General features: G+C 33.6%; 2 protein-coding genes and 1 long non-coding RNA gene across 6 annotated transcripts; 2 read left to right on the top strand and 1 right to left on the bottom strand.

Annotated features, from left to right (window-relative positions):
• The first annotated feature begins 21,730 nt into the window (after nucleotides 1–21,730).
• On the top strand, nucleotides 21,731–26,307 carry LOC126722899 (uncharacterized). The gene is made up of 4 exons (XR_007654064.1): nucleotides 21,731–22,148; nucleotides 23,156–23,222; nucleotides 25,494–25,554; nucleotides 26,234–26,307. It is a non-coding gene; the product is annotated as an uncharacterized LOC126722899 (long non-coding RNA).
• Nucleotides 26,308–41,689: 15,382 nt separating this feature from the next.
• Nucleotides 41,690–42,669, bottom strand: LOC126722897 (uncharacterized). The gene has a single exon (XM_050426049.1). It carries the CDS (start codon nucleotides 42,477–42,479, stop codon nucleotides 41,868–41,870), a length of 612 nt encoding a protein of 203 aa, XP_050282006.1. The 5' UTR covers nucleotides 42,480–42,669; the 3' UTR covers nucleotides 41,690–41,867.
• A 22,784-nt stretch (nucleotides 42,670–65,453) lies between these two features.
• LOC126722896 (probable E3 ubiquitin-protein ligase BAH1-like 1) lies at nucleotides 65,454–69,257 on the top strand. Of its 4 annotated transcripts, XM_050426047.1 has the most exons (7): nucleotides 65,465–65,765; nucleotides 67,110–67,354; nucleotides 67,575–67,829; nucleotides 68,102–68,239; nucleotides 68,530–68,588; nucleotides 68,857–68,997; nucleotides 69,072–69,257. In XM_050426047.1, the coding sequence occupies exons 1-6, from the start codon at nucleotides 65,594–65,596 to the stop codon at nucleotides 68,981–68,983; spliced, it is 996 nt and encodes a 331-aa protein (XP_050282004.1). In that variant the 5' UTR covers nucleotides 65,465–65,593; the 3' UTR covers nucleotides 68,984–68,997; nucleotides 69,072–69,257. The 4 variants fall into 4 exon arrangements, 3 of the variants coding, with proteins under 3 accessions (XP_050282005.1, XP_050282004.1, XP_050282003.1); XR_007654063.1 differs by lacking the exon at nucleotides 69,072–69,257 and having other exon boundaries at nucleotides 65,454–65,765; nucleotides 68,169–68,239; nucleotides 68,857–68,963; XM_050426048.1 differs by having other exon boundaries at nucleotides 65,457–65,765; nucleotides 68,105–68,239; nucleotides 68,857–69,257.
• The last annotated feature ends 1,981 nt before the right edge of the window (nucleotides 69,258–71,238 follow it).

Raw genomic sequence — 71,238 nt, 5'->3', positions numbered from 1 at the left:
ATTTTTATTTTTTTTTCTGCCAGCAACCTATGGAGGTGGTGGAGGAGAAAGAGAGAGAGAAACGGAGAGAGAGAGTCAGAAGTCAAACTTTTTTTTTTGATTTAGAAATAGGTTTAGAAGGTAATAAATGAGGGTAATTAATTAGATTCTAATCAAAATAATTTTAATAATTATAATCTTTTTTAACCGTTGGATCTACATAAATATAATAGTTTAAAAAATGTATAACTCTTTAGAATTATACCTTGGTTTAAAAAATGTATAATTGTTTAGAGTTACACTAGGTGTAACTTGAACCCATCTCATATATATATATATATATACACACACACCATGCCATGGTGAGATATTATTAATTCTTTTTTTTTTTTTTTTTTTTTTGGTGGTGGGATTGAAATATTCCCTAATAATCAATCTTCTACTCCAATGCCAAGAGACTTGTAACTCATTCGGTTGGTACCTCTTGCCCTCTCAATCTCTTGACATTCACTGTTCAGAACCACCCCTCCCCAATTATTGAATTATTAAAAAAATACTTCTACCCTAAATTAAATAGATGACACATGTCTTTTTTTCCCCCCCTTAAACTATCAAGAAAATCTAACATTAATGCCTCACACGCCCACATTAATAACTCACTCACTAACTCACAAACACCACCTCCCACATATTTTTTTCTACTAATTTCCTCTCTCTTTCTCAACTGGTTTTCCACCACCAAAGGATCACTTTCTAGTTTAGTAAGCCTTCACACTCCATTAATGGTTGAAGATGCGAATAAAGATAATTTCTTTTCTTTTAGAGATTTTAGAGTGTGTTGTGGATAAATCTCTCAATTTCTTATCTTATGAGGATTTAGGGTTCCTTCTCAAATTTTGTTCTATGTTCAACACTCAACTTCCTACAACTATTTAGGGTTGTCTAAACTCCTCCTTTCAAGGGAAAAACCATGTGAGAATGACCACACATTACGATGTGATCACTCTCACACCAATACTTTAGGATGATTTTTTTTTTTTTTTTTAAGTTTACAGATTTATAGAAATATGTTATTGGTGAAAATATATCCCAATAAAAAAGGATGTGAAAAGAATGAAGATTTTAAATCTAGAGTACAAGCCTGAGAGAAGAATAATAGTAAAATCGTCACTTGGATGGCTAGGCCCGTTGGTTGGAGATTTCTAGTATTATTGTTTAAAATAATATGAAAACTGTGGTTTAAAAAGTGTTATAAAAACACAAGATTATAGTATTCATAAAGCAAAAAATGTGTTTGATACCATGTTTCAAATAATATGTTTCAATGTGTGAAAAAACATAATTGTGTGTTTGATATGTGTGTGTGTGTGTGTTTATTATTATAAAAAAGCTAACAAATGGGCCCCATTGTGAGAATTGAAGAAGGAAGCTTTATATGTTGTCTAATCAAGTGGGTCCCATATTTTTCAAAATATTTACAAATGTGTTATTGAGTAACGTTGTTTGAAATTTGAAAACTAATCAAAGAAGTTTTTCAAATTAAGTATTTAAACACCCTAAAATGAGCAATGTAAATCAAACACTCCTAAAAAAACACTCTTACCAAACTCGTTGGTTTTTTTTAGAACCATAGTTTTCAATATTTAAACACTGATAACTGTTGTTTGGAATCACATACCAAACATACAACTTGAAAGTGTGAAATTGCAGAAGTCTGAGATTTTCCTGAGGACTATATATATAGAGTCTTTATGTTTGATAGGTTTGAATTTAAGCGTCAGGGCTCAGGAGTGACGGGTGGTGATATATATATATATATATATATATATGTATGTATATTATAAACATTGTCTTTCGCCATTTGAAACAATTAGAGGGTGTTTGGTTTATGGTTTTTCAACACCCAATTTCCAATTTTCATCACTTATTTTCCAAATTTTGTGGGCCCCACACCAACTTTGTTTGTTTAGATCAATTTCTTAACTCAATTTCCATAACTCAATACTCAAAAAAATGAGTATGAGTTATGGAAATTAAAAACAAATTTTGAAGTTTTCAGTTTTTTAGAATTGAGTTTCAGTGGCATTTTTGTAAAATTAAGCAAATAATGGGACGCACCCGTATGACTTGTCCCATCACATAAGGTCTCTCTCCAAAAATCAGTTTGGCATTCTCACTCCAACCCGTTCTGCTCTCTGTCTCTTCTCCTTCTTCATTTTTTTTTCTTTTACCAAAAGTTCTCCCTTCTCACTAAACCTTCATTACTCCTCCACAAGCCGCCACCACCACCACACCAGTCGTCACCATCATGAGCCACCACCACAAGCCATCGTGAGATCAATTCAAGCTCAGCCCAAATCGGACCTTCATGCTCTCTCTCTCTCTCTCTCTCTCTCTCTCTCTCTCTCTCTCTCTCTCTCTCTCTCTCTCTCTCTCTCTCTCTCTCTCTCTCTCTGTGCCCAATCAATTTCTATCTTAATCTTTTTTTCTCTCTCTCATTCCTTTTGCCAGATTGGCTCATCCCTCTGTCCAATTTCGTGATTTGAATATCCGATCTAAAGATTCTGAGTTTAGGTTTGATACATTTGTGGTTTGGGTTTCCTGTGCATTTGTGCGTTGGTGGGTTTGGATTTTCGGTTGTGGTTGTTGAGGCTTGGGCTATGGTAGAGGTTGCCTGTGCATTCGTTTGGATTTTTTTTGGGAGGTTGTGGTTTTGGATGAGGGCTGTTGGTGGGTTTGGATTTTTGGTTGTGGTTGTGGGTTTCCTGTGCATTATTCTTTTGGATTTTTTGTGTGGCTATTGGTGGTGTTGATGGTAGTGGAATCTAGGTTTGCCGTTGGTGGTGATGATAAAACTGGGTTTGGGTATGGGTTTCATGTTCTTTGTGTAGAGTTATGTAGGTAAGGGAAGAAGACAGTTGAAAAAGATTGATTGGTGGGCTCCATTATTTTGGCAAAAAGTGGACTTAAAAGCAGAGAAATGTGACTGGGTTTTGTTACCAAACAAAATTTTTGGAGTTTTTGAGTGATAGTAAGGTTTGAGTTATGAGTTATGGCTTTTGAATTTGAGTTATGAGTTACAATTACTGAATTATGAAAATTGAGTCATGTCTAAACCAAATGGGCCCTTAGTGCTTGATGTGAGATTCAAGTTTGGCTATAGCTCAAGTGCTCAACTAATATTTTTTTAAAAATATTTTAAAAGGAGTGGCTTTAAGTTACAGTGCTCAACTAAAACTTTTGCCCTGCCCTTCCTTAAACTCTACCTCTCTATTTCGCCCCGCGCAAGTTTTTCCTGCCCCACATAGGTGGTAGGGCAGGGATGAGGCAAAATTTTAGTCCCTATTAATTCAGCCCCGCCCCGCCCTGCTCATTGTTGATAAGGGCTATAATTGTAAATTTTTTATACCCTAAATCCTTACTATTTAAACAAATAAATCAATACTAGTTTATTTAAATGCATGGATGTTAAGATTTCAATTTTTGTTATGATATTGTCTTGTGAAACAGTTGGATATTATTATTCAGTTCTTGCTAAATATTATTTTGATTTGATATGATAAATTTAGTTGTAATTTCAAGTATATTTATATTAAAGAAACATATTTTATTTTTTCAAAATATTGTAATATTTGTGGAGCAAATTAACATGAAGTAGAATTTTAAAAGACGGGGATGAGATAAGGAAGTTTTCCCCACCATACAAGGCAAGGCAAGGATAAAGCAAGTCAAAACCATGCAAGGTAGGGGCCGGTGAAGATCTCATCCTTTAGCCCCGCCCCTCCCCTTTGCTATCCCTAAGTGTAACTCTAAGTTATATTACACTACTAAATTTTTTTTTTTTATTGGATGTGAATTTTAACAAAAACATTGTTGGATTAAAATTACTTCTTATACTCCACATGCTTACAGAAAGATCTGAGTTCAATTACTATGTCATGGATCACATGTTTAAAAAAATTATGCATAAAATATGGGTTCCTAAATGGAATAGGAAATGGAATCCAATTGACACTAAACTTGGCATGCATGTTAAGAACATAGAAAACATGTAATCTAATGGTGAACATTTTGAAATATTAATCCAATAAAAAGTTATTAAGTAGTGTAACATTGTTTAGAGTTATACAAGATATAACTTGAACCCAACTAATTTCAAAAAACTATTATTAATGGGCTATATGTTTCCTTGCATTTAAAGGAAGGTTCTTAGTTATGACAGATAAAAAACGCTAGGGTAAATCATTATTAATCATACCATATATAGAGTCGTGATTCAAATCCAATGGTTAAAGTCTTTATATGGTGTTATGTTTTAAATATTTAGTCTTAAATGTTTAGGTTCTAATTTTATTGTATGTTGGCAAACCGAGAACAAAAACATGTCTAGTATAAGATCTTAGAGTCTTAGAAGTGTTTTAGACATTACTAAAGTTGATACAAGTCAAGATTTAAGAACATACAAGTTACAGAAAGAAGAATTGAGAATTTGTCAAACTCGGCCGATTAAGACACGAAGTTGCAAAATTTTAAATAGGGCCCAACAGCCTGTGAAATGTTTAAGGTTTGAGTCCAACACTGCTAGGTACAAAAGCAAAACCCTAATACACGTTTTCAAGTCTTGAGAGTCACTCCTGTGAGATTTGTGAGGTTTTGTAACCTTCTAACTCTACAAGCACCTACCGGAGATCAAATCCATATTGTTAGTACCGGTGGGGTAAAGTTGCTACCAAGCCTTTAGCTATCAAGTATACTGAGGATCAAAGCATGAACATGTGGTTCATGTGAGAACAAGATCCAAATCAAGGAAGTCAATGGAGTTCAGAGCTCAATTTGACAATTGTGTTAGATTTATTACAAATTGGTATTCTTGATTGTAAATCTTAACTTGATATAGTGGATTTTTCTATTGGGATAGTTCCCCCTAGGTTTTTACCTTGAAACGAGTTGTTTCATTGGTTTTGTTAGATCATCACATCTTGCATTATTTACTTTTCCGCTGTATTTTATTTCATGTGATAAATGTTTAACCTAAATCTGAATAACTAACCTAAGTAACAACTTGACTAACACATTAGGTTAACCAACCTGTGTTTTCCAGAGGTCTAAATTCTAACATGTGAGATAGGTTTTAATTCAGAGTTTCAAGTGTGACAAAGTGATAAACTTGTGATTAACTGATAATGCTAGTTTGACATAAGGACTATTGCCTTTCACTGCTTGAAACAATTAGTGCTTAACGTTACCTAAGGACTATATTGGGTCGTGGACTCCAATGGTTAGGGTCTTTTTGTGATATAGGTTTTGAATTCGAGCTTTAGGCACGACGGAATGATAATGCTAGTTTGACTTGAGAACTATTGCCTTTCATTGCTCGAAAAAATTTTTGTGCTTGATGTCAGGTTGAGCTCAGGCTAAAGCACCCCATCCCAGCTCAGTCCCCTTATACATTATTATTATTTTTATTATTATTATTATTATTATTATTATTATTAGTTTCTTGATGATAGAAAAGTTATTAGTTTCATTCATTAACTTTCTTTTTTGTTTTCATTCTTTTTTTTTTTTTTTTGGGTGAAACACCCTTATTTTTGTTAATTTACTTTATTAATCAGTGCAAGTGAATTAATTAACTCGTTAGTTTTTTCAAAATATTACTTAATTAGATAATTAGAAACACCAAGCCTGACCTACTAGTTTTAACATCTTGGATAACACGTCTGTTGATCTAGTCATAAATTACACGTACTCTTACAGCCTTAATTCATATGAGAGGAAGCTGTATGCATGTAGCTTAGTGATCCATTGATCATATGGATAGGTCATAGGTCATTGACAAGTTGCTTAATTCCAAAGACCAAGTCATAGCTTGAAAAAACTCGTTTTTTTTATTTTTTATTTTTTTAACATGAACCTCTTCCCTCTAAAGAGTAAGAGTATAAGCTCCATGGCTAATCCGCATGAGGTGATGCCTCCTGAAGGTATCTCTGATCAGATGATAGAATGATGGTCTTAAGTCTTAACAAACACTCCGGCACCAAGCACCGGGAATTCAACCTTATTCAGCAATAACCAAAAAATGATATGTCACTATTCGGAAAAAGGAGTTCCTCGAAGAAAGATGGCTAACAAACCCGTACCCCAGCTGAACCAGGGGTGGCTCTACATTGAAGCCACGGTAGTCACAGATCACCTGAACTGGAAAAAAATAATTATTATTATGTATAAATTTTAAAAATTATATGATTTTTTTACTGTTAAAATAAATTCTTGACCATCCAAATTAAATTTTTTAAGGTCCAACATAATTAAACTTTGGACAAAGTTTCACAATAAACTTGAATGTAAATTGCCAAAGGCCTTGTAACTGAATTGGCACCTCCCCATATACAAAATGCTTGCAGATCTAGGGGGGAAAGGGTTTGAGCTGCAAGGTTAGCAGTATGTTGTAATTATTTCTCAAAAAAAAAAAAAAAAAAAAAAAAAAAAAAAAAAAAAACTTGAATGTAAATTAAGACTACAACTCCACTTAATATTTTTTTTAATGGATGTGAATTTTGACAAATCTACAATTGAATTATAATTCTTCTTATATTCTCCATACATGCAAAATTTCAATAAGATCAAAAATCAACATCTATACCAGCAATGAAATGTTTGAATTTAGATTTTGCAGTCTAAAATTATATATATATATATATATATAATAAGTTTATGGATTGAATAGTAAATAGCATCCGATTGGTATAAAATTTGACATGTATTTTAAAAATATAAAGAACATGCAATTAAATTTTAGATTTTCAAAATTATAGTTATATTAATTTGTTTAGTGAGAGTTGTAGCCTAAAACTACAACTAAAATTGTAGCCAAATTTTGTCTTTAAACTTTAATCTCCTTAACAATATATTAGACCCTTACAAACAAAAATAAAAACTCCAAGAAAAATTTATTGAACTAAAATTTTAAAAGAGATGTAATTTGTAGTATTGATAATGAGATTATCATACAATGATTTCAAAATAAGAAAACTCATAAAAGGGAATTGTAAGATTCTATGTATTTGCATTTTTTTTTTTGGGGTCAATATATAAAGTTTTTTTTATTATTAAATTTTGTATAATTTAAGTTTTATAATAACCACCAAAAAAAAAACTCTGGTGCTGCCACTGAGGTGAACTCGCACGGGTACCGAATAAATGGAAGTTCGAAGCCTCCAAAGGAATTTGAGCATTGAGAAAGTTCTAAGCCTCCAAAGGAGTTTTAGCATTGGATCGCCACGAACACCTCCATATAAAAAGGAACAAAAACTTGAATTTTTCAAGAGACGCGTGAACTGTAATTTTAGATGGAAGTGTTGAACAAAGTGACAAAGGCAACCCAAGGTAGAGAGGAACTATGAAATGAGCTTTCCAAGATAAAGTCTATAATTATAAATGGAAGTGATGAACAACGTTACCAAGGCACCCAAGGCGGTCAAGGTGCTAAAACTAATACTAGCTCCACATAAAGCATTGGGTTAACAGAGAGATCATGAAAATAACTACTGCATTTCATGGAAATTAATAGAACAAAATACTTGATTCAATGTATTTGATAGATTTTTGTTTTTCTTGTTAAAGAGAAGTATCTGTTTGCAAGTTGCACTTGTGTCACACTTGATTCAATGTTTTTTTATTGTTTGATCTTTAATTTCAATGTACTTTGTATTATTGTGGGTATTGGATATGAGTAAAGTCCTACATTGAATAATAATAATGAGAAGAGTGGATGATATATATATATATATATATATATAAAAAGAATAATACTAAAGATATAAACCATTTTACAAAAAATTTAACAAACTGCTAATGTGATGAGTGATTATTAGTAAATGAAAAAGTGATATTAATGGTGGACCTAGATAAAAACTAATAAAAGGTTGGCCACATCAACATTTTGTACAAATATTGTAAAATAGTTTATGACTGTAGCATTACTTATATATTAATAGGTAAAACTGAGAGAAAATCCAATTGGAATTCAAATTGGAATTTAATTAGAGTCTAATTTTATGCCATGCGTCCCATCTAATCTAAGTTTTAAATTTTTGTGTCAAGTGAGTTAATTCAATGTAAAAATTGGATTTCAACCAAAAAAATATATATAGTTTAACCTTGCCCCATGTGTCCCATATAGTCTAAGTTTTTTATTTTTATTTTTATGCCAAATGAGTTAATTTAGTGTAGAAAATGAGGAGTCCAATATAAATAAACTACAAAAATGCTTAATCATATAACTAAAAACAATTCAAATTTGTAAATCATTTGTGTAATATACCATAACAATATACAGTCCATTTTGTAAATCATTTGTGTAATATACCATAACAATATACAGTCAATTACTAACTTGGTGTGTGTGTGTGTGTGTGTGTCAAAGTTTGGAGAAAATTCAATTAGAATCAAAATTGAATTTTGCTTTTGTTAGCTTTCCTTACAAATTAAATTGTTTAGGTTAAATTTGGTAACAATTTTTGTTTTCTATTTTCAAAAACTTGTTTTTGGGAATATAAAGGAAAAAACAATTTTCTTGTATTTTTAAAATCAAAAACATGTTTGGTTAGTTGAAATTAAAAAAATAGTTTTTTTGAAGAAAAAAATAGAAAATACTAAAATATGTTGTTACTAAGATTTGAACTCTAATGCTAACTCATTAAATGAGACAGATTCATTAAATTAAATGCGTGTTTCCATTAACTTTTGAAAATTAAAAACTAAAAACAGTCTTTTGCATATTTTCAGTTTCCTTCACAAATTGAGTTTTGAGAACAATTTTTGTTTCATGTCCATTTTGGGTTGCTAAATAAGTTTTTTAGTCTCAAAAATAGAAAATTATTTTTGAAAAAAGAAAGTAAGAGGAAAAAACAGTTACCAAACATACCCTTAAATTTTTGCATTTATTTTTTCTATGAAGTAACGAGCATATTTTTTGTACAGTTTCTGTTCAAATATTTTGTATGCAAAGATATTGAACGTAACAAATTATAATTGAACTGAACAATCTCATACACCTATCCACATTCAATTCAAGAGATACTATTTGACCAATTTATTATTTTATTTGTGTTTTATTTAGTAGAATTTCACAGACAATAATTATGAATTGATATTGTATATGTAGTATCCGATAGTGATTTTTAAAATTATATACGTAATAGTAATGTAATGAGAAACTTGGGGCAACTAATATTATGAAAATTGCAAGAAAAAACTATTTTAGTAATTTCAAATATCCTGGTCAAACTATATGTGATGTCCCAATTTGATTAATTGTGTGATGAGTCCCACATCAGGTATTTACTGGGTTGAACTGAGTTTTATTAACAACTGCAAGAAGTTTCAATTGTATCTAGTCCTTTTGAAGTATAGTGCAGATGTGGCTAGCGCTTTTCCTTGGGTCGTTACATATGGTATTAGAACCGGCCCGGTAACCTCGTGTGGGCTCGGAGACACTACTCTACAAAGTGACCCTAACGTGGACGTTAGGGATTTAAGTACAGGAGATTGCGATGCCCTAATTTGATTAATTGTGTGATGTGTGTGGGTTGGTGATTAGTCCCACATAGGGTATTTACTAGATTGAACTAGGTTTTATTAACAACTACAAGGAGCTTCAATTATAACTAGTTCTTTTGAGGAATAGCGCAAATATGGCTAACGTTTTTCTTTGGGTCATTACATATGGTATCAGAGTCAGCCCGACAATCCCATGTGGGCTAGGAGACACTACCCCACAAAATGGGCCCTAACGAGGACGTTAGAGATTTAAGTGGGGGAGATTGTGATGCCCCAATTTGATTGATTGTGTGATGTGTGTGAATATGTGATGAGTCCCACATCGAGTATTTACTATGTAGATATGGGCTTTATTAACAATTGCAAGGAGTTTCAATTGTGACTAGTCCTTTTGAGGTATAGCACAGATATGGCTAGCGCTTTTTCTTAGGTCATTAGATTATGTCCTATATGTTTAATAACGCAAACTAACATCAATAGTACTACCACAATTCAGCATTCCCATGCGTAAGCAGGGATTACATACTAATATATATTAATAGCCAAAACTTAAAGAAAATCCAATTAGATTTTAATTTGATTCTCAATTTTACACTACATCTTTCATTTAATTTGTAATTTTGTACCAAGTGAATTATTGAATATAAAAATCAAAGAGCCCAAATCCAATTAGATTTTAAATTACATTTCAATTAGAGACTAAGTTTTCGCCACGTGTCCATTTATTTTTTAAATTTTTGTGGCAAGTGAATTATTGGGTAAAAAAAATAGAAGAGTATAAATCCAATTAAATTCTAAATCATATATATATATATATATATGTATGTATATAATGAGAAAAAATAACATATTTTAGAAATGTATGGTTTTGAAAAAGTGTAAGCTAATACTATGTATAATTTAAATATCTTCTCAAAATAATGTATAATAGTGATTTTTTTAATTATATTCATACATATACACAGGGCTATATACTGATATAACATAATTGAGCCTAAACTTATAAGCTTTAACATTTTTGGGTTAAATTGTTTCACTATATGTTATATTAACTATTCAATTGGAGTTTTCTCAAAGAGTTCTCTCCCCAATAGTGAGTTAAATTGTAATGGGTTGAAAGAGATCAAAAGTTGTAGTTAGAGCTGCATGCAAAGGAATTTTTCACAAGTACAATTTAGATTGCCGGGCAATTTGCCAAGTGAGTTCACCTTTTGAAATTTAATTAAGACAACAATTTCACCTTTGTCTCATCTCTCATTGGCTTAAGCACAAATATGATTGAACTTGAGAGAATTCAGTTATGAACTTCTTTACAATATAAGCCTTTAGCCTCTCTCTATATAAGCCTCATTTCCCATGAAATTTGCAACCCCGATTCTCATGTTGAAGAGTTAGAGAGAATCCCAAAACCCTAGAGCTAAACCATGTTTCTTCTCTCTACATTCTCCCTCTCTAATTGCCAAATTATATGAGACATAGTTGTCAAAACACTAATTGTACTGTGAATCATTTTTTCTTTTTTATGTATTATGTTGTACCGTGTATCGTAAAATAAACAATATGTAAAATTTACGGAATATATATATATATATATATATTGTATATAGGGATGGCAACGGGTCGGGTTCGGGCCGGGTTTTTTGAAACCCGAACCCGACCCGCGGGTCTACTCCTGTTACCCGGACCCGACCCGTTTAATAAACGGGTCTTTTTTTTAGCCCCATACCCGGCCTGTCGGGTCTCCGTGGGCCCCGCGGGTCCCGTCCAGCCAGCCACTTCTGGGCCTAATCCGTGGCCCAATCTTATATATATATAAAATAAATAAATAAATAAAAACCCAAACACAAACAGCAAAACAAATCAATCAACATTGTTGAAATGAGATTCTTAGACAGAAAATAAATAATAAATAAACACAAAAAATAGAAGAAATAAAACACCATTTATCACATCAAAAAAAAAAAAAAAAACTCTATTTATGGACCGATTTTTACATTAACACAAACATCAACTCCGATTCACATTTAAACCAACTCAAAATATACACATGCATTACATTCTATACAAATCAAATCCTCAAACAAATACCCAAAAACTACTGAGTGAGGAAATGAACCCAAAACAAAAATGAACCAAAAAAAAAAAATGAAGAACTCAGACCACTAAACTGACTAAAGCTCCATCGGCGGTGCTCCGATCTAACAACACGACCTCATCTCTCTCTGATCTAACAATCCCAAGCTCCGATCTATTGATTTCGTGCTCCTCCGTGACAAACGGCAACCACCACGAGATCTTTGCTCCTCCACGAGGGTGAGGGTGGGTCGGTGAATGAATGAGAGTGACGGTGAGGATTAGATGTGAGTGTGAGTGAGAGTCAGTGAGGGGAGGATGAGATGTGAGTGAGCATGAGAGGTAGAGTCTGAGTCAGTGAGAGTGAGGCGGCTGAGTTGAGAGAGAAATGAGGGAAATGAGTTTTAGGGTTAGAGTTGATGTATATATATAGGTAGGTTTTTTTGTAATTTTAAATATATCTAACCGGGTCGGGTACGGGTTCGGGCCGGGTTTTTACCAAAACCCGGACCCGACCCGGACCCGCTTCGGGTTTTTTTTTTAAAACCCAAACCCGACCCTATTCTTTATCGGGCCGGGTAAAATCCGACCCATTAGGGTCGGGCCGGACCGGATACCCGCGGGTCGGGTAGAAATTGCCATCCCTAATTGTATACTAATTATAAAATTAGAACACATGCAACTATTGACTATTTTAATATTTGACAAAATAAACCAAATAAATCGAATAAAAATATATTTATAACATTGATATCCAAATTTATCAAATGTAAAAGTATCAATACATAATATATAAGTCAAAATAAATTTTTTTCACACACCTACCCAATTGCAACCAAAAAACCCAACGCAAGCCCAGCCTAGACCTGCTTATCATATTCATCCTTTCCTAATGGAATTCATGTTCATAGTCCAGAAAGAATATATAGAGTTGGAGTGTCAAGGAAAAGAAAATATGAAAAGTGGGGCCAATGTGTGGTCTAAATTTTTAGGGAAATTAAAGGAAAGTGAAAAAAAAACTAATGCTAGGTTTTTGTATTGGGCTAAAGTAGTAGTAACCCAATAATTTTATTTTTTTATAAAAATTAAAAAAAATTAAAGTAGAGAAGAGCTCAAGTCTGAGTGCAAAATTTTAGTAAAAAACTTATTAGATCATTCATCTCCAATAAATTAACTTAATTTAATTTCACGCCTACCCAGTCGCAACTGCAAAACTCAGCGCAAGTCCTGCCTAGACTTGCTTCTCATATTCATCTTTTCCTAATGAAATTCATGTTCATAGTCCAACAAGAATTTATAAAGTTGGAGTGTCAAGAAAAAGAATATCTGAAAAGTGGGGCCAATGTGTGGTCTAAATTTTTAGGAAAAAAGAGAGGAAAAAAAAAAAAAAAAAAAAAAAAAAAAAAAACTCATACTAGCTAGGTTTTTGCATTGAACTAAAGTAGTAGTGACCCAATAATTTTATCTTTTTATTAAAAAAAATTAGAAAAAGGCTCAAGTCAAAGTCCAAAATTTTAGAAAAAAACTTATTGGATCCTTCTAAAATCTCCAATAAGTTAACTTAATTGAAGTCCACACCTACCCAATATAAACGCAAAACCCAGCCCAAGATCAACTTATCATATTCGTCAAAAAAACTTATCATATTCATCTTTTCCTGGTGAAATTCAAAAGAGAAGAAATTGAGAGATTTGCCCTCAACAAACGCCAAAGTCACCAAAAGAGAAGAAATTACCTTTACCTGCAACTTCAACCATTGGAATGGCTTTCACTTGTTGAAACAATTAGTGCTCAATGTGAGGTTGAGCCGTTGATGTCAGGCTATAGCTCAAGTGCTCAACAAACATGAGTATACATTAATACATATCTTGATGAATAGAAAAGTTACGGTTGGTAAAGATAATATATTATTAATTTTCTTTTTTTGTTTCCATTCGTTTTGTTAATTTACTTATTAATCAATACAATAAGTGAATTAACTCATTAATATTTTCACTTAACTAGACAATTAGAAACTTCAAGCCTGACCTAGTTTTAGAGTCTGTTTAAATACCACTTATTGCTGAAAACTGAAAACACTGTAGCAAAATAATTTTTAAATGTGTGAATAGTACCGTAAGACTCAGTTTTAAAGTTGTTTTTGCTGAAAAAAAAGTATTTGTAAGTCTCATAAACAGTGCATGGGACCCACATAAGACGCGCATTTGCTTTCCTTTTCAGTGCAATCCAAACGTGCAGTTAACATTATGGATAACACGTCTGTTGATCTAGTCATAAATTAAATTACAGCTATACGTACGCTTACAGCTTCAAATGAGAGGAAGCTTCATGCATGTAGCTTAGCAATCCATTGATATGGATAGGTCATTAACAAGTTGCTTAATTCCAAAAGACCAAGTCATATAGTTTAAGAAAAACTCGTTTTTTGAGTTTTTAGTTTTCAACATTAAATAAAACAAACAAGAAAAACCCAGCTTTTGGATCCTCTATATATATTGCTAAGGCCAAACATCCAAGTCATAACATCATTAGTCCACCAACTACTACAACATTATTTCTTTCCGTTCTGATATCCTTTTCCACAAAGCGCTTACTCATATATCATAGTACATATTCTATATATCATCAAATGAAAGTTCAAAGCATTCAAAGGAGTTTAAGCATTGGATCGCCACGAACACCTCCAATTAAAAAGGGAGATGAACTGAAATTGAAGCTTGAGCGTTTCAAGATGCGGACTCTAAACATAAATGGAAGTGTTGAACAACACGACCAAGCAGGCAACCATGGCAGTCAAGGTTCTAATACTAAGTAGCATTGGATAAACAGCAAGATTAAGGAGATGACTATTGCCTTTCATTTAAATAGATAATAAAGGGTCCTGTTAATATGGTGTCCATAGGGTATTTGTTAATGGACCAATTTATGAATGTTTTTATATCGCTTTAATGAAAAATATAAAAAACTGTCAAAAAAATTATATACTTTAATTTTCTTTCCCATAAAAAAGTTTTTATAAATATTTGCTATTTTAATATCCTGAGCGCATTCATTAAATTTTCCCACAGATAAATTACTTGTTCTATAGGGATTTTTCTTTTGACAATTTGATAGATTTTTTCTTTCCTTTATTAAAGAGAAGTAGCTGTATTGCAAGTTGCACTTATTTAGCCCTTGATTTTTCAGAGAGATATACACCAATCAACAGTACACGTACATGCATGCTGTTGAAGATCCATTAGGGTTGTTTTGTTTTCTGGGTTAATTTCTTTTAAGATTGCAGCTTTACAGAAATTTTTTTTGTGGATTTGATTTATATGACCCTCATAAATACTTGCCTTATTCAGGCGGGCCTAGAAATCTGTTTGAACAAAAACCAATATTTTGGCCCAACAAAATCATTTAGTTCTTTTTTTTTTTTTTTTAATTTTTTAAGATAAAATTTGAATCTAAATCCATCATTCAGCCATAAGAAATTTTCCAATTGAAATATATATATATAAAGAAAAATGCTACATCGACAATATTTTCACAACATTATATATATATATATATATATAATATGCTTGATAGTTGAGAGTTGAGCTACCTTATTATATAGATACCATGCCAAGGTGAGATATTTTTAATTCTTTTTTTTGGTGTTGGGATTGAAATATTCCCTAATAATCAATCTTCTACTCCAATGCCAAGAGACTTATAGCTCATTTGGTTCGTACCTCTTGGCGTTTCAACCCTGACATTCATGGTTCAGAACCACCCCTCCTCCAATTATTGAATTATTAAAAAAATACTTCTACCCCAAATATTATTTTCCGCTCTATGCTCTACAAATTAAAAAGGCAAGATGTATCTTCTTTTTTTCTTTTTCTTTTTTTCTTTTTTTCTCAAACTATCAAGAAAACCTAACATTAATGCCTCACATGCCCACATTAATGACTCACTTACAACCAACGTATTTTTGTCTACTAATTTCCTCTCTCTTTTTCTCAACTGGTTTTCCACCGCCAAAGAATCACTTTCTGGTTTAATCAGTCTTCACACTCCATATTAATGGTTGAAGATGAGCATAAAGATAATTTCTTTTCTTTTAGAGATTTTGGAGTGTGTTGTGGATAAATCTCTCGCTTTCTTATCTTTTGAGGATTTAGGGTTGTCTAAAACTCTATGTGCAACACTTTTAAAGTAAACAGATTTATAGAAATATGTTATTGGTGAAAAAATATCCAAAAAAAAAAAAAGAATGCAAAAAGAATGAAGATTTTAAATTGTGAATCCTTCAATAGGCATGCAACTTGGAAAGCATGAAATTGCAAAAGTCTGAGATTTTCTTGCAAAATGCTATGTCAAGACTTATTTTGAATGAAAATACAAACTTGAATTTAGATCTTATTGGTTTAAAACAAGAAAAAGGACAATTTGTCTCTAATTTTCATTTTGAAATGTCGGTTCTATTGGAAAAAATTCTATATAAATTAAAATAAATTTCAACAAGCACAGCAGAAACGACATACATAGGAACACCAAATATTATGTGAAAAAACTCTTTCTCCTTGAAGAGAAAAACTATGGGACAAACTTAAATAATTTCACCATATAAAATAGAGACTACAATACTCAAGTTTATGCCAAACTTGAGTTAACAATAAATTAGAAATACAACTTGAGTAAAGAAAAAAACTATCATTTTCTTTTTCACTCATTGATCTCTCTCTCATTGTATATCTCTCACAGTTTCCGCTTGCTCTTTGTGTTTATCTTTTCTACTTGCTCTCTCTCATGCAATTCTTCAAAAATTGCACTCCCCTCACTCTCTTTCTTTGGAGGTGGTATTACATATCAACTTTCACACTTGGGTGAACCACACAGTTATGGGATCCACCCCATGTGAAAGGGTGTATACATGATAGATTTTTTAACTCTCTGGGACTTCTTTCCAAATGGCGGAATGACTTCTCTTCTAGGCTTTGTTTGGTTAGGGAAATGAAAAAGTGGGAAATTGTAAGGGGATGAAAATGTGTGAGGATAGAAAAAATTTTAGTTTCCTTCATTTATGTTTAGTTGGGGGTGGAAAAGTAGAGGAATGAAAAACTTTTTTGTTTGGTTGAGAAGAAATATAAAATAATAGAAAATGTTATTTGTATGAGTTTACTATTATGTCCCTCTATATATTGAATAAAAATAATTTTTTTAACTAATAAATTCGTTTAATTGACAAATTATAATATTGTAATAAAATATAATAATAAATAAAAAGAGAAAGCCTAAGTGGCGTCCACCAGCTGAATAGGTACAGGTGACATTAAGAGAGAGAGAAATTAAGTGTAAAATACTTAAAATATTTGTGGCAAGTGATTAAGGACCTATTTGGTCTTTTTTTTTTTTTTTTTTTTTCATCACTGATCAATTTTCACTCAATTTTCGTTACTCATCACTCAACACTCATCACTTAAAATACCCCAATTTCCTATACCCCACCTGTTTGGCACGTGTTTTCAGCTTCTCATCACTAAATTTTTTCTACTTTTTGTGAAACCCATACCTGAGCACCATGTCAGGCATTCTTGTTAGCCTACTCGCCTCACACCGTTTCATCATTTCATATCACTTACTTTTCATTTCCTTTTCCCTTTAGCCCTATTACTCTCCCAAAACTAGAGACTTCAAAACCCCATTCATGGACTCTCCAAGCCTCGCCACCACTACCACCAAGGGAAGACGCTGCACACCACCACCACCAGAACACCATCACTGCTGCACTACACATACTTGACACCACCACCACCACCACTAGCAACCCACAAAAATCCACAATCCACCATTAATGCCAATATATATATATATATATATATATATGAAGTGGATAGACTAACACGAATCCAAATGCAAGAACCCACAGTCCCCACCACTGTGAGCAAAACCCAAACTCACGGCAAGCAAAACCCAAACTCACGGCGAGCAAACCCACAGCCACAATCAACAAACACCCCCAACCACAAACCCATCCACCATCCACCACTCACCTCAAACCCATCGGAACAAATCAAAACAACCACATCACCACACCCAAATCCGAATAACCACATACCCATACCCAAATTGGAAAAATCAAAACAATCACATACCATACCCAAATCAGAACAACTACACATACCACCAAACCAACCAACCAACCACCACCACTGAAAATCTAAAGAACACCACCCTCAGACCTCAAACTCCGATCATCGTTGCTGTAGGAACACCACCCTCAAAACTCAAACTCCAACCATCAACACCATAAAATAAAAACAACAACCCATAGTCCCCACCACTATGAGCAAAGATTGTGAGAAGATCGTGAAAAAACAAAAAAAAAAAAACAAAACAAAACTAGAAACCCAATGAAAAGGAATGGAAAAAAAAAAATGTAACGAAACCCAAAAACCCAATGTGAAAAAAAAAAAAAAAAAAAAATTGAAGAAGACCAGACCAGACCCAGCATGAAAGGGAAAAGAAAAAAAAGAAGAAGAAGACAACCAGTGCGAAAGGAAAAAGGAAAAAAAAAAAGTTTCGGCTATTGCTCTGACAGTGGGTCTCTCAGTGTGTGTTTAATTACAAAAATGTCATTGAAAACTGAGTTTTGGAAACTGAAAACACCTAAAATGTGTTTTCAGTTTCCAAAACTCATCACTCAAAAATCAGAAAATTGAGTGATGGAAACAAAAACCAAACAGATTTCTTAGTTGTGAGACCCACATATTTTGAGTTATGGAAACAACAAATCCAAATAGCCCCTAATTCGCTTGATTTAAACTTCCATTCTCCTTCCCATTTTCTCCTCAGTGTGAAAAAACTACATTTTGGTGAGCCCAGGCAAAAAAATCGAACCCACAATTTTCTCTCAACCTTGTGAACCAAACAATAGAAAATGGTATCTTTTTCCCCTAATTTCTTCAGCTTTTTCTTTCTTCTCCAACAGTTAGGACACAAACAAGAGAACACACATCTTCACTCATGTGGCTTGACTTTTGTATATAATAATGGCCAAAATGGGCATTTACCCCTTTCGTCCCAAACAAATAGCAAAATGCCATTGTTCTGAAACTATTTAACCATATGCCCTTGTTTTAAACTCGATTTTCATTAAATCGAGTTTTTCATTGAAACTCTATTTTTTTTAAAATCGAGTTTCAGAACATAGGCATTTTGCTAGATAATTTCAAAACATGAGTATTTTGCTACTTGCTTTGGGTGAAAGGGGCAAATGCCCATTTTGGCTATATAATAATAATGAAAAAGTTGACTTCATTTTACTCTTTGGCAAGCTTCTTGTATAACCTCATTTATCTCATGCACCCGGCACATATGGAAGTCTTTCCATTTAAGGAGCTTTGACAAAGAGTGTGTGCTAGACCTACATCTACATATCTATATGGGTGTTGGCACCAAACAGCAACAGGTTCTTTGGGATCAATTAGCACATGGAACCAAAATAGAAGTTTGATGCCAACTTATATTCTTAGTATAGGAAGGAAACACATCTTGTTCAATTCTTAATGAAAATGTTGGAAGATTTTGAGTCAATTTGAGAATCTATTTTTCCTTGTACTACTCGTGCCTTTGTTGATGTTGTTTTATTTGAGTGAGTTGTTGGCAAAAGAAACACGAAAATTCATTATTATCCATTGACAAGGAATTTTTGTCTACATGATCCCACTCTTATTATAATTGACAAATTTTTATTATCTTCTTCTGTAAAATGTTAAGATCACAACTTCTACAACAACTTTTTTCATAACTTGCTCACGTTGTGGTAAGAGTTGTGTGTAAACACAAATTTTTCTCAATTGTAGAAAATCAAACAATTGAAAAGAAATAGGTTTGCAAATATAAATTTGTATTGATGTATAATGAGTACAATCTCTATTTCAATTCTCTTACAAAAGAATACCCTCTGATTCTATCTTCATTGAATTTGACTCAAACAAGAATCTTCTTGACTTTAATTGGAAGATGGATTGATCGGTCTTCACAATAAATCTCTAGCTTCGAGCTTATTAGAGATTTTTTGTTCTTCAATTCTTCGAAGGTGAAGGCTCTAGGATTGAAGTTCTTCAGGGCTTTAGAGGCTTGATCCGTTGAGCTTCAAAGATTTGGGTTTGTTAAGGTTTATGGAGGCTTTTTTAGCTTAATTCCAATAGAACTTCAAAGAACTTGAACAATAGATCTTCTTGAATTTGGTTGGAAGATGGATTGAAATGTTTTCTCAACGAATCTCTAGCCTTGAGCTTGATAGAGATTTGTTGTTCTTCAAGTTCTTCAAAGTTTCTTGAGACGGAATTTCTCCAGAACTTAGGCCTCTTGAAAACTTGGTGTCAAAATGAGAAGGGATGTCCTCTATTTATAGTGATTTTAGAGGATAAGCTCCACTTCGAATTGATATACTTGGAAGTATGTAGTAGACTTTTGATTGGCCCAAATTCTTCTTAGAGAAAATTATCTTTATTTATCTATTTTGATAAATATCATATTTTGATAAAGATAATAATCAACAAAGATAAATAATTATCTCTATTTAATTTATTTAATAAAGATAATTATCTACCAATTTTGAATAGAAAATTTATCTTTATTTTATTTATTATTTATTTTAATAAAGATAATTGCCCATAAAATTTGAATAGGAAGTTTATCTTTATCTTTTGGGTCAAATGACATATGGCAAATTTTGGTATGCCAATGTGATGCCAATTTGGATGACGCATGTCGTCATTTGATTTAATTAATTTAATGACATATTATTTTAAAATTTGTCACTAAATTTTGATGTGGCATTTTATAATTGGCTTAAAATTTTGCCTCCTACAAATGCCCCCTCGAGACTTGACCATGTCCACAATTTTGAGTGTGGAAAATGGGCGAAGTCTCGACTTGCATGGTATTAAATTTTGTATACACCATTCTCTTAGTTTCAGGATCCAAACTTTTCCACTGTGAATCCAGACCATTAGATTTTTTTTTTTAATGTCCAGCTCGTAGTTTTGGCTCTTCTTGAAGTACCCCCAGACATGTTATACAAAGCATAGGAAACTTGCTATGATGTATACAATGCTTTGACTTATGTATATCCAAATCTTCACGTGATATACATAGGAACTTCTAGTCACCCAAATCTTCTTCCCAATAGTTCCACATGCACATAAATTCCCAATAGCTCTACGTGAGCATGGATATTGGACCATATTCTACCCGAGGTGGACTTCGTTTCCTAGTCTAACTATGACTAGATGACTTCTAGATGGAGTTACACAAAGCTTAATACCAATCAGCCAACGTCCTAGCCATATAAGGACTAAAACGCTATCCTTTGGAGAAGTCCCCACTCGCAATGATGATTATTTTAAACTTCTTATCTTCGTATCTTTTTATGACAAGTAGGAGTTAGTGTCTGTTGCAACTAAAACCTATTTGAGAGTTTAATTCCAAGTAGGAGTGGAATTCTCAATGCCTTATCCCTTCAATCAGATACAAGAATTCTCCTTCATTCTCCTTCATTCTGAGTATGTTCATGCTCAAACTATATACCTTTTTATCTTGTTTAAGTCTAAGCTTTTGTAAAATTTATAGCCGTATTACACCTCCAACTAACCAGAATGTGTATGTTGTATTTTTATTTTTTATTTTTCTTTCACTATCTTGTAATGGATGGTGAAGGAAAGCGTGCTTTAGTTGCTTGATGAAAAAAGGAAAAAAAAAAAAAAAATTGTCCCTTAATCGTTCTCTCATGGTCCTGTTATTACTATGCCACTCCTGGATGGTTTACGAAACCGGAGAAGTTTCTGAAACAGCATGACATTAGTGAATGTCTGGTTATGTAAAAGAGTCATATTTATTCATAAATTAAAAACTCAAGAGAGAGTATGTGTGTTGTATATCATTTATCTAATATGCAATAATAAGTCTGCTTTTGTTCATATATAAACTATTCCATCTGCTCCCTCACAACTTATAATTGATGTTTTCGTTTTCCCCATGGCATGGTTTGCAATAGGAAATTATTTTCCAGATATTCTCTTATTCATGAAAAGTTTTTTATGTAAGAGATAGATAGATAAATAGATAGATACATGAATAAACAAAAAGATATATACAATATTTGAAGAGGCATTTCCAAAGCTTTCCTGTAAAATATCTTCCCATGTAGTAACTCCCTAAACATTATATTTCATGTGCTGACTGTTTTTCTAGTGAGCCACATTAAATATGTACTTGTAATGGAGCACTATATGTGAACATTAGTAACCTTAAAGTCAGATATGATTACATTTTTTTTCTCCTCCTCTTGAAAGGTGCATTGAAGTCAGCTTTACTATGAGTAAGCATTTGTGTAAATCATTTTATCTTAATGGCGGGATATTTTTGGGAAGCTTTGCATTTGGAAGTTAATTGCATCAGTTTTTGCCTTTTCATCTACACCAGAATTGTTGTTTGGACTCTACCTGCTATGCTATTTCAGGGTCTTTGAGAGGCAGATAGGTTCCAATAAGTACTCAGTGAGTAAACATCTAGCTTAAATTACTTATGAGCTCAAATTTAATACTTATGTATTATTATTATATATGTCTTTTGCAGAAATTATATCACACATACTGAATTTCCACTATGATGCAAATTTCTAAGCATGTATGCATGGGAAATTTTTTTTTCAAAGCATCTTTACGAAGCTCACCATTTTTATCTGATTATTTTTCCTTGTACCTGCTCAATCTGGTTAGGCCTTAGCAAATTATAATTATTCACATTTTGTTGGGCAGTATAACTGCATTATGTGGCTCAATACAATCATGCCTAAATGTAAAAAATATTGGCGAAAGACTTCATTGTTGTTATAAGGGGTTTGGTTATAATTATAAAAAAAGGGTTTGGTCTTTTTATAATACAAGATTAAGATACCGCAACACAACTATTCTTTATTGTAAATAAAATTGCTTTGTTCTTGTTAGTTCCTTCTAGAACTCTAGGCTTTGGCTACTTAAACAACCTACCTTCTCAGAATGCTAGTGTTTTCAGCATCCTAAAGAAGTTTTTAGTTTGTTTTCCTTCAAAAAGCTTGGGTTTGAATTCAACAAAAATCCTTGCTTTATAATGCTCCCATTTACAACAACATGGGTTTGGAACATGCAACAGATAATCATGAGCTTAACATCGCAGGGGTAACATTTATTGGATCCTCTGTGCTTCTCCTTTTTAGTTTTACAGGTCTGTGTTTTTATAATCTAAGAAACTTAACTCTGGTAAATGATAACAAATTTAAATGGAAGTTTCTTTAATTCGATTAACTGTGTTTATATATTCTTTTATGTCTGGCATTTCTTAGTAAAGTTATATTCATTCATGTATACTTATTATGTGTTAATCCCTCCATTATTCAATTGTCAAACAGTGGAAACAGAGAAGGAAAAAGAAGATAAATAAATAACAAAGATTAATCTTCTTCACTTTGGTATGCTAATAACTTTTAGCCTTTTTGTTTCTAAAATTTGTCTGCCCCATTATACAGGTCTTTATCTTGTTCTCTGTAATAGCTTCATTACTCTTTGAGGTCCTTGCTCTAGCAATTCTTAAAGGTACTCGTTGTTCTATACTTCTAGATTATGTTTTTTTTTTTTTTTTCCTTTAAATTTCTTCTTTTCATTAATCTCTTTGTGTTTTTTTATATCTTCAAGTCATCTTTTTTATAATCATCTTGCCTTTTGGTTCTTAGTTACCTTTGTTTTCCTGCTTACTCTACTACATTTACCATGTGGCTTGGATTTATTTTATTTTCAAAAGAGACTGGCTTTTTTATCAAATAATTAGTACATAATCTCATAGAAAATATATTTACTTGATTGGTAAGCTTACAACAAATCTAGTGCATTTTGAATATACAACATTTCCCTCCATATTAACTTATGGGAGGAGGTGTCATTTGAGCTAGAGCTCATTGTCATCTCATAGAAAATATATAACAACTGCAAAGCATAAATAACGCTTCACCTAATGGCAAAGCAAGATAAATCATTCAAAGCAAGGTACTTGGCATTATTGAAGAGAAGTACAGTAGTGGAATTTGAAAGGCAATTCATCCATGTCTTATGTGGTGTGTGTGGAGAGAGTGAAATACCTAGACTTGTGAGGGTTTGTTAAAAAATAATTTTTGGAGTTAAAAGCTCCTATTTCTTCAATCTTAATGTTTGGATGGATGGCACTAGTAAGTTTATTTTTTAATTACTAGAGTTTGTGGAGTTCTTGGATTTCAGTAAGTAGTTATTGCATTTTTTTGTGACATAGATGGATGCCATTCAACAGTAAAGATTTAAATTTCAAAAATCTATAGTTAGTACATGATGTTGTGTCATTTAACATCACTTACCATAAATTATCGTCCCTCATTTTGTAGAATGAGTTTTTTATGATAGGCACTTTAAATACATTTAGATTTTTCAAATTATATCTTAAACATGAAATGTTTCCTGTTTATTTTAAAGCAAAATGGAGAGGATCCTAGTCCCGCACATGCTACAGTTGTGCCTCTTGTTGGGACTTTTTAATCAAAGTTTATTTAATTACAGGGACAAAAAGTGGAGAAAATTATGTTGTACCATGGTAATAAAGGCGTTTTCACTAAATGAGTTTGAATAAATAAGTAAAAGGTGGAGAAACACTTTCTTGAAGGAAGAGAGTCAAAAAATCTGTTTTGTTTTTGTTTTTTTTAGGTAATAACGACATTTATTAAGAAGAAACAAATGTACAAGAGGAATCTAAGAAGTATTCAGGCTGTATACCTGAAGACTCCTATTACAATTACTTGAAAAGAGAATCTATAAAATCAAGTTTCCCTTAGTACGTGTCCTGTGTGCTTTATAAATTTTCTTTCAATGAAGTTTTTTACTTATTAAAAAAAAAAAAAAAAAAAAAAAAAAAAAAAAAAGAATCTATAAAATCAAGTAGCTTAGGTGGTCTATTCAGATCCAGTGAGAACCAATATAATAATGATCCTAGGAAGTTAGATTTAATCCCCTGTAGAGATGCTCCTTAATCTTCAAATATCTGCCTATACCTCTCCCTCCAAATATGCCACTTTAAGCAAACAGGAACTACATTCCATACTTCATTTCAGAAAGTTATGGACAATGTCACCAACCTTGAAGCAGATTTTTCACTGTCTTAGGCATTATCCAATTCACTCCAAATACTAGAAAAACAAAGTTTCATAATTCTGTGCCACTGGACAATGAAGTAGCAAGAGATTCACGGTTTCCTTGCTGTTCTTGCATGTAACACACTAATTTGCTAGCATCATACCCCTCTTCTCTAAGTTGTCATTGGTGAGAACTTTCACCAAGTCGTAGACAGAAGGATTTGTTTGTTCTCTGAATATAGCTGTTGAATCTCTAGTCTAGAAACCATGAGAAGGCCATTCCTTTTAAGTATTTCTCTCTTCACACTCCCCCCATCTATTTGTTTTGACCATATGTTTTTAATGCCTTTTTCAAAGCTGCTTGCTCAATTTATTTTTCATTTTTAGAAGTTTATAATATTGGCAAACAATAACAGTTAATGATTCTTGTTGAGGTCAGCGGTGACTTCAAATATGTACTTGCAGATTTTTGGTTCCTATAGACCATTTTTCATCATATAAGCTCTGATCTTGATCTTTGATGTTTAGTTGCTCATATGTGCTTGTCCATTACAAACTAAAATAAAAATACTTATATTTGGTGTGTAATATAATATTTAGCTTTCTTCTACATCTTACATGTGTACATGATTGGACCACATTGTGTACATGTGGTCCAAATTTCTACATCTTACTGTAATTCTTGTTTATTTTTGCTTTTTAATGGGGGTTTCAGGTAGGAAGACACTGAGCCACTTGCGATTCTTCTTCATCTTCCACTGCTTGCTGAAGATAAGGTAGCTTTATTTTCATTACTCTCTTTGTGTGGAAATGCACCTGTGTCTAATATATGATTATAAGAAAGAAAAAGATTATTCCCTAAGCTAGCTATAGCTGTGCTTCTTTTAGCCGCGTTTACAAATACGGCTAAAACGATATACCTATAGCCGCGTTTTATAAATCGCGGCTATCAGGCAGCTCTAATTGTAATAAGTGAATGCATTAGTTAAGGATTTTTATTTATATTTATTTTCCATTTTAAATTTACTTTAAAGAAGTGGTAAATGATCATTGAGATTATGTTTGGATGACCTTATTTTGACTGTCTTATTTGTTTTAAAATATAACTATAGTTTTTTTAAAAAAAGTGAGGCTTTAAAAAACTTTACATCAGTTGTTGGAGAAATTCAATTTACATTTTAATCTAAAACAAACAGAACCTTAGCATATAAAGTTCATGGTTGGGCATCTACTATTTTCTAGTTCCTATCTCTATGGTATTTAAAGATACAAGTGAGTGTAGTATTATAATAATTAAAAAATTTAGGTTGAATCACCACTATTGAATCCAAAGTGGTTATTCAGCACATATTGATGAACATACAAATAGCATCATTGCACTACATTTATAGTTATGCAAGTATTGTATGATTTTGAGATATATTATCTTTTTTTTTCTTTTTTTTTTTTTGGTAGAAATACGATGCATTACAACAAGAAAACTAACCAGAACCAGCTATAACAGGGCATACCCTATTAACATACAAGCCATTCTTATCAAAAAACAGAGACTCCAAAATGTCCACAGGCGGACCATGGAAGTGAACAAAATCTAACTCTTGCTCCACGCCCATTTTTGCCAGTAAGTTGGCGCACCGATTAACTTGACGATAGCAGTGATTGATCTGCACCTGATGGAGACAGGCTACAAGCTGCCTACAGTCATCCAGCAAAGGGGAAACAACATTATTTACGTAGCTTGAGTTTTTTAGGACATCCACCACCACCTTAGCATCTACCTCAACAATGACACAAGGAATATTAAGGTCACATCAAAGCATGAGACCATCTTTTTATATTATCACATGTAGGAGACAACTTCTTTTTTGGAAGTACTTATCTTGGTATTACGAAGGTTATAATTATTACTTAGCTATTAATATGTGATTTGTTAATATCTTATTCCAACAATTATGCTTAAATTTTTCTAGAACATATCACACTAAGTTATGCTTGATTTAGTGTTATGATTTAGAAAATTTAAAGCATAGGTTACTCTTGAATTAGTGTTATATGTTCTAAGAAAATCTAAGCATACTTGGGTCTATCTGTTCTTAACAAATCACCTATGAATCTAATTTTAAGGTTTATTGGCTCCGCAATAACAAATGTTGTTATAGGTTAGATTCTGTAAATCTTGTATGGCAATGGATAAAAGTTGGATGGAGAAGAAGAGGGGTGACATGGAATATGTTCAAGGTGTAGTTAGATTTGTGGAATTTGCATCTTTACATGCGCACGATGGGAAGATCTTCTATCCTTGTACCAAATGTGTGAATCTGAACTTAGTACCACCACTTCTGGCACGTGATCATATGTGGAGTAAGGGGATTCTTCGAAGTTACAAACATTGGAAATTTCATGGAGAATCGGCGGCTGCGCCGACGGCTCTTGAATGTGAGAGTACTCATGTGCAAGACTTCCTAAATCAATACGATGATTTCCATGGGATGTTGCACGATTTGTGCCCCACGCATGAAATGGCACCCAAACCAATGGAAGAAGGTCAAAGTGTGCAACAACTGGCTGAAAGTTCGATTGATGATGCACAAAATATATAAAACTCTAGCTAACGTTAATTAATATTCAAACTTATTTAGCTTAGACGGTTTCTCAAAGATAATAGTGTTAGTGTTTCTAATCCTACTCCAGTTATAGTGATAGCAAGAGCACAATCCAATTAGTACATAATGTTGGAATATTTTTATATAAAATACAATATATTAAATATTTATTAATATCTTATATAAGTAATTTAATGTTTATTCATTTTTAATTAATTGGTTTTAACCTTTGCCTTAATTGGCTTGTAAATGTCAAACGTTTTTTTTTTAGTTGTACAGCTATTTAGTTACCCGCATACACTGAGAACCAATTGGTATCTTAGTTTGATGATCAAAAACATCATCAGGAATGGACGCCATAGATTGAAATTCTTTAAAAAAATAAAGAACTTATCTTTTCTATATATACAGTTCTATATGTCCGGCTATGTTGAGAAATATAGAAAAACAACTTTTTAACTTAATATATTTTCATACAATAGAAAATTATTATATATTTTATTTGTCAATTTTCTTCACTTGAGAAAGTATATATCCATGGGTTTTAGTTAGCTCAATTAGTAAAGTCTCTGATGGTTGAATAAGAGATTTAAGATTCAATCCCAACTTACACCAAAAACCAATTGGTGTCTTAATCCGATAATAAAGAACTTATCTTTTCTATATATACAGTTCTATATGTCCGACTATGTTGAGAAATATAGAAAAACAACTTTTTAACTTAATATATTTTCATACAATAGAAAATTATTATATATTTTATTTGTCAATTTTCTTCACTTGAGAAAGTATATATCCATGGGTTTTAGTTAGCTCAATTAGTAAAGTCTCTGATGGTTGAATAAGAGATTTAAGATTCAATCACAATTTACACCAAAAACCAATTGGTGTCTTAGTCCGATAATAAAGAGTTATTATCAAAAGTGGACGTCATAAGTTGAAACTCTAAAAAAAAAAAAAAAAATGTATATCCCTACTATGTTACAATTTTTTCTAGGTAATAAAAAAGGACTATTAAGAGTTTCTATCTTACAAACAGTGTAGGCTTATAAGGATAATCAACGAAAGTGACTGGATTGTTATATCCCAAGAATGGCATGCACAATGTTTAGTCTACTACAACGAAAACCCCGTAGATGCGTGTATCGTCTCAAGACAGTGACATAGTATACGCCTCAACCTCACCATCTAAAAACATTTATAAATTGACTGCAATTTGCTTCTGATGTTTTTGATTAATTTGAAACATCATCAAAGTAATATCTTGCTAATATTCTCTAATTTTATGGTATATTATAATTTATGTGAATTTTTATTATTTAAATGATATTTTGAATGTAATGAAATTCAATTTATTTATTAATTATTGTTCTTAGGAACAACAATTTGAGACGATACAATGTTTACGGGAAATATGATGTGATTATATATATTCTTGTTATATATATATATATATATATATATGAAAAATTAGAAAACTCACTATATATATTTCTTGTCCATGAATAAAATCATTCTAGATTTTTCTTTGAATTTATTGGTTATAAATGTATTAATAAATTGTTTGTGGTGGCATATGGAATGGTGGCTGTGGAATGACAATTTTGTGGAGACTCAACTTTGAAGCCTTGGAGATTGATGGCGGAAATCTTAACAAAGAAAAATTATAAAATCCATATAGTGGACAAGTGATGTGGTCCACCATTCCATTAAAAAACTTCTACTTATTTAAAATTGTTAGTTAAAAAAAATTTAAAACAAAAATTAATTGCTGACTCAGCAATTTTAAACAAGTGGAAGTTTGCAATAAAATATCTCTTATTTTATTTGATATATTAATACCATATAATAATAAAATTTTGTAAGCAAACACTTAAAATATTTTGCTATGGCCTAAATATGTGTATATATATAATAATTTAATTTAGGTCATATGTTAAAAAAAATTATGCATGACATATAATTAGATATCTACATGAGAATTGAAAATACAATGAATTTGTATTTCTGAAATTCCTAATCTTGTTAAGGAAATATGGGAAGTAATTGATATAGCTATATATATACTTGCGATTTCCATAATAGTTTGCTATGTGGTTTAATGGGAAAAATTTAAGCCTTTTGTAATGTCCGAATTCCCATTGTAACTTTTTTTTTTTTTTTTTTTTGAGAGAGAGTTTCAACCTATAGTGTCCGCTCTTGATGATAGCTATTTATCATCAGACCAAGACATCAATCAGTTTTTGGTGTAGGTAGGGATTGAACTCCAGATCTCTTATACAACCATCAGAGACTTTACTAGTTGAGCTAACTGGAACCCATCCCATTGTAACTTTTGTTTCAATATCGGTAGTTTCTTACCAATTTCAAATCTTAGCGTTAGCTATATTTGGAATTTCTTTAATGCCTAGCATTTGGCTGAATATAAATATAAGATTCATATATATATATAGAGAGAGAGAAAGGTTCAAGTTACACCTGATATAACTCTATAAGAGTTCCCCCAAAAAAAAAAAAAAAAACTCAATAAGAGTTACACCATTTTTAAACCATTGATTCCTATTAAATCTAATGGTAGATAGAAAGTGTCATTAACTCTCTCCAACATCTTATTAAACGTCTTGTAACCTTATAAACATTTTGTAACCTTATAGAAAATTCAAAACACCGATAATTACTCTATGAGACTATGACCTCTTCTGTGGTATCATTGAAAGAATAAGAAAAACTTGCTTGGCGAGCTCTGGACCGTGTAGTGAAGGAAAAAAATATATATATATATATATATATATATATTAATTTCAAGACCTTATCAAAGTGATCTGTATTTAGTATTAAGTGTTTACAGTATATATATATTGTTACTGATGAGTTCTATTTTATATAAATTAAATTACAAAGTGATAAACACTAAATAAATACAAGTTCAAATAAAATATAAATATCCTAGTATTTATCTTAAGAATAACTGTGAGTCAGTATAATACTCTTTTTTTTTTAGCCAGTAATACTTTCAATTGTGAATGGAGTCATGCTCTGGCTTCTTATAAAATACTAAACTATAGTAGCATATATTAACCCAAAAAGAATGGCCAGGTGCTGTTTAAATTTAATGAGGTTTTAAATAAATAATAAATAAGGACAGAGAAATAAAAATGTTATTATAAGTGTAAAGCATTAGCATTTAATGTCTTTTTTTTAACCATTAGATCTATAAGAAATCTATGGTCTTAAAAAAGTTACCCCTAGAATAACTTAAACCCATTTCATATATATTATATATATATAGACACACATATATAGAATCTTCAAAATTACCAATCAATTAATGCTTTATGATGCCTGCTGTCAAAAACGTTTTCCTTACTGAATCTTATTGACAAGTGTGTCTATATACATGAATAATGGTTATACATTTCTACAGCTATGTCTTGAATTTCATGTGAAATTTGGAATAATTGAAAAATGCATATGTTTCATACAAGAAAAAATTTTGATGGGATTTATGAGTATTTGAAAAAATAAAATCTCTTGAATTTTTATGAACCCCACAAATTATGGTGTTTCTATTTTCAAGAACCATATTTTGAGAAGAGTTCACGTGGTTTTAAAAAATTAAAAATTTTATAAGGCACGTTTTTAATTTAAATTTTCTCAAATAGTGGGGGTATTGAAATTGAGGAATATGAGATTGAGAAAAAAAAGGTGTTTTGAGAAATACTATTTGGGACTCATAAAATAATTAATGATGATAATTTTGATTCATGTGAATTCTCTTGAGAATTAAAATAAAAAATTATGTTTTGGCCTAAGTGTGAAAAAGTTTATCCTTATTGTAAAAAGGGCACTCCTATCGTTAAGTAAGAACAATGGTGTCATATCAAGTCGGTATTCCTATTGTATATTATGAAAGATACAATGATGTCATTGTATAAGGTAGACACTTGTATTTGTGTCAAAAATAAAATGAGAATAAGTAGGCATTCTAATTATACAATTGTGGTATAATCATGCCAAGTTTTACAAAAATATTAAGTCCCTTATTCTTGTGAAATTATAAACATTTTTTTGTTCCGAAAAATGGTTCCTAGTAGTTAGTGACTACTAAATTACTAATCCTATGTCGATGCTAATAAAATCTACATCTCTTGCCATACATATATGAGTTGAGAAATGCTGGAAAATAATTTAAGTTTTTAAACAATTATCCAACTAGTATTTTGTGCTTAAGTAACGGCCACCAAGAGCAAGAGTAATATTTTGGTGGTTGATGTAATCTCTTCTTCTCTGAACCATATAGATGCGATCATTAATAAGGACACTGAAACAGCCTGGCGCTTCACCGGCTTCTATGGCGAACCGGAAACACATAGAAGGCATGAATCATGGGATCTACTCCGTAATTTACATAGCCGAAACTCAATGGCTTGGCTGTGTGCTGGGGACTTCAATGAGATTTTAAAGCAAAGTGAGAAGCTAGGGGGTCGGATGAGACCTTTGGGACAAATGCAACTCTTCAAGGATATTTTGGATGAATGTAGCCTTATGGACATTGGTTTTAAGGGCTCGCCTTTTACTTGGAGTAAGCATTATAGCAATGGAACTTCGATATGGGAAAGGTTAGATAGAGCTGTGGTCTCCTATGACTGGTTTGCAAAATTCCCAGGTGCTCGGGTTCATCATGTAGACAGTACAACTTCGGATCACAAGATTCTTTGGATTGAAAATTCGGAGTTGAATTGTGTACCGAGACAGAGATTGTTCAGGTTTGAGGAGATGTGGCTAGGAGAAAAGGGGTGTGGCGAGACAGTGGAAGGCATTTGGCAGGTCAGATATGAAGAGGAAGGAAGCACTAGAGTTATGAAAAAGGTAGAAAATTGTGGGAAAGCTCTAACACAGTGGAGCAAAGATTGTTTCGGCAATATTAAAAAACAATTAGAGCGAAAAAGAAGGGAGTTGGCACAGATTGAAAAAGTGGTCCTCCAAGGAGGGAATTCGGGCAGATTAGTGGAGCTCAAAAAAGAGATTAATTCTCTTATGGGTAAGGAGGAACGAATGTGGCGTCAGAGATCTCGTACCTTGTACCTTAAAGATGGAGACCGAAATACCAGATTTTTTCACTGTCGGGCAACACAAAGAAGACGTAAAAATCTCATTACCGGTATCAAAGATCAATCTAATACCTGGTGTACAAATCCTGAAGAAGTTTCGGCTACTTTTAAATCATACTTCCAGCAACTCTTTGCTACATCCAGCCCCGAGATCACGGAGTTAGACTTGGACTCTATTCCACGGGTAGTAACAGGTGAGATGAATGAGAGCTTGACAGAGGATTTTCAGGCATGGGAAGTGGAGCTTGCTTTGAAACAAATGGCACCACTAAAAGCACCGGGACCAGATGGGATGCCGCCTCTTTTTTTTCAGAATTTCTGGGATTTGGTAAGAGGTGATGTAATTCATGATGTTTTGTATTTTTTAAATTCTGGTTGTATTCCTAGCCCTTTAAATCATACATTCATCACTCTGATTCCTAAAACAAAAAATCCCGAGAGTGTTACTGAGTTTAGACCTATTAGCCTATGTAACGTGCTTTATAAGATTTTGTCAAAAGTTCTTGCTAACAGGCTGAAAAGAGTCCTTCCCAACATTATCTCAGAACACCAGAGTGCTTTCATCAAGGGGCGTTTAATCACAGATAATATTTTAGTGGCTTTTGAGACTTTGCACTACATGAAGAATCATAATTCCGGAAACTCGGGGTTCATGGCTCTTAAACTCGACATGAGTAAGGCGTATGACCGTGTTGAATGGTCTTTCCTAAAGGCGGTGATGGCACAAATGGGCTTTAATGAAAGGTGGATAGGATTGATCATGGAGTGTGTTACCACAGTCACTTACTCAATCCTGATCAATGGGGAACCCAGTGGAGAAATCAAGCCAGGCAGGGGTATTCGCCAAGGTGATCCTTTGTCACCATATTTATTCCTGCTTTGCTCAGAAGGCTTGCACAGGTTGATTCAAAAGGCAACGGAGAAAGGTGAAATTCATGGGGTGGCTATATGTCGAAATGGTCCTAAACTAACCCATTTGTTCTTTGCAGATGATAGCCTTCTGTTCTGCAGGGCTACCACTCAGGAGTGTGAAAAGGTGATGGAAATCCTTTCATCTTATGAAAAGGTTTCGGGGCAGAAATTAAATAGAGACAAAACATCTCTATTTTTTAGTAAGTCTACCCCAACTGATGTGCAAAGACAGATTATGGAAACTCTTGGAGTTAGTGAGTTGAAGCAATATGAGGAGTATTTGGGATTGCCGGCAATGGTGGGGAGGAATAAAAGAGCTAGTTTTGATAAACTGAAGCAAAGGGTGTGGAAGAGATTACAAGGGTGGGAGGGTAAGCTCTTATCACAAGCCGGTAGGGAAGTTCTTATCAAATCCGTTATTCAAGCAATCCCCACTTATACAATGAGTTGCTTTAAACTCCCTATTACCTTGTGTCAAGAGATTGAGTCCCTTACAAGAAAGTTTTGGTGGGGACAAAGGGGGGATAGAAGGAAGATTCATTGGGTTAGATGGGAGGATATGTGCCAACACAAAGATAAGGGGGGGATGGGTTTTAAGGATTTGACAATGTTTAATGAGGCGATGCTTGCTAAATTAGCTTGGAGACTCCTTCATGACGACAATTCTCTCTTTTTCCGAGTGTTCAAGGCTCGTTTTTTCCCAAGATGTTCCATTCTAGAAGCCAAGGAGTCTTCTTCGGCCTCTTACGCATGGAAAAGTATTCTCAAAGGTAGAGATGTCATCCAAAAAGGGGCTGCTTGGAGAGTGGGCGATGGGAAGATGATAAAGATTTGGGGAGACAATTGGCTGCCTTCACCTTCTTCGGCTAAAATCACAACACCGGTTCTATTTGGCCAAGAGAATTCAAGTGTGGAGGTGTTAATCAATCCGGTGACTAGAAGTTGGAGGACAGAGGTAATAGAGCATGTGTTCAGTACACAGGAAGCCGAGACTATCAAAGGCATCCCACTGAGTTCCACTAGCCAAAAAGATGTACTAGTGTGGCCTTTTACACCCTCTGGCATTTACTCGGTGAAATCGGGCTATCGGTTCCTTGTCGATAATTCTGCCCAACCTCATTCTTCAAACCAGGATGCGACTTTCTGGAAGAATTTGTGGAGTTTGGAAGTGCCGAGCAAGGTTAAAAATTTCGTATGGAGAGCTAGCAGGGAAGCTTTGCCGGTGAAAGACAATCTCCGTCGAAGACGGATCACCACAGAGGGGCTGTGCGAGACCTGCAAAACAGGGGAGGAAACATGCTCACATGCAATTTTCTTTTGTTCTGATGTGCAGGTAATGTGGAATTCAGTCTCCCAATGGCAATGGCTTTCGGAAATGCCAGGCAGTAGCGTGAAGGATGTCTTCAAGCGAGCTTTTGATGAGAGGATGGACGTGGAGTTACTGGCGTTTACCAGCTGGGCTGTGTGGAACAGACGGAACAAAGTGCGTCTCAAACTACAAGCTTGCCCTCTTGATCAGATTCATGTTTTATCTCAGGAATGGAAGAACGAATTCCAGCTCATACATCACCAATTGGGGACGCCTCAACACAGGAAGCATGTTCGATGGAAGCCACCAGACCAAGGGTGTTACAAGATCAACTATGACGGAGCAGTCTTCACGCAGCAAAGGAAAGCTGGTCTCGGCGCTGTGATCAGAAATGAAAAAGGCGAGGTGTTGGCTTCAATGACACAGCTTGCGCCACTCCCAACAACAGTGGCACAAGTTGAAGCCTTAGCAGCGAGGCGTGCCATGGAATTTGCACTTGAACTTGGTCTCAACAGAGTTATTCTAGAAGGTGACTCGGAGGTTATCTGCAAAGAACTTCAAGACCAAAGTTCATCTCTAGCTCTGCATGGACACATTCTGCAAGATGTTAAATACTTGGCAGGAGCTTTCCAATCTGTAAAGTTCTCTCAAACACGTCGTCAAGGGAATACTGTCGCTCATGCATTGGCACGAAGGGCTATTAAGGAATCAATTTTAAAGGTCTGGATGGAAGATGTACCACCAGACATTTACCATTTTGTACTGGCTGATTTAGCCAATAATGATTAATAAAATAATTAAGCTTCTTCCTCAAAAAAAAAAAAAAAGAGCAAGAGTAATATAAAAAAAAAAATGATATATCATGTATAAAGTGGTTTCTACTATACTAGAAACACATACATGATAGCATACAACTGTATTGAATATATAGTGATGAAAAAATAAATAAATGAATGTGATTACCACTAGCCATGTATATGATGATACAATCAAAAAGCTAATTAAACTTAAGCTAATGAAGAAGCAAATAGCATATGTTTATGGTTTTGAGAAAAGATGAATCTATCTTATATTAGCACTATTTATTATAATATTGTTATATAAAATAAAGTGTTGTTTCCCAAGACTTCTGAGTTATTATGTAAATGAAATGATAAAATCTCTATTTAGGGTCCGTTTGGATACAACTTATTGTTGCTGAAACTGAAAACTGAAAACTGAAAACTGAAAACTGAAAACACTGTAGCAAAATAATTTTTAAATGTGTAAATAGTACCGTGGGACCCATTTTTAATATTTTTTAATGCGTGAACAGTGTTGCTACAGTACATGAACAGTACTGATACGGTGCAAAACAGTAACTTATGTCCCCTAAAGTCAACAAAAGCGGGCAGAAGGAAAAAAAAAAAAAAAAAAAAAAAACAAAGGAAACGCAGCACCAAACGTGGACGCAGGAAAACGGGCAAGCCAAACGCTCACTTAGAGTCAAAGGTCTAGATGTACTTCGAGGGGGATGAAACTAAAGTCCAAAGAAATTAAATTACCTATGAAGATACCCGACCTAGGGACTGGAGATCCCAGGAACTAGGTTCAAAGGGAAGAACGAATCATAGAGTAGTTTGTATAACATGCACTAAATTTTGAGTACAATTACTCTTGTCCCTTGCTATGATATAAGTGCATGTATCTCGTATATATGTAGGATGTGTTTTATATTAAAAAACTTTTAATGTGATCTATAACTCTTATGAGTAGGATGTTAGAGTTACGAGAGCATCCTTTGATAGATACACCTAATTGAGCATGGAAGTGGGGCCGCTTCCTTTAAGAATAGGGTTGATTCTCTAAATTGCTCATGAAAGCTAGAATCAAGTACAAGGCTGTAAATGTGCTGGCTTAGAAGCTCATGGTAGAGTACTGGGATATTATGTGTGTGATGTAATGCCTTGCTTCCACATAAAAAGTCATAGTTCAAGACTTAGCTCACTATTGACTTTGGAACTACATTGCTAAAACACTAAATAAGGGTTTAAACCATTGGCACACTCATTATGCATTATATTCTATCTTAACTCAAAATTATGTTCTTCCTCAAAAAAAAAAAAAAAACTCAAAATTATGTATCTATGATTTTTATAAAAATAAGTTGGGGGATTGTTGGAATATTTTTATATAAAAAAAATATTTTAAACATTAATTAATATCTAATTTAAGTATTTTAATATTTATTCATTTTTAATTAATTGGTTTTAACCTATGCCTTAATTGGCTTGTAAATGTCAAACGTTTTTTTGAGCTGTACAGCTATTTAGTTACCGTTTTTATATAATGTGTATTTGATTCAATTTAATTGCCTTTTACCATCCATTTATAGGATAGTCAAAGGACATCAACGTTAGCTTTTTATCTTTGATTTGATGAGTCAAATAATATATGGAAAGAAGTTATGTCTAATGTTAATGTCATTAAACTTGGTATGTAATGACTAATGGAACATATCAAAAAATGGAACATATTTTTTCTATACATAGCCAGGGGCAGGACAGCTTGATGCATTCGGAGGCCCTAGGCGAAAATTGATTTGTGACTTTTTTATATATTTTAAGGACAAAGTTAAGTTATAAAATTGGTTCTAGCCTTAAGCTATTGTAGGGTCACAATTTGGAGCTCAAGCCCAAGAGGTATGGGGTCTTGTTCCAAGGAGCCCAGAAACAATGAATTTGTAGAGAATGAGTCGTAGAACTAGGTCCTAGCAAGTTCGACAACGGTTAGTATTGGATTATATAACAATTAAACAGAAATAAAACATGTTGACATCCATAGATTTTCAGTCCGAGGAGGTAAAATGAATATATATTGATCACCATTTGATTATTATGGCAGTTTAGATTGCTACAATATTCTCTTCTTTTTCTCTCCCCCCTCTTCCTTATAAGGACTCCCCATATTATATAGTCTTCTTGAAGCCATCGTGGTCCTACACTTGTCGATTATCTAGATCCCTACTTGAGTGTTTGTCCCATCGAACACCCCCCTTCAGCCTTCTGTGAGTTGTGGTGGCCAAGACAGCACTGTTCACAGGTCCTCTCCACATTAATGCGGCTAGAAAAGTAGCTGCAACGCATTTAATGCGATAGCAGCAGCCTCTCCTTGGATATTTTGCGTTTCCTTCTTCCCCACGGGTTTGTGAGACACGTCCTTATTGCTAATGCCTATTGGAGGGGTCCTTCTGATTGCCAGAGTGTATGTTTGAGCTATATTCATCACGTTCGAGGAGGCATTCCTCCTCGGATCATCCTTCAAATGCCCTTTGCCTATGAGAGCTAAGTTGGAAATCCCTTTAGCAACCATTTCCTCTCCTCGAACTTTGCTAATCGTCTCGAGTGGGGCCCAAAGCCCATTACATGATTTGGAGTCTTTGCCCCTACAGCTATAATCTTACTCAATAAAATAAATATTATTATTATTACTACATATTTTGAAAAACTAACTGTTGAATTGTATATTCTTTATAATCTTAATATACATGTCAAATTTTGTGTCAATCGGATATTATTTATTATATGATCTATAAGTTTATATTCTATGCATAACTTTAAATTACAAAAACTTGCAATTTAAACAATTTATTGATGACATGGCTATTGATCTTTAATTTTCTAGAAATTTTGCAAGTATAGAGGATATACGAAAAAGATATAATCCAACGGTAGATTTATCAAAATTCACCTCCAATAAATAGATATTGAGTAAAGTTGTAACCTTAGACTACAACCAATTTTATAGCTAAAATTTGTCCATATTTAAATATGATTTTTTTTTGAGAAAAAAATTTAATATTACTTAAATTCTATTATCTTCTTTTAGATTCAAATTTACTAATTAACCATGTAGATTTTTTTTTCCTCTTAGGAAATCTATAGACACAAAAAAATTGACAAAAACTTTTCATAATTATTGATGTGGCAAATTGGTAGTGGTAAATAAAAAAGTAATGTTAGCAGTAGACCTAAATGAAAATTAGTAAAAGTTTGTCAACTCAACTATTATGAAAATGTTGTGAAATTCTGTGTATTGCTCTTTTTTTTGTGAAAAGTGCTATATTCACAATATTTTCACAACAAATTCTAAGTATTAAGTTATTACTGGTTCTAATTTGAACCCACCATTAAAATTACTTTTTTTTCCCACCAATAACAGCTTGTAATAACTTAGTACTTAGAATTTGTTGTGAAAAATGTTGTAGATGTAACATTTTTCTCTTCTTCTTTTTTCTTGTTTTTCATTTATAAACAAATATTATTTTATTTATTAGCTAATATTTGGGCTTAATGAATACTTTGTTAATAAAAAAAATTATTCTATTAGTTAAAATTTGGGGGCCTTTTCTATTAAGGGCCTTAGGTGACCGCCTCACTTACTTTTATAGAGCCGTCCCTATATACAACCCTATATGTCCAGTTATGTTGAAAAATATAGAAAAGCAACTTTTTATCCCAATATATTTTCATACAATTGGAAACAATGATATATTTTATTTGTCAGTTTTCTTCACTTGAAAAAGTATATATCCCTACTACACTATAATTTTTTTTTGGGTAATAAAAAAGTACTATTGAGAGCTTCTATCCTACAAGCAGTGTAGCCTTGTAAGGATAATTAGTAAAGGTGGTTGGGTTGTATCCCAAGGACGGCATGCACAATGTTTTAGTCTACTACATTGGAAATCTCGTAGACGAGTGTATAATCTCAGGACAGTGACATGGTCCACGCCTCAACCCTACCATCTAAAAACATTTAAGAATTGACGATAATTTGCTTCTAATGTTATGAGATTAATTTGAAGCATCATTTAGGTAACATCTCTCCATTATTCTCTAATTTTATAGTATATTATAATTTATGTGAATTATTATTATTTAAATAATATTTTGAATATAATAAAATTCAATTTATTTATCAATTATTGTTCTTAGTAACAACACATAACATTGTATTTCATGAGCGCACCAGAGATATAGAGATATACTGTCATTTTATTCACAATTGGTTGCATGAAGGAGTCATTTTATTCATAATTTGCATGAAGAAAGAAAATTGCAAAATTGTCTTCTTTTTTCGTTTTTTACTTTTTTTTTCATGAAAGTGTCATTTTCTGCTTCTTATTTCTTCTCAACTAGAAGTTTTTTGCGAATTCTTATTCCTCCATTTGCGTTCGCTATTTAGTATATATTCATATGTTTCCTTTCCTTCAAAGCATTCGAGTTTGAGGGGGGTGTCAGATTAATATGTTGTAATTTGCAGTTATATATTTATTTATTTGTGGGCTAGGGCTCAATCAGCCATTATTTTTTGGGCTCTTTAATTAATTAATTATTATTATTGTAGGTATTCAAGAATTTTTGTCTTTGGATTTGGCTTTGACTTTGGCTTTTTTGACTTGATTGTCTTGCCTTGACTTGGCTTGAATTTTTTTTGTCCCACATTAGAAAGATAGCTTTCCTCTTTCTCATTGATTCATCCCTTATAAGGTAGAAGGAGGAAAGCTATCTTTCCAATGTGGGACAAAAAGAATTCAAGCCAAGCTAAGCCAAGGCAATCAAGCCAAAGTCAAAGCCAAAGGCAAAAATTCTTAAGTACCTACAATAAAAGGATCATTTTATTGTAGGTACTCAAGAATTTTTACCTTTGATAGCTTTCCTCCTTCTACCTTGTAAGGGATGAACCAATAAGAAAGAGTACTATTAGTTTGGTTTTTATTGTAGGTACTCAAGAATTTTTGCTTTTGGATTTAGCTTTTTCTTTTTTGGCTTGATTGTCTTGCCTTAGCTTGGCTTGAATTCTTTTTGTCCCACATTGGAAAGATAGCTTTCCTCTTTCTGATTGGTTCATCCCTTATAAGGTAGAAGGAGGAAAGCTATCTTTCCAATGTAGGACAAAAAGAATTCAAGCCAAGCCAAGCCAAGGCAATCAAGTCAAAAAAGCCAAAGTCAAAGCCAAAGCCAAAGCCAAAGGCAAAAATTCTTGAGTACCTACAATAAAAGGATCCTTTTATTGTAGGTACTCAATAATTTTTACCTTTGATAGCTTTCCTCCTTCTACCTTGTAAGGGATGAACCAATGAGAAAGAGTACTATTAGTTTGGTTTTTATTGTAAGTATTCAAGAATTTTTGCCTTTGGCTTTTTTGGCTTGATTGCCTTGCCTTGGCTTGGCTTGAATTCTTTTTGTCCCACATTGGAAAGATAGAAAGAGAAAAGCTATCTTTCCAATGTAGGACAAAAAGAATTCAAACCAAGGCAAGGCAAGGCAATCAAGTCAAAAAAGCCAAAGCCAAAGTCAAAGGCAAAAATTTTTGAGTACCTACAATTATTATTATTATTATTAGACTCTACAATTATTTTGGGGGTTTAGGGCTAAATTGGTTGGTATTTTGAAATGTTTTGGACCTTCTAACGTTATTCCAAACCTCAAAGTATGTTACTGAAATTTACTAAAAAAAACAAAACATTATTGTTAGTAGCCCAATAAAAATTCATATCTGTACATATTAGGATTTTTTTTTTTTTTTTTTTTTTTTTTTTTTTTTTTTGCTTTCTACGTGTGTGTATATATATATATATTCTCCTTATTTGTTTAAATTTGACCGTAATAAAACAATACAAACTTGTCTAATTGGAAAGGGGGAGGAACCCTCTTTAATAACATAAACTTCTGGTACTCAAAACATTATTGTTAGTAGCCCAATAAAAATTCATATCTGTACATATTAGGATTTTTTTTTTTTTTTTTTTTTTTTTTTTTTTTTTTTGCTTTCTACGTGTGTGTATATATATATATTCTCCTTATTTGTTTAAATTTGACCGTAATAAAACAATACAAACTTGTCTAATTGGAAAGGGGGAGGAACCCTCTTTAATAACATAAACTTCTGGTACTCTTCCAATAAACCTCCACTTTATATGCAGACAATTGAGTTCACCTGAATTAGAATTAAAATTTCTTTTACTGAATAAATTAAAATTATGAACTCCATTATTTACTTACAATTTGTAAATAAATAAATAAATAAACAAATAAACAAATCTTCAATAATCAATAATTTGCTAAGTAGAGTGGCCTTCTTTTCAACCACCAAAATTATCGTCACAACAACTACTTGCTCTGGCTGCATTGGCTACCTTGTTGACCTTGTCCACAGCCATCTAAAACCACAGTCTTGACCTTGAAATACTCGAGCTTCAATGGTACTTCCCCTCCTTTTATAAAGGGTGTTCTTGGCGAGTCAATGCTCAAACTCCTTTGCAAGGTCCGGACTTTCATTTTTTCTGATTTTACTTGGGATACAATTGTACCAAATTTCTTAAGCAACTCCACAATTTCCTCTTGAAGTCCTGCGGGAAATATTTTCTTGAAAACTTCCTCTCTTCGAACGAAGAGTTCTCTGAAATATTCCAATACAGATAGCAACTTGGGATCAATTGGTTTTCCAAGCTTGTCTTGAAAAGTAAAGCAATTTTCACCCATGTCCCCAATATTTGTTTGAAGGAGACCACTTTCTAATAGGGACATATCATTGTACTTGCCCAAAAATGCATGGTTTTCTGTGCTTGTAGAGACTTCCATTGCTTCACCTGATGGCGATGGATACCCTTCTGGCCTCTCCAAAAATTGATGAACCTCATTAGCCAAGGACATGATACTCCTCTTCATACCCTCATTTGGTGGATACCCTTCAGGCCTAGGACTTACACGAACATCAGCCATGGAAATGGTATATAATCTTTGTAAGTTTAGAAAACTATGTAAGGCTTGGTGGAAAAGAATAAGAATGAATGTAAATTGAAGATAAGAAAAGGTTTTAGAGAACGAAGGATGAGATTGAACTTAGGCTTGGATGAAGTTGAAGGAAGCGCTATGTGATCTGTTAGGTATGGCCTTGATGGGCTTTGTTTGGGCATATATATAGGCGTTGGTTGGAATGTTGGTAATCCAGATTCTAGTTGAAATAATCAAGAGTGTCAAAGTATGGAAAATTTATCAGGCTATGACTAGGTCAACCAATTAAGCTACGCGTTGTTTGTTTATTACGGATTATATGAGCCGTTATTTTGACATCTTTCTCTCTAAAACTTTTTCCAAAGTGGTAGATTAGTCGCGACTCGCAAACATGAATGGACAAACTCATTTTGAAAATAGAATCAAATTAAGTCGTCTCTTTCTCAAGTTGTTAACAGGTAAATTACTGGTGAACATGAATGGACAAAATACTCATTTTGAATGAATCAAATTAAATGAACTAAAATAAAAGTCTCAAAAACTAAATAGATCAAAATAGAAACAATCACAAATTTTAAAGATCAAGATTCAAAAGTGCCATTTATTCTCTCTTTCATTTTTCCATTCACGTGTTTCTCGAGTTTTGATGAATATAATCTCTTGTCCTATACATACTACACGCTAAATAATTATAAGGGAAAATCCTTTGATTGTGACCCAAAGTATTTTCGTGAAAAGTAAAAATTTAATCCAATGGATTACAGATCACATGTGACCTGAAATTGTCAACTTACCCTTTGGAATTCATGGTGGTCATAGTTACTTGAAAAACTTGGTCACTTTCACTTTTGAATCAAGAAACCTCTGAGGGCCTTACTCGTGGACATGAATGGACAAAATACTCATTTTGAAAGAATTAAATTGTGGGTTCCAGTTAGCTCAATTGATAAAGTCTCTGATAGTTGTATAAGAGATCTAGGGTTCAATCTCCGCCTACACCAAAAACTGATCGGTATCTTGATCTGATGATAAAGAACTATCATCAGGAGCGGACGTCATAAGTTGAAACTCTCTAAAAAAAAAAATTTAAATTAAATAAACTCTCGATCTAAATAGATCTAGATAAAAACAATCACAAATTTTAAAGATCAAGATTCAAAAGTGCCATTTATTCTCTCTTTTATTTTTCTATTCGTGTTTTTCTAGAGTTTTGATTAGTGTAATCTCTTGTCCTACGCGCGCCACACGCTAGGTAATTATAAGGAAAAATACCTTAATTGAGATCCCAAAGTATATTGGTGAAAAGTAAAAATTGAATCAAATGGATAACAGATCACGTGACCTGGAAACTGTCAACTTGCCCTTTGGAATTCATGGTGGTCATAGTTACTTGAGAAACTTGGTCACTTTCACTTGTGAATAAAGAAACCTCTGAGGGCCTTATCTGAGATATTTCCTAAGTTATGACCGTTAGTTTTATTTTTTGAAGTGGGACTGTTAGTTCTACATACAAAATTCAATAAATAAATGATTCAATCCAATTTTGCACGATTCTATTGGCCAGATAAGGAATGTTGAATTAGACTTTCCAAAGTCAAAACGTCATCCTTCTTTTTTTTTTTTTTTTTTCTTTTTGGCGGCTTTATGTCTAGCTTTAGTTAGGTGAGCAGGTATATGATGTACCCAGCATATATGCCGGGTTACTCACAGACTAGTGGATCCCACACACTTGTGAGGCCCGTCTATGTGTGAGACACCCGGCATACATGCCGGGTACAATATATAATTTTCAGTAGTTACTAGTTAGTGGCCAGCCCAAAAGTAAGTCAGATACAATTATACAAACTAGTCCCTTTATCAATAAGTTATTAGTATTATTTTTCAACTTAGGCAACGTTTTAAATATCAATAAGTTATTAGTATTATTTTTCAACTTAGACAACATTTTAAATATAATAATAACTTAACAATAACTTTAAGTAATTACTTGGATCCTTCTCAAAAAATAAAAAAAATAAAAAATAATTACTTGGCTATTTTTACTCAAAAAATTTAATTACCTGGCTATTTTTTTTATCTAAATAAATTTATTTTCATGTCTGTAAAAGATAAATTGTATAATTATATCAAGGCAAAAAAAAAAAAAAAAGATTTTAAAAAGTTGTAACAAAATAAATAAAAGAAACGAAAAAAGAAATTTTGTAAACAATTGGGTAAATATCTTTTTCTTTTCCTTTTTACTCACTTCATAAAAAATATGCATTATTATTTTATAAACATATGACTGGAGAATTATAAATCTCTTATTCACGTACTTTAAACTAATAAACTAACTCATAGCCTCATATCAAGGAATACATTCTTGTTTCTAGCACAGGCTGAACGTAATAAACTTTTCAAATTCCAAAACTTCGGCAATACCAGAAAATTAAGCAGATGCTGACCACTTCTAGATTCCTAAGTAAGTTCATAGTAAGTTCATGCCAAATTCAGTAGTTGCAAAACAACAAACAGATTTTATAAGAAATATTCAAACTTGCTTTGGGAGATCCAGAACCAAAGGTGGCCGAAATTAGTCACTTTGATCAAATGTAGAGACATTGAAATCGCTGATTTACAATCAAACTTAGACATTGACCAATTAGCTGGGTTTAACTGAAATTAAACACCTGTTTAGCTTAACCAGTTACCAGATGTCAAGTTATTGATTAATTTCTCATGATTTAACCAAATTCTAATTTAAAAAAATTTGACCAAACTTTGACACGAAATCTAATAATTTCATTGGAGTGATACAAACATCATTTTCAAAGAAAATGTACGAACTTGCCTTCGATTTAGATATTCTACTAATTGCCAAAAAAACTTTAAATTAGTCTTTGGGCAAAACAAGGTCAAATGATGTTGAATTGATGCTGATGGTGTCACAAAAAACATCCAACTCCATAACTCGTCCATCTGTCTCGTCCAACGAAAGACAAGCTACGACAAACCAAACAGGCGAAGTGATCGTTCCAAGCGTCCTGACTAACCTCGTCCGTCTTTGGACGGACGAGACCCCATGAGAATCTTACTCATTATCATTCGGGCAAGGGCAAGCCGTCCAAGATAGTCTCGTCCGTCTTTAATAAAAGATGGACGAGTTCACCATGGAACGGCCCGTCCAACCTAGGTAACTTCCATAGCGGTTAGGGAAGTTACTCCCAATTCTCCGGACTCCTCGACATTGAGAACGGTTATTAAACAGATAACCGTTCCACACATACTATATAAGGATTCTTCGATGAAGGGTAAGGCATTCAGACATTTTTATTTAAGAAAATACTCATTCTTTACAGAGAATAAAAAGTTCACTAACTTCACCATCGGAGGACTTTTGGCCGGTCCCCACCGGTCTCCTCTGACTCAGTGTTCTTATTTGCAGGATATAGCCCAAAGATCATCATCGTTCGAGACTTGTCAACCTACTGGTATTCAAGGAATTATCAGATGCCAATGAGGCATCGTTAGAAAACAGCATAAAAAAATTATATATATATATATATATATAAATGAAATAAAATAAAATAAAAAAAAAACGCACCCCTATGATATGAGGGGCTATGAGTTGAGGAATTAGAATGAGTTGCCCAAACTGATGAAAATAAAAATTTTAAAAAAAAAATGAAATTTTGACCAAAAAGTGTTCGAGTTGCTACATTCACACGCTTGTAACTTTCAATTTTTTTTTTGATGAAATTGTAACTTTCAAATTGGAAGAGTACTTTAAGTAGTCTTAATTTCTTGAAATATGTGAAATTCTCTACAACTTGATTGAGTTAGGTTTTTTTCTTCTTTTTTTTTAACCCAAGATTGGTTGGAGGTTGTAATGTAACTTTCTCACTGGTGAGCTAAATTGTGCAAAAAAGAAGGCATTGGAAATTAGACTTTCTATCTTTCCAACGACACTAGGAATACCTATGGATAGGGATGGCAATTTTTGCCCGACCCGCGGATACCCGGCCCGATCCGACCCTAATGGGCCGGATTTTACCCGGTCCGATTAAAAATAGGGTCGGGTTTGGGTTTAAAAAAAAAACCTGAAGCAGGTCCGGGTCAGGTCCAGGTTTTTACAAAAACCCGACCCGACCCGAACCCGACCCGACCCGCTTAAAACTGAAATTACCCAAAAAAACCCTAGTATATATATAAACTTATAAACCCTACATTATTCTCTCATTTCACTCAGCCAACTACCCTAGCCGCCCCTCCCACTCTCACTCACTCTCCTCTCCCCTCCTCTCCCAATCGTAGTCGTCGGCCATGTCTACTTCAGGGAAAACAGCAGCAGCTTTGGGCGGTCCTTCTTGTTGTCTTCAAACCTGAGCATTATCGTTTATAATGTGGGGCATCGACGTTGATTTGTTGGAGATTTCATGGATGGGGTTCTTGAAGTCGTCGAAGTTGTTGAAGAAGTGAAAGTCTTTGCCAGAGGGTACGCCGCGAGAGGAGGCGGAGAGCTTGGACAGTGAGGAGGCTAGGGTTTGGGCCTTGTCGGCTTCGGCTTCCGCTTCGTCACGGTGGTGGTGATGCTCGTTCATCATCTTGAAATTTTTATTTTGATTCTTGGATGGTAGATTTAGATTTGGTTGTTAAGATTTGATGTTCCTTGCATGTGCCTGTTTTAGATTTTGATTTCAAATGTATTTGGTTTCTGTGAATAGTTTGATTTTAGCTAGAATAGGTGCTAATCAAAAGGCAGGTTTCCTTTTGTTTTCCAGTCCGCCTGTGGACTTGCTTAAGAACTTAGAGGATGGCTGTAATGGAGTTTATTTCAACGGACTTTGTACTGATTTGGATGTAGTTGTTTAGTTTAATGATATTGTAATTTTTAACCCAAAAAAAATAGTTTGATTTCAAATGTGTTTGGTTTGTGAATAGGAAATTTGAATGGGTTTGGTGGATTTGATTTGAGATTTACTTGGATTTGTTGTTTGTGCTGCTGTGATTCTTTTTTCTCAGAAAACAATAATTTTTTTTTATTTTTTTATTGAGCCACGGATTGGACCACTATTTTCAGGGCCTTGGCTGGGCGGGGCCCGTGGAGCCCGCGGGGCCCGACGGGGCGGGTCTGGGCCCCGAGAAAAAAATCCGTTTAATAAACGGGCCGGGTTCGGGCCGCGGATCCTAACCCGCGGGTCGGGTCCGGGTATGTAAAAACCCGGCCCGAACCCGACCCGTTGCCATCCCTACCTATGGAACAAAATAGAAAATGAGCCAAACTTAGTTTATATAGTTAAGAAAAGCAAACAAAAAATAATAAAATGGTAAAAGGTAGTTATATCACCCCTTTTTTTTTTAACTTTTCACAAAAGTGCTTATTTTCAGTAATTTATTCGCATAGTATTATAACTTTTTTATAACTTTTATGTTAAATGTATTACAAAAAACTAATTTATTAAAAAAAGACAAATGTGTGTTTAAGATTCTCTTTTAAGTTATATTTTGCTTTTTAACTTTTATATATAATTTTTTAAAATATCACTTTTTTCTCATTTTTTAAAAGTACAAGATTACAGTTATATTTTGGCATACTTTCAACCAAAAAATATTTACAATTGAAAACTAAATAATTAAGTGATTCAAAGGGATATAAAACTAAAAACTAGATTATTTAAACCAAAACTATTTTCAACCATTCCCAAATGCCCCCCAAAAACGAGACCTTGAAAAGTTATCCGCTGCACTCTTTTTTACCAGTTTACTGAAGTAATCAAAAAGCAAAAGAAGAAAGTCATCGAATCATATGCAAGTGATCAGTAAACGAATAAGAAACATGTACCAAGAGTTAGATAATGCAAGTCTGGGACCAGATAATTGGGCCGTCTTTCATTTATTGGGCCGTCTTTCATTTAAGGCCTTAGGCAATTCCTTAAGTTGCCAAGTGGTTGAGCACATTAGCAACTTTCCTGTTAGTAGCAGATTTTAAGTATGGTTGTTCAAAAAAAAAAAAAAAAAAGTGAAAATTGTGGTTTAAAAAGTACTGTGAAAACACGTATCTAAAGTACTTATAATTCAAAATTTGTGTTTTGTACTTCTTGACATTACAATTATTTTATTACAATATTTATTAGAGAAGGGAGAAGGTTCTTGGTCAGTGTGAGAGAGGAAGAGAGAGTTGTAGTTGATGTTAGGTCTAATTAAATAGGTCTCACACTTTTATAAATATTTACAAAAATACCATTGAACAATGTTACTTGAAAACTAAAAATTGGTATGGAGAGTTTTCAAAATACAGAATTTAAACATCCTCAATTGAGAATCGTGACTCAAATACTCCTAAAAAGACACTCATATCATTTTTGAAAAAAAAAAACACTCTTATCAAACACTTTTTTTTTCCCACAGTTTTTAGTGTTTAAACACTAAAAATTATTATTTACAATCGCTTACATGGGACCAGACCCAACAAGCAGCAGTCCAATCCATCAGTACTTGTCAGTCAGTTGGCACAGACCATATAGAAGGTCTTGATGCTCTGTTTTATTTTTTTCTTTTGTTTTTTTCATCAGAGTAAGGAGACATGCTTCCCTAGATTTGAAATTTTGAATCCAGACCTTCTATATTTCTCAGAGTATAGGGGCGGATTTAGTAGAACTAAAAGGCTAGAGGGAGTTTATTTTTTTACCATTAAGATTTTATTTTTAAATTTAATCGTGTTTATCGTGACATTTGCAATTTAGTGAGGTTTAATTGGAACAATGTAGGAAATCTCTATCGTCTCAACAAAAAGAAAGCAAGCACTATGGAACAATGGCCAACATTGTCAGACAAAGCAGTTGTCATCTGCTATGGAAAATGTTTAATGCGGTAAGAACCCAAAAGGGGGGTTGTTTTAGGTAGGATAAACACTTCATTTAGGGTGTCAAATTCATGTCGGACACACATCAGACACTTGGCATATTCTAGCCGTGTTTTTTTCTTTTTTTAAATGCAAGACACAATCAGGACAAGAGAACGAGAAAAATGTAATACCATTTTACTAAACAAAGAGAGTGTTGAAATACAAATTTTCGGGCCCTAATTTCATTAGCCCACTCACTAAAAAATACCCACACAAGCCCATAAATTATTTTGAGCCCACATATTACTCAAATATTCTCCATGTTATTGGACTCCCACAAATACTTTCTATACAAGCCCCATAAATTACATTGGGCTCTCTCACAAATACTACCCATTATGTCATACATATTGTCCAACTTGGGCTTTCCACAAAAATACCTATCACATTACTACCAAATTGGGCCACAAAATTATATTATCTCCACAAAAAAGCCCAAAATCATTTACCTTGTGGGAAAAATCCAAAAAGTCCAACAAAACCCTTTTAAAAGCTCGTTGCTACACCACACCTCTAAAAGCTCGTTACTACATGGTACCTCTAAAACCCGTTAATACACGGCACCTCTAAAAACCCGTTGCTACATGGCACCTCTAAAACCCGTTGCTACACAGCAATATTTTTACAAAATCTTACAAAACTCAAATATTATTTTGGCACCTATTTTACAAAGCCTAAATGCTATTTTGGCACCTATTTTATAAAACCCAAATGCTATTTTAGCACCTATTTTACAAAGCCCAAATATTATTTTGGTACATATTTTACAAAGCTCAAATGCTATTTTGACACCTATTTTACAAAGCCCAAATGTATTTTGGCACTTATTTTACAAAGCCCAAATGTTATTTTGGTACCTATTTTACAAAGCCTAAATGCTATTTTGACACCTATTTTACAAAGCCTAAATGCTATTTTGGCACCTATTTTAGAAAGCCCAAATGCTATTTTGGTACCTATTTTACAAAACCCAAATATTATTTTGGCACATATTTTACAAAGCCCAAATGCTATTTTGGCACCTATTTTACAAAGCTCAAATGCTATTTTGGCACTTATCTTACAAAGTCCAAATATTATTTTGGCACTTATCTTACAAAGTCCAAATATTATTTTGGCACTTATCTTACAAAGTCCAAATATTATTTTGGCAATTACATATAAAACCCAATACTATTTTGGCACATATTTACAAAGCCTAAATATTATTTTTGGCAACTACTCGTAAAGCCCAATAATACTTTGACACCTATTTACAAAAGCCCAAATATTATTTTGGCAAAAACAATTACATTATGCTCAAAGGCCCAAAACTATTTCTTGGCAAAAACATATCTTCATATACTAAAGTCCCTACCTCATGGGAAATATAATTTACTCATCTCTCAAAGATATTTCTTTTACAAAATTTATAGAAACTATGCTTATTTTTTCCATAATTAACTAACTATAAAAGCCCATGTATATTACCCATGGCAAAACTAATCATTCTTGTAGGGATGACCAAGCCTAAAGAAGTCCAACTACAAAGGCCAACTGAGCCAGCCCAACTCACATACAAATCCCAACAGCTGAAGCTCACGTGAGCTGTTCAGTCAAGTTTCAGTACAACCTGACAGCTGAAGCCCATCACCATCAGTTCTAGCTTGACTAGTCAGATTAGAAAAGGACACGTGTCCAGCAGGGGTTAAACCCTTCCTTACTAAGTTCATTTCCATCATTTCTCATATGACATAAAGTTGGGATGACATAATATAAAGCAAGGAAAGCTTCTGCCAGCTGTTTTCCCTTTTTTCTCCAACCCATTCGGTCAAGGACTAAGGGCAGTCATAACCAAGCCATGAAAGCTTTTGGAACAACTTGAAATTAGCTCATTATCTTGCCAAAGACATGTACTTTCTGGTTCATAGACCAAGCACATGAACCCAAATGGGAAAACTTAGGGAAATGTGATTTGGAGAACACCAAAGGGATCTCCAACAGAGTTCCCAGCAAAGGGCTCCAAGGTTGACGCCTGACTTGGGGTGATGCAACCTACCCTAGGGAGCTTTGATTCTAGCAATAGCAAAACCAAGATCATTAGCCTGATACATGCTTTAATCCCATCATTATCTTGCCAAAAACGTGTACTTTCTAGTTCATAGACCAAGCACATGAACCCAAATGGGAAAATTTAGGGAAATATGATTTGGAGGACACCAAAGGGATCTCCAGCAGAGTTCCCAGCAAAGGGCTCCAAGGTTGACACCTGACTTGGGGTGATGCAACCTGCCCTAGGGAGCTCTAATTCTAGCAATAGCAAAACCAAGATCATTAGCCTAATACATGCTTTAATCTCATCAGCTGAAGCCAATCAGCATTTAATACCAAGTCAGAATCCCAGCTGTTATTACCTAGAACAACAAGAACATTCTAAAAGCTGAGCTTACCACTCTTGGCCAAAATCCTAGGAACGATTCTCCAAAGATTTTCTGAATATTGAGGAAAATTTAACAAAAATTATTTGCTAATTACCCCCTCAAACTCAACTATAAATGGAACTCTCCATTAACACTTCAAGGGGAGACCAATACACACTAAGAGACACACTACTAGAAAAGCGTTCTTCCTTAACTTCTCTATTTAGCTTTCTCTAAGCTCTGGCAAAGTTCTGAGTCCTTAGTTTCAAGCTTAGAAACTAAGTCCTCCAACTCCTAGCGTAAAATACCTCTCACACCCCTACTTGCAAACACTCATCTACCCCCAGCAAAAAGCTCCAGCAGCTTTACTGAACACTCTCTCTCACTACTCATACTACCAACAAATGACTCCCTCTTTAATCTCATCAGCTGAAGCCAATCAGCATTTAATACCAAGTCAGAATCCCAGCTGTTATTACCTAGAACAACAAGAACATTCTAAAAGCTGAGCTTACCACTCTTGGCCAAAATCCTAGGAACGATTCTCCAAAGATTTTCTGAATATTGAGGAAAATTTAACAAAAATTATTTGCTAATTACCCCCTCAAACTCAACTATAAATGGAACTCTCCATTAACACTTCAAGGGGAGACCAATACACACTAAGAGACACACTGCTAGAAAAGCGGTCTTCCTTAACTTCTCTATTTAGCTTTCTCTAAGCTCTGGCAAAGTTCTGAGTCCTTAGTTTCAAGCTTAGAAACTAAGTCCTCCAACTCCTAGCGTAAAATACCTCTCACACCCCTACTTGCAAACACTCATCTACCCCCAGCAAAAAGCTCCAGCAGCTTTACTGAACACTCTCTCTCACTACTCATACTACCAACAAATGACTCCCTCTACTCACTACATATACTATATCCACGAGCATGTCCTGACACCATAATGATCTTGCTACACTAGCCAGAATCTCTCTCTCTCCCTTCATCTCACACTAAGTTTTCTCATTATTTGCTATAATGGAACCTACGGTATATGTTTATTCATTTACTATTGAAGATTATGACGTGATTGTTACTATAGAGTTTTTCCTTCATATTATTGTATTAAAAGACTCTTCTCTAAAGTCTACGGATGATGAGTTTGAAGATGTAGATACTTTCCTTAATTTATGAATATCTAATTGCTGGAGGTTTATTCTGCTCTATTTCATTTTACCGCTGGAATACTTTACCGCTAGGATACTTTACTGCTGAAATATTTTACTGTTGGGTTATTTCTGTATTGCAATATGCTTTTTATTGTGCTGACGTGTCTGCTGTAGGAAGTGTTTTCAGGCCACCTCATAACCCTTGTCAATCCCATCCTAGGCCCAAGGTATAAAAAGAAGGCAAACTCTTCAAAAACTTCACCGATAGCCTTTGAGCCATGCTTCAAGCTCATCGTCGAGTTTCGGACTCCAACCCAACATAAATTTCATTTGTCGGAAGGAAAACTTTTTTGCCCCCGACAGAGAGCATTCATGCTCTTAATAGTAATAGTGCATTTGAAAATTTAATAAATATTTTTATTTTTTTAATTCTAATTTCTAAACATCCTTTATTAGTAAAGAATTTGCTTTAATATCCATTATTACTCTTAGTTTGATATATATATATATATATATTTATATATATATATATATATGTTTAAAATTATATAATTTAATAATATATAGAACTATGAATAAAAAAATTTTATTTAATAATTATTTAATAGACGCATCCTATCGTACCTATGACCTATTTTTTCAAAAATTGGCTTGTCACCATTTCATACCTATACCCGTACCCATATTCGTATTCGTGCATGTGCTTCCTAAGGTTGCTTGAAACCTCGACTTTGTCTAAATGCCTGCTATATTACCCACGTCAAATGCCACAAACACATAAGAGATCTGGGGTTCAATCCTAGATCTCTGATAGTTGAATAAGAGATTTGGGGTTCAATCCTCACCTACACTAAAAACTGATTGGTGTCTTGATCTGATGATGAAGAGCTATCAAAAGCGGATGCCATAGGTTGAAACTCTCTCTCAAACAAAAAAAACTATAAAAAAAATAATTAAAAAAAGAGCAAATAACTCTATCTATAGTAACTTTCGTTTGTTCAAGTTTTTTTCCATTTGTTGAGTATAATGGTGCATTTGGCTGAAGATAACAATTAAGGAGTGAGAGAATGAGAGCAAGAGAGAGGGGAAATATCTACTCTCTTCGTGTCCTCTCTCTTTTTCCTTTTTGTTTACTCTCTGATAGGGATAAATCCCAAGGCAGACAGATCCAAACAATAGAGTTAGTCATAAGTGACAACGTTGCCAAAAGAGACAGTCTAAATGGCCTAACAATCAAAGAACTAATAGAAAGGAATCATGTCTTAGACGAAAAGGCAGAAAGACGATCGGACTCTTCGTAGTGAATGAATTCCAGCTAGACGGACGGACACGAGGGAGACAGGTACAAAGCCACGTGGCACCTACGTGGCCTAAGTTTTCTCCAATGAACCTAATATGGAAATGTCTTGCATCTCATGCTCAACCGTAATCAGAGGAATCCTTACAAGGAAAAAACCCCACGGAATATGAGCACTGAAGAGGATCTTCTCTACAAGGAAATACCTTCTCCATCAAGGAACGGAGGTCAGCTCTATACCACTATAAAAACCTCAAATCCCTCACAAACCAAGGTATGTGTAATTTTTCCAGCTCTGACACTCTAGAATTGTAGAAATTCTCTCTAACTTAACTTACGGAGGGTATTTGGTCAGTACCATACCAGTACTCTCTCTAAGGTTTCTTTGTTTCTGTTTCGCAGGTTTTGTCTAAAGCACATGAGGACTGCACAATTTACTGATGATTTTTGCATCATCACTCTCTATCTAGACTAGATCTGCTCACTCAAATCAAATTTCTATATAATAAAAAATAAGAACTTGGGAGACAGAGAAGGAAGAACAAAGAGCGACCAATAAGTTTTTTTTTTTCTTTTTTTCGTTTCTTCAAGTTTTCATATATATATATATATATATATATATTAAATCTATATTTGTATATGTTTCCATGTGGGTTTCAACTTTTGATTGTTTGTTAATTTGGGTCTTTTAGTATTATGGTATTGATCTTAAATGGGTATTTTGGGTGTCTTTGGCTTCTTTTCTTCTTAACTCTTACATGGATTCTAAGGTGAGAAGAGATTGAAAGAGGGATAGAGAAAAAGATAATAAAGGAAGGGGGATTTGGTTCCATTTTTGGTATTTTCAGCTAACACAGGACAGGTAAGCCCTCTCTCTCTCTCTCTCTCTCTCTCTCTCTCTCTCTCTCTCTCTCTCTCTCTCTCTCTCTCAAATTTCAAGTTTGAAGTTTCACTAGTCATAATTTGGTTCATTTTTGTTCATTTTTGCCTAATCCCATGCCATTCTCTCTATTTTACGAATATGTAATCTCTCTTTCTTTTCTTTTTTTGGTTTAAATAAATTTTTTGGAGTTCTAATGAGTTATATTTGATTTTCAACCACCAAGTTGAGCTGTGCGATTCAAAAGTAGGGACTGATCTATCAACCTCACAAATGTATGCTTTTGATTTTTTGGCAAAAATGTTAGGTCTTTGAATTTTTTATTTTTGTGTGTAAATATTTAATATATTGATTCTAGGCATAACATGCATGATCTATAATCAATTTAAATAGTATTTTCAATGGCTGTTTTTTAGACGTCTATGATGGTATATCAACCTATTTGAATAGAGCAAAGGGGATGGGTAGATGGAAGTGAAGTAATTAAAGAGGAGAGATGGGACAACATAGGTAGTTGGTGGGAGGGAGATGGAAGAAATAATGGGAGCAAAGAGGGATTACCTGCTCGGTATTGCGCTTACACGTTCTTCCCTGGAATCCCTCTTCTCATTCTTTTATTTTCCTCCTTCAATTCCTCTCCAATCTCCACCCCCAAGAGAAGCCTTTAGCGTAACTAAGTGAACTGATTTTTTTGGTTGTCTTAAAAAGCAAAACAGGGGTATTTTTCTTATCCAAACTTCTATATTTATCCAATAAAAAAGGTAACAACTAACTGATTTTTGTAGAACATGTGGATCGAGTAAACCACATATTAGGACTCATTATATACTACTTTTGGCTCTTGTGATCACTTCATCATCAATTTTTTTTATACACTTCATCATCAATTAATATGCTGCAAAAGTGAGATATCTTGCACCGCTACTATTCCTTCAACAAAGAATAATACTCAAAATCATCAAAAACCATTGATCAAGATCATCAAAATCCACTAATCAAAATTCCAAAACCATCAACAAAGAAAAAAGAAAGCAGCGGTGATTGGTAGGAGCTTCAGCAAGTGAGGTGATCAGCGGTGGCACGACTGTGGCGAGAGAGCAGTGGAGATTAGTGGCATGGCTAGAGTGAGGTGAGAGTTAGAGGTACAAGAGAGAAAAAGAGAGAGTGAGGTTAGAGTGAGACTAGAGAGAAAAAGAGAGAGTGGGGTGAAGGAGAGAAAAAAAAAAAGTAAAATATTAAATGCAAAGCTAAAGTAACCATGCATATATGTACGATTACTGTAACATTTTTGCATATATACAAACTTATGCAAACACTGATGTAGGTGGTTTTTGGTTAAAATGTGTAAAACTAACCCATTTTCTCTTCTGCAGGCACTGATGTGATTGCTCTTAGAGTGTAAAAATATACAAAATGTTGTAGAAAATTATTTCTCCCTTTTGTTTAGAATAATTATTTCTCCCTTTTAAAGTTTATCAAAATGACATTCTCTTCAAATGTATGTATAAATTAAATAATACTCTCTCTTTGTCAAGTTTCTATAAATATGACAAATAAGTTTAGACCTGATTTTCCTTACAGAATATTATATATATATATATATATATATTGTTTGTTCGTTTAGACCCCTTAAACAGATTGTGTAGCCTAATTTATTAACCAAGTGATTACTTAGATTAATTTTCAGATCTAGATTAAACACAAATAAATCATATCATGCAAAGATGCAGAAAAGTAAATTACACCACGATATGATGACCAAGGAAAATCGATGAAATGAACCGTTTCAAGGTAAAAACTTGGGGAGGATTTGACCTAGCTATCCTCAAGGTAAAGTTTGAAGCTTTTACAATCAGATTTAACCCTAAATCTATTACTACCTCATGTAGTAACTTACTGACATAACCACGTGCAAGCTCCGAATCCACAAACTCCTTCTCTTCTCAAATTTACACCAACACAAGCCACCTTGCTTGTGACTTTGAGATCCCACTCAAAGGTTTCAGATCACAGTTAGTAATGATCTTGATGCAGCAACTATGTTCTACCAACGCTTGATTGTAGTTTTGACTCCGATAGATTCTTGTGTAGTTAGAAGTTACAAAACCTCTCAGATCTCACAAAGAGTAACACACCAAGTCTTCTCAAAAGTCTTCAAAACGTGGCTAGGGTTTCCCTTTTATATGTGGAAAAATTTAGATGAAACCCTAAAAGTTTTCACGAGCTTAGGCCTGTTTAAAAATTTGCTAAAAAAACTGGTCCTGCAATTTTCGATCAGTCAAGCCTAATTCTTGATCGGTCGAGCAAGGCAAAACCACACTACCTTTTTTTGCAATCAGTAGGACTTGAACCTTGAATCAACCACTTTTAAGCATTGCCAAAAAACCTAGTCTAGACATGTTTTGTTCTCGGTTTGCCAACACAATACAAATGTGATTCTAAATATTTAAATCTAAATCATTAGAACCTAACAATCTCTCCCTTTGGCAATCTATGACAAAACACACATAAACAATGAAATGCTTAAATTTAAATACCAACCCAAATACAAGTTATTGCCCTAATACAATCCTTACACAACTACTAACTATTAGTTGCTAGTATAAACAGCAGTTGTTGAAAGAATTAACCTCTAAATTCCTGAAACACTAAAAACAAACCATAAATGCAAGTGTGGAAGAGATACAGTACAATAATCTAAATAAAAATCTAAACTTTGCTTCACAAAACATATAAACCTCGTCATCAATAACTATCATAACCAATAACAATATCAAAGTTTGTGAATCAAGAACAATGAAAATATAAACACAAAAACCAAAGAAAAATACATCAACTCCCCCTAAATACAATAAATCTACTCCCCCTAAACACGAAAAGTCCTCAACTCTTCTCCCCCTTTTTGTTATGAATTGCCAAAGGAAAAATCAGTCCTCAAAGGTTGGAAGAGGTGGAAAAACACTCATTACTCTGCAAAATCTACTCTTAAGGATGCAACCTATGTCAATAGCTCATCCAGAAGTTGTCCATGAGCAGCCTGTGTAGTCATGAAGGATTGCATCATACCACAGAGTGATAGAGGAGGAGTAACCATAGGATCAACATCCTCAACACCACCAAAAGGATCCACAACAGCAGTTATAACACCAGAGGTAGGAGCTGTAGTAGAAGCTTCTCCTCGTGATCTCTTAGAAGTCCCAGTGCTTGGTTCAGTACTTTTCATCTATGTCTGTCACTGTCTAAGATAGGTGGCTCCTATAAGGGCAGTGACATGTACTAACTCTAAGGGAGGAAACTCAGATAATCCTAAAAACCTCAAAATCCTAAATATAAACATAGGGAAGAACAATTTTTGATTCTTACTCTTACTCCTAGAGACATCAACAATGGTTTGAATAAACATGGAAGGAAAACACATGGAAGCATCAGTAACAAAAGCATAAAGAAAAGCATATATATCTATAGGAACAGTATGAACATGTGAAATGGGATAGATGTTATGACAAGAAATCCTTAAATATAAAGAATTAAGCTTAGTGAATTCACAAGAATTGATTCTTGGATCAGTACCCCAAGAAATAGGACGACCACAGAGAAGTGACATCATGTCATCAACAGCAAGAAACTCAGTGTATGGGTATATGGGTTTACGAACTAATGGTACACCTAAAGCTTCAGAAACAATTTGTTTAGAAATTGTAAACTCTTGACCTCTAATCCAAGAAGTCAAGTCATGTCCACCTGTGACCTTAGAATACATAGAGAGGTTAGAGTAAAACTCTCTAATCAAAGTTGCAGGAGGAGGATCAAACACCTCACATAAAGAAACCCAGTTCCTAGACACAAAGTTCCTACGTATGGAAGGATCTAGCTCACTCAAAACTATTTCCCTCTCACCCTAGATAGACCTATACTTTGTTAAGGTCTCATATGTCTCCTCACATTTTGCAGACAGAAAACGCTCTCTATCACCTAGAGCTAAATCAGATGAGAAAGACCCAGGGTTCCTATTTGCTCTAGTTTTGAACTTTCTACCAACCTTAGGAGCCATGACTAAGGACAGAAATAACAGAAAACACAACAAAAATCAAGGGCGGACTGCATTAAGAAGGGTTAAAGACAAGATAACATGCAATTTGAAAAACTATATGATGCATGACATTTAAACACATATGATGCATGCTCTAATGCTCTAAAAAAGTATAATTTCATCAAAATTTTGAAAATTGACAAAGGAAATTAAGAATTTTAGAAAATCCCCAATTTTGAAAAACCTAATTTTCAAAAATCCTTATATTGATCAATTGAACAACATAACAAGTATAAAACATGTTATAATTACTCAATCTATCAATAACACATGCCAATTTCACTCAATTTTGCCCAATTTCACAAAATCACCAATTTCTCAAGAACTTAGAACCTTGATTATGAAGTTTTTAATCAATCACAAAAATTTTGAAATTAAAGCATGTGAATCATGTTTATATGATGCATGAACAAAAACCCATGGTTCAGATTTGATTAGAAATCCCATAAACATCAAAACCCCCAAATTTTCAAAAATGCGAAAATCCCTAAAAAAATCAATGAAAAATGCATGAAATGTAATATGATGAAAAAGAAAGGGTAAAAGTGTCTTACCTTAAGTGTATGAAGAAAACCTTTGAATCATTGAGAGAAGGGATCGAAAGAGGAATCGAAGAGATAAACAAAAAGAGCTTTTTAAAAAAGTCAGATTTGATTCCTATTTGATTTTAAAGGTGTGTTTGTTTTGGGTGAAAATGGTTTCAGGAAATCATTTTCCATAAAATAGGCTGTTTGGTTGGTTTGGAAAATTGAATTTTCTGGAAATCATTTTCAGTTGACCGTAAAATAGTAGCGTTGACCACGGAAATTCATTTCCGTTCCTATTTTCACTCCAAATGATTTCTGGAACTAGGGACATGCAAGGGAAAACGAGAGAGCTCACAAACACGCTGTCGATCGTGAAGCACCGATCGTGCCATCGATCGTGAAGCACTGATCGCGCCGTCGATCGCGAAGCATCGCGCCGATCGACGCTTCGCGAGATCGCGATCGACGCGAACGGTGCTTCGCAAGATCGCGTCGTCAATCGCGATCCGAGATCGCGATCTCGCGAAGCACTGCGCCGATCGCGATCTCACGAAGCGTTGATCGGCGCTTCACGAGATCGCGAACGGTGCTTCGCGCGCCGTCGATCGTGAGATCGCGTCGTGTTCTTCTGGGTTTTGTCCGTGTTTTTCTAGGTTTTACCTCTTCCTTCTTCTTTTCCAAACACCAGAAAATATTTTCCGAAAAATTTTTTGAAATGCAACCAAACACATGAAAACATTTTCCTTTCCGGAAAATAGCATTTCCAGAAAATGGAATATTTTCCAGAAATGCTTTTACACGAACCAAACACAGCCTAAAAATCGAGATCCGATCGGTCGAGAGGAATCAGGCAGGAATTGAATTTCACATGAAAACATGCTCAACTAATTGAAAGGAATCAAGCAAGAATCAAAGGAACCCGAGACTTTGAAATAAAAAACTTGTTTTTCTTCTTCACATTTCGATCGGTCGAAAAATAGACTCGATCGGTCGAATTCTAAAGGAGCAGAAATTTTGAAAATTTTGTAAAAATTTTTTGCAAAATCATTTGAAAAACTGTTTTTATGATATGACTGTATATTCATGACTTCAAATGATTTTCAAAACCAAAATTTTCAAAGAAAAATTCAAACTTTATCAAATTTCCTCAATCTTTTCTTTCCTCACTCCCTAAAATGCATTAAACACATCAAGAAGTTTAATTTTGGAGGCCACAAAACTTAACACACAATTACATGTACCAAATTTAACAAAGTTTTGCTTGTGGTGTGTGCAACGAGTAAGTGTATGAGATACTCACAAGGTGATATGTAAATAGAGAATAAACACACTTTCTAGATTATTCATCACATAAATTTGAAAGTGATTATCACCTAAAGAGATACATCATATAACTCCCACATCTCCTAGAAACACGCTTGGAACCATGCAATTTTTTTATTTTGAAGCATATTTTTCCTTTTTTTTAAAAAAAATTTAATTTTGCTTTTTGCTTTTTTTTATCTAATGTACAATAACACCTTAAGTATTTTGTTGTGCAAGTGCTACACCTTAACGAGCACGGCTTTTATCATTTACACACAGGTGTTCATGATTGGCAAGTAACAGTGGTGAGATGGTTATTTATGCCTTTCTCCTAGGATTTTTTAATCCTTACAATCAAAAGAATGTGACTTCAAAAACAAGAGCATGTGATTAATAACCATAAACAACTCACACAATATAAGCACTACATAGCACAAACTAACAAAGTACAGAAAAATAAAGCTCATCGAAGCTAAACAAAGTACACAGTCATGAAATGTAAACTTCATAGGCTAACCTCATTTACACATCTTGAAGATGTATAATACAAAAACCTTCTCTTTTTTTTTTTCTAATTTTCTTTTTTCTTTTTTTTAAAAAAAAACTAAAAAACATAAAACAAAACAAACCTAGAATGCAATATATGAATGTTATGCAAATGCAGACCTATAAAAAAAAAAAAAAAATTTGGTCACAAGAGATAGAAAGAATTACACAAGAACCATGTCAGACAGACTCACTGAGGCTGAGTCTTTTGCATCCAGATCTTTTTAGATGCAAACTTGGAGTTGGGATTTCTATTTGAATTGACCCTAATTTCAGCTCCAATATTGGTATAAAGGTTAAGAACCTTTACCAACTCATAAATAAGTGCCACAGGATCTTGTGCTTTTAGCACAGGCACTTTTTGTTTGGAAGATTGCTTTAAAGCTTGCAACTTAAAGCAATTTGGTCTAATATGCCCATCTCCACCACAAAAGTGACAAAACCACTGAGGTTTATGATTTTTCTTGCTTCCAGATTGATTGGGATTCTTAGGTTTAGACTCGCTCAGATCTACCCTAGTTCTTCTAGAAGATGGAACTGCATCCTTATGTACCTTAACTTTAGAAAGAGTTGGATGAACAACAGAAGATGATGTAGTAGGTACAAACTTAGGAGGATTCACTACAGTAGTAGATCCACTCTCAACAAACCATAAACCTGTCTTATCAGAAACAGACTTTTGAACATGCAACATCTCATCTAGTTTAGAGGTAGAAGTTCTATCTATTTGTTCTCTAGTAATAGATAATTCTAATTCTAAACTTTTAACATTTTCAAGCAAAAACATGTTCTCAGTCTTAACAGAGTTCAAGAGTTCATTAGCATCAAACAACTTTAGCAGCAAATTATTCTTTTCTTGTTCAAGAGTGTTTATCTTTTTCAATCCTGATTCAACACTCATAGCATCTTTAGCTGCTATTTTGCAAAGCTTGTTGTAAGTTTCTTGCAAATCTATATTCTCAGAGAGTTTCCTATCAGAAGGGTTCTCATTAGAAGTCTCTATTTCACTTACTACAGCAATAGCAGTGAAGGCCATGAAGTTTCCTTCATTATCACTTTTAGACTCATGATCAGAAACTTCATTATCACTTAGAGTAACAGCAATAGCTTTACCTTTTGACCTCAAGAAAGTTGGACACTCAGATTTTAGATGACCATAACCCTGACAACCATAATACTGTTGTCCTAAAGAATTATTTGAAGATTGACCTACTTTATCTTTTGATTTTTTAGCATTGTTGTTTTTGGCAGTGTCATTCTTCTTCACATTATTAGGGTCAACATTGTTTCTATGTCTTGCCCTCCTATTATTATTTCTTAGAAAATTTCTAAAGTTCTTAGCAAGATAAGCAATCTCAGTAGATGAGAGTTCATTATCAAATCCACAATCATCAACATCATCAACAGATTTTAAAACCATAGATTTGAATTTATTTGTTTTTGGTAAGTTAGATTCATAGGACTAAAGAGATCCGACAAGTTCATCTACAAGAATAAAATCAACATCCTTACTTTCAATTATAACAATCACTTTAGGTCTAAAATCCTCAGTCAATGACCTAAGAATTTTTTTAACAATTTTTGGTTGATCATATACTTCACCCAAATTAAAAGCAGAATTAACATTATCATTCAACTTAGAATAGAATTAATCAAAAGATTCATCATCAAACATTCTAATACTTTCAAATCTAGATGTCAACTGCTACAGTTTATTGATTTTTACTACCTTAGTGCCTTCATGCACTGTTTGCAAGATGTTCCAAGCTATGTGTGCAATCTTCACATTTGAGATCCTCTTAAATTCTTCCATGGAAACAACATTGAATATAGCATTCATAGCCTTACTATTAAAGCTTGCTGCTTTCTTTTGGGCAGTAGTCCATTCACCAATAGCAGTGGTTGGTCTTTCCCAACCATTCTTAACAGACAGCCACACTCTCTCATCAATGAATTTCAAAAAGGCTTTCATCCTAACCTTCCAGTAAGCATAGTTATTTCCATCAAAGTGTGGGGGGGATCACAAGAGACTGACTGTGTTCCATGACAGCAGGTGTCAAGGATCAACTCTAGGTTAAGAAACCTAAGAACAAAAGCTAACCCGTTCTGATACCACTTGTTTGTTCGTTTAGACCCCTTAAACAGATTGTATAACCTAATTTATTAACCAAGACCTAGATTAATTTTTAGATCTAGGTTAAACACAAATAAATCATATAATGCAAAGATGCAGAAAAGTAAATTACACCACGATATGATGACCTAGGAAAACCGATGAAATGAACCATTTCAAGGTAAAAATCTGGGAAGGATTTGATATAGTTATCCTCAAGGTAAAGTAAATCCACTATAAGATAATTGAAGCTTTTACAATCAGATTTAACCCTAAATCTATTGTTACCTCATGTAGTAACTTACTAACATGACCACGAGCAAGCTCCGAATCCACAAACTCCTTCTCTTCTCGAATTTACACCAACACAAGCCGCCTTACTTGTGACTTTGAGATCCCACTCAAAGGTTTCAGATTACCTTCAGTAATGATCTTAATGCAGCAACTATGTTCTACCAAGGCTCGATTGTAGTTTTGGCTATGATAGATTCTTGTTTAGTTAGAAGGTACAAAACCTCTCAGATCTTACAAAGAGTAACACACAAGTCTTCTCAAAAGTCTTCAAAACGTGGTTAAGGTTTCCCTTTTATATGTGGAGAAGTTTAGATGAAACCCTAAATGTTTTCGTGAGCTTGGGCCTGTTTAAAAATCTGCTAAAAAAATTGGACCTGTGATTTTCGATCGGTCGAGCAAGGTAGAACCACACTCCCTTTTTCTGCAATCAGTTGGACTTGAATCTTGAAACAACCACTTTTAAGCATTTCCTAAAAACCTAGTCTAAACATGTTTTGTTCTTGGTTTGCCAACACAAAACAAATGTGATTCTAAATATTTAAATCTAAATCTTTAGAACCTAACAGATATATATATATATATATATTAAAATTACTACTATTATATATACACTCAAGGGGGAAGTTTTATGTTTCCACAAACTCCGTTTTGTTATTACCCAAAATAACAAAAATGAATAATGAAGATGACCTCAAGTTGAAACAATTTAATTTACAAAATCAAAGATTTGAGACATAATTTAAACATAGTTTAAACTATGTAATTTGTTAGAAGGGGACGATTATCTCCATAATCGATTTGACTTATATTCTCGCAGTGAACTTCCCGAGTTGTCCTTATTATAAATAGGTCTTTAATTATCGGCAAAATTTGCTCAACAACATTTTTTCAGAAAAATATTAGATAGACAGCACGCATTTGAAGTTATTTAGTAAGTTGGACTGTTTTTTGAAAATCGAGTTTGTGAAACTCGAGTTCCAACCCAAAATCGAGTTTCTCAAACTCAATTTACGCCTGACCTTGATTTAAAAAAAGAAAAAAAAAAGGTGGAACTCGAGTTTAGTAAACTCGAGTTCCATTTAAAAAAAAAAATAATAGAACTTGTGTTTTCTACAATTGAGTTCCATTTGGGTTATTTTTTTTAAAAAGCATGGAACTCGAGTTTCACCTCTTTCTTTTTTTTTAAATCAAGGTCAGGTGTAAATCAAGTTTGAGAAACTCGATTTTGGGTTGGAACTCAAGTTTTACAAACTCAATTTTCAAAAAACAATCCAACTTACTAAATAACTTCAAACGCGTGCTAGCCACAAAATTTTTTCCAAAAAATGTAGTGTTGAGCAAATTTTGCCTTAATTATCACAATCTTTAACAACAGTCCAAATAGTTTACATCGCAAAGAGGATAAATAGAAGCTGAGAGATTGACACATTCAGACAAAAACAAAAGCCTCAGCATCAGACAAAAAACTAAAGAAAAACTAAGCTTTTTTATCATATAACTTATCGAAGTCAATCTTTATATATAACTATGCTTTTTTCCTTCGTTAGTCACAAGAAACTTTCTTGAGAAAAAACTAGAGAAGGATTTGAAGTTTTTCATTTTTTTTTTTGGGGTCAGGATGAAGTTCTGCAAGGAATACAGGCAGTATATGCAGGGCAAAGAGGAAACGCTACCTGTACTTGGCTTCAAGAAGCTGAAGAAGATCATGAAGAAGTGCAGGAGAGACTTTCGGTGTAAGAAAAACATTGATGGGTTACATAACAGCCAAACCTGCCCGGATCATTGCCCAGGTAAATCTAAGAAAGAATTACTAATGTTTGTTGACATATTATTTGTTTATTTTATTCTTCTCTCTTTGGTTACATCTTAGCTATGTGTCTCACAATGAATCTATTGTATTTATAGTAGTCTGACTCCTAGATAGTATTAGATACAATAAACTTAAATTAAAAAGAGATAATAGACTTGTGCCTTGACTAGGATTGGCCCTTGATATCTCTAACATCAAGTCAATAAAGGTTATTCATTAAGAGAAATGGTTTGAGTAATGTGGTCTTTAAAGATGATAGAGACACATGACCAAAAAGAAAACTGATAAAGGAGGCTATCAATAATCAACATGATTCATGATAATTGGCCAAGATGGTTGAGGGCACATAATAAAAAAGAAGGCTAATGACTAGGTGTAGAAGAAAGATGCACATGCCCAATAAATGTAATTGAAATTGCCAAGAGCTTCTTGTCATAAAATACCATATGTGAGAAAGACACATATGAGAATGTTAGGATGTTGTCTATAACACGGAATAGATTAGAATGGGCCTACAAATTGGCTGGCACAATGTTAAGAGAGAACCTTAACGTCGTCCACTACACAGAGCAGTTAAGGATGAGCCAACATAATGATTGGCAATAGCAATAAAAAGAGGAATATTGATCTAGTGATTAAAGATATGGATTATTAATAAACACCACACAATCTTGGCCTTATTAAGTGTACATCAACATGGGAAAGCCCATTATTGTTACATCATTACAATTAAGTTATGTGATTTACAATGAACTAATTGGTATTTATAATAGCTAGACTAAATCTTAGACTAACGATAGTTGAACTACAAATAAGATTGAGCCATGATATCTCTAAGATTGCCCATTACACTTATTTTCCCTTTAAGAAATAATTCATTTCATGCAATGGAGAATTATCTTTGTAGAGTATTTTTTACTATACTCTGATGGGTTATGACATGATTGTTAGTCGTACAACACATCTGCAATAAATACCTGAATCCTTGAGACACACCTCGGATTAGTTAGATGCCCATACACATCCTATCCATGAACAAGAATGAAGTAGTTGTTAACTGAAATATAAGATTGTTTTAGTGAATTATGCAATAACTTAAAAATTAAATGAAAATAAAAACTGAGTCACCATGGAGTTTCCCATTTTTAAAGTCATATTTTCTTCTTTTCTAAGTTATATTATTGAAAGGATGGAACCAAATGAAATGCAATGATACTATAGTATATAATGTTGATAGAAACATAGTTACCTTTACAAGATCTTATGTACAAAATGTATATAAGGCGAAAGAACTCAGTGTTTCTATGATTTTGTTGGAGACTAGTGTGCGATGGAACCATCTTCCCTTCTCTTCTCAAGGACATGTCCTCAGTAGTAGGTTCCTTCAATGAACAAGCACAGAAATTGCTTGAGCTACATCTTGCTTCTGGCTTTCAAAAGTACTTCCTTTGGTTAAGAGGCAACAGACAGAGCGACCATACTGCCTTAATTCAGAAAGGGAAAGACCTTGTTTCTTATGCATTGATAAACGCCATTGCAATTCGAAAAATACTGAAGAAATATGATAAGGTCTGTCCATGGCCTGCTTTTGAGTTTCGCCTTTTTTCTTTTTTGCTAACTAATTAGGAAGAAAGAGAGGAGTAGATGAAGATATTATAAATGTAAATTTTGACAATAAAGATTATGGGCCAAATGCCAATACATATTATTTGGAAACTTTAGCAAAGTGAAATACATTCTGGCTGTGGTTAATTTTCATTGTATAATTTGAACTTCATGTTGATCACAGATTCATGACTCTAAACAAGGACAGACCTTCAAGTCCCAGGCCCAAAGTATGCGTATTGAAATTCTTCAGAGTCCCTGGCTCTGTGAGCTTTTGGCTTTCCTCATCAATTCAAGGGAAAGCAAGGTCAAGTCAGAGAAGGCACCAGCATTTGAAGGCTGCAACCTCATATTTAATGACGGCAAACCATCACTCACTTGTGAAATCTTTGAATCCATCATCAAACTTGATATTGACTTGACTTGTTCTATATGCTTGGTAAGTTCCCATTTATAGAAGCCATGTTTCCTTATCAGTGCCAAGAATCAACTCCCACCTATAGTATTATGAAGCATATTTGATCAATATAAATGCATAAAGCATTTAGTTCCGTGATTTAGGATTACATCATAACACCAATAGCATCTTCTTCCCTATCTCATGAACATCCATGATCACTAAAAGTAGAATTTATGGAGAAGAAAAGGTTCTCTTATCAAGGTGCTCAAGTGACACATCTAATTAGTTGATTTTATTTTTTTCCCAAAAAGGAGACAGTCTTTGATCCAGTTTCCCTCACTTGTGGCCATATATTCTGCTACATGTGTGCTTGCTCAGTGGCGTCAGTGACTATCATAGATGGACTCAAGGCGGCAGAGCTGAAAGGAAAATGCCCTCTATGCCGAGAGGTAAATTAATTTCTTTATCATCCATTGTTCCTTCACTTAACAAAAGGATGGGGTGGGATTGTGGAGGTAATATTATTTAGTAAGCTTTTCATTATTAGCAAAAAGGGAAAGAAAATCTTTAGATTCTATGGGTTTAGTCCCATTTTGCAGATTAGGGAGTTGGATGAATTTCTGAGCTATCGTCAAAGTTTTGGGTGCGCTTGAGGCTTAAGTTTAATGGGACCATGATTTTTAATGCGCCTCTGCAGTTGGAAATATTGACTCTATGAATTCTTTTGTGTTGATTTTAGGTGGGAGTCTTTGATGGTGCTGTACACTTGGATGAGCTCAATATTCTTTTAAGCCAAAGGTATATTTTTCTATAGGGTTATTTTTACTCAAGTTATATCCTTTGTTTGAGAAAACTTAGCTTCATGTCATTCTAAATTCTATATTCCTATCTATTTTACCATACAAGGTTGGGTGGTAGTGAGGGTGTAAATTGAAAACATAGAAATCAAAAAATTAATAAAAAGTTAGAAACAATAAAAAAGATGAATAAATATATGTTGCTCTTTCTTCCTTTTTTTTTTGGCCCCTTTAAAGTTCCTTATTGCTATCAATGCCTATTTGAATAGTTGCCATGAATACTGGGAGCAGAGACATCAGAGAGAAAGAGCAGAGAGAATTCAACAAGCAAAGCAGTACTGGGAGAACCAATGTCTAGCATTAAGTGCACGTAACCAGGCAACATCCTCATCATAGGAAGCTGGTATTAGGTAAATAAGTGGATGTTTTCATGTATCCAAGAAGAAAAATTTGCATGTTTTTTATTTTTTATTTTTTGCCACAGAATGGGGAAAGTCTGCCGAAGTAGACTTCGAATCTGAGCTCATTGGCAACATATCTTTGATTTCAGTTTATAAATTTTATGTTCCTTGTAGATGCCTTGATTTTGTGTAAATTATATGTACTGTTTTTCATGTATAACATTGTGTTCCAAATTATTGAAAAATGTCTTTGATGGTGTTGCTTGACATATATCAAATTTGAGAAGGATTTCTCTATTGAAGATAGTAACCAAAGGAAGAAGCGTTAGTGTATTCGAGTATACATCATTTTGTCAAATTCATTAGTGGACACAATGAATATAAGCATCTCAAGAATTCGTTCTCCAAAATTGTCAATACATGTGATTTTGATGGATTATAACATGCATAGCAAGGTAAGAAAAAGAATTCATTTGTATTTCTACATTGATTCCAACTTTCTCCATGTAATTATGTACTAATAATCTATATCTATAAAATATCTAAAAGCTAAAACCTATCCACATTCAGTCCATTTCGGTCCATTTAGGTCTTATTCGGTCCACCGGTCATTTCAGTGCAGTTCAGTCCATGTGGTCCACTTTGGTCTATTTCGGTCCTTCAGTCTACTTTGGTCCATTTTGATCTTTTTTTTTTTTTTTTTTTTTTTTTTTTTTTTGGGAAAGAAATCCAACATTATAGTAATATGATTGCACACTAAACTCTTTATTGCTATTTAGGCTCCAATCAAATATTCAAACACTGCAATTCCCAATCATGAAAACCACAAATAAATCTTAAATTCCAAAAAAAATGACCATCATCCCTTTTAGAGAAAAAGGAAAGCATTGATGCATCCTTATTCACAACAATCGAAATAAGTCCAGATACATCTCATTTAGGGCTTAGTCACCACACCACACATCATGAGAGAATTTGATCCTCCTACCATTTCTGTTTTGTAAGAGATCTAAGAGGACAACTTCCTCCAACCCCTTCTAATTCCCCTCCACAGGCTACACCCATGTGGCCTACAAATAACTGAAGTAGTCCATCCATACCCTGCTTCCCCATTTTAGGAAGCAATAACATTCCTTCAAGAGTATTTATAAATAAAAAAAATAAAAATAAAAACAAAAACATTCCTCCTAGAGTGATCACTTTCCTCTACAAACCTCTATAACCATTTACCCAATAAGGCTGGCTTAAAATTTAAATTTAAATTTGGTAATTGTGTTGGTGAATAGCAGGTTGTTTTACAATTAAAGGGCATCAATGAATTCCATCAACTTCCTTAATTGGCAAATATTTATGAAGGAAAATACTAATACAATATTAAGAAAAAGGGTTGCACTATCTGTCATTAGGGCACAAAATAGTGATGGCAAATTTAATCCAATGGAAGGTCTCAAGATCATGTATCACCATTATCTAAATTAAAATTTAAATCTTGAAACTCCATTGGTGATTAATAGATAGGTTTGAAGTAAACATTGTTATAATATTGGTCTACTTTAGTTCACTTCGGTCAATTTTGGTTCAATTCGGTATACTTCGGTCCACTTCAGTTTAATTGGGTCTACTTCGATCAATTTAGCCCAATTCAATCTATTCGGTCAATTTCAGTCCAATTTGGTCAATCCGTTCTACTTTGGTCCAATTTGGCCTATTTGGTCAATTCAGTCCACGTTAATCTATTCAGTCCAATTAGGTCCACATTGGTCCATTCGGTCTATTTAGTCCATTTTAGATCATTTCGGTCCAATTTAGTGTACCTATAGAAGAAAGGCAAAATACGAATCTGGGTTGGGAGTACTATTAATTATTTGAATTATATCAATTGTAATTATATGATAAGTTTTGGTTATCATAATAATCTCCTTAAGAGAATGAGAATTTGAATAATTACTTTAAAACTTAAAAATTTTAATTATACTAAAAGAAATTAGAAAAATATAACACATAATAAAAATAATTAAAAGAATATGACAATTTCATAAAAGAATAATATCAATTAAAAACATAAAATATGATAAAATTATATATTTATAAAAATAGAATGATGAAAATTACTTTTTGAAATTGTTTAAGAGGAGGAAAGACTATCAAAACTTGCCTAATCATATGTGTGTCAAGTCTAATTTCCAATTTTTTCCCTACAAGGTAATAATTTTCATTTTTAATAATTCGAGATTGCTAGATTTTTAATGA

This window comes from Quercus robur, chromosome 4 (genome assembly GCF_932294415.1).
Source record: "Quercus robur chromosome 4, dhQueRobu3.1, whole genome shotgun sequence".
In the NCBI taxonomy this organism is placed as follows: domain Eukaryota; kingdom Viridiplantae; phylum Streptophyta; class Magnoliopsida; order Fagales; family Fagaceae; genus Quercus; species Quercus robur.
This window is presented reverse-complemented; position numbering and strand designations above follow the sequence as displayed.

Bases quoted from the DNA above. Each gene is read 5' to 3' on its own strand.
- LOC126722897 (XM_050426049.1), bottom strand. From the start codon at position 42,479: ATGGCTGATGTTCGTGTAAGTCCTAGGCCTGAAGGGTATCCACCAAAT.
- LOC126722896 (XM_050426047.1), top strand. From the start codon at position 65,594: ATGAAGTTCTGCAAGGAATACAGGCAGTATATGCAGGGCAAAGAGGAA. The intron at 67,830-68,101 runs GTAAGTTCCCAT...TTTCCCAAAAAG, and splicing joins TGACTTGTTCTATATGCTTG to GAGACAGTCTTTGATCCAGT. The intron at 68,240-68,529 runs GTAAATTAATTT...TGTTGATTTTAG, and splicing joins AATGCCCTCTATGCCGAGAG to GTGGGAGTCTTTGATGGTGC.